The following is a 72089-nucleotide window of genomic DNA, read 5'->3' on the forward strand; positions in this document are numbered from 1 at the left end:
AGAAAGAGATGTAGGGGTGGTTCTAGATAGAAAACCATCACCTGAGAACCACATAAAGAACATCGTGGGAGGAGCCTATGCTGCCCTTTCCAATTTCAGAGTTGCTTTTAAACACATGGATGATGAAATACTAAAGAAATTGTTCATGACATTTATGAGACCAAAGCTGGAATATGCAACGGTTGTATGGTTCCCATATCTAAAGAAACTCATCAACAAACTGAAAAAGATGCAAAGATATGCAACAAAATGGCTCCCAGAACTGAGGGTGATGTGTGGATGTAGTGTAAGGGTGAAGTGTAGGAATACTGTAGGGGTGAGGTGTGTAGAGTGAGGTGTGTAAGTGAGGTGTGTGGACCAGCATGAGAGGTGAGACACACACACACACACACACACGCACACACGCACACACACACACACACACACACACACACACACGCCAGGGGCCTCGTAGCCTGGTGGATAGCGCGCAGGACTCGTAATTCTGTGGCGCGGGTTCGATTCCCGCACGAGGCAGAAACAAATGGGCAAAAGTTTCTTTCACCCTAAGTGCCCCTGTTACCTAGCAGTAAATAGGCGCCTGGGAGTTAGTCAGCTGTCACGGGCTGCTTCCTGGGATGTGTGTGTGTGTGTGTGTGGTGTGGAAAAAAAAAGAAAAAAAAAAGTAGTTAGTAAACAGTTGAGAGGCGGGCCGAAAGAGCAAAGCTCAACCCCCGCAAAAACACAAATAGTAAACAAATAGTAAACACACACTCGTGTTAACTAAGAAGTGTGAAGTAATTAGTTCCAGGTCATCAGTCAGCTCCGAGAGGCGGCTTAGGTCAGCTTTCTTTGTTTCTGGCGCTTGTTAAGTGGGCCACGACCTCTCTATCTCTCTCTCTCTCGTGTCACGCTAATTACCAATTTGCGTTCCATGTGACCGTGACGAAGGTGGGCCTCAGATATGCACACACACACTGTCATCTGTTTTGGCCAGCTTGGGTGGAGCTGGTCGCCTGCTCTGCCAGTCCTCCTTGACTTATTAACATGTTGAGGAAAGCTTTGAGGTATATGTTTGACTTCCATTGTTAGTATACCAATGAGTCTGTCGGCCTCACTCATGAATACTCGGTCGGTATACTCCAGGTCTGAGTATACCAACATTAGCCTGGGTTGAGTATATAGGCCTGTACGCAGACCAATCAAATACACACACTAATCTAATACAGACACTTGAGGGCTACTTTGAGTGCGGGGAGGTAATGGAGCGGTTGTGTTGGGCATCAGACAGGGATTACTACCGTGGCCAGCGGGAGACAAAGGGATTCTTGGGAAAGCTCCACTAATTTATATTTCAGCTTCTGCAAATCTTGCGTTGGGGAATTGGTGAGCAGTTGTGAGGCAGGAGGGTGTGGGTGAGGAAGAGGGGGGTGCTGGGATGGGGTGTGTGTGTGTGTGGAGGCTGGATAGGGAGGGACACAACTCTCCCTTAAATATCATAAAATCTCTAATGTTTAATAACACTAACGGCTCACAACTGCGGCAAATATCACCTCCCAACAAGGGGCAAGGGGCCAGCAATGTAGAGTGTATAGTAAACAGTTATCAAGACCCTACGAAGTGTGAACCATAATCTAGAAGCATCACAGAATGACTTTACGTAGAAAATGATGGCCAAGGAACTGTGGGAGATCTCGAACATAAAGGCAACCAAACACACACAGACTTAGACACATACACAGAATCAGACAGACTGAGACACAGACTCAGACACAGAAACCCAAGACACAGAGGAGACCACACACACATAAGAGCGTCGTCCCTTCGTCAAGTGAGACCCAAGAGATTAACCAAAGATACCGACAAATATAACTCCAGAACAATCATCCCATTACCACAATCGGAGAGGGTTACAAGCACACAATCTCACAACGGTTCAGACACATCCCCCCCAACCAGCCATCAGCTCAGCAACAGAAGGTAAACAGACTGTGTAATGAACACGTCAAAAACCACCCAACTCCACAAGGGGGGACAACAGTCTTAAGAGTTTCAATCCATTCACAAAAAATAACAATGCACAATGGCTTGACTCCGCACAGAGGAATGGAACTCAGCGACTTATATAGACACAGACTCTGACATAATGCTCATTAACATCAACGGGGCAAAAGGGCAAAATTATGAAGTTATTCAACTACAAAGCTTACCAGGGCAATAGAGTTGGCCAGGCCAGCGTCAGAGCAGCAACTGTAGTTAAGGGAAATTGACTACACAAACTCCTTGATAATTTAAGGGAAAACTTCCTGGCCATTGAACTCCAAACGGCTTAAGACAGAAAGTGTATTGGAACGTGTTATAGACAGACGAGGAGTCACAATAACGTGGCTGACTCAGTACAAACACGGCACCAGCTACACACATAATCTTTCCCTTCATCTTCCACCATATAAATGGAATATTCCACCAAGCTACTAACATCTCTCTACCATTAGTCTTCTACCACTAACCCTTTTCCCTTACCCTCCCATCCGCTCTCTTCCACGCCCCAACTCTCCTCCAAACGTCTTCCTCGCACATAACTACGTCCATTCCAGCATGTCTGTAGGGTTAATGTTTTGTTGATAGCCTTGGTTGTCTGAGGCGTTTATGAGGACTTAATTAAACATGAGGAATCCTCTCTCAAAGCCAGCCTCCTCCTCTTACACCCCTGAATCCCCTCCCTCTCTCCCACCCAGGTTCCGTCTCTTCTAGCCTGTCCCATACTCTCCCTGCTTGACCCACTCTATCTTAGTCCTAGCCCCTCTCCCCCCATCCTGGTCCCTCTGTCCCAGCCTGCCTCCTCCCTCCTAGCCCATGTCTACCAGCCTGGCCCCATCCCCTCTCTCTCTCTCTCCCACTCTGGTCGTCCACTGGCATATATGATCAGCGGCCTGCCAGTCGTGGGCCGCCCAGACCCGTCCCAGGAAAAGGTGGGCCGCTCAGATTCAGCCAGTGGGAGATGGACCACCAGAACTCGACCAGCTCCATGCTGAATTAATCTCGCCTGTTCTGTGGCGTGATGATCTAGGTACATTAGCACGCTTCCTGGCGCCGCAAACCTCACTCCAGACGAGAATATCAACAAACATTACCCTTGTTGATGAACTATGCCACATGCATCAATCAATCCTGAATGTTCATAACCCAAGTAACATTCATTTTGTTATTACATGGATTACAATGTTCGTTCATTGGTATATTCGTGTTGCACGAGGTATTTTAAGTTATTTCATGCCAGAGTTATTTAAAGACTTTTGATGGAAGGTATTAAGACTAGATACTAATGAGTCTTATAGATTCTCAGGTACCTGGTGTTTTGATCCCAGGTAGCCGAAAAACGAGTCTCCCCTTTGAGAATTGTTCTATCAGGCCTGACCTGACTAGAAGGTCAAGGAAATATAGAGGTGAAGATTCATACGTAAAATAACTGGTTAGAGTTGATAAACAATTTAAGATTATGGGCAGTGAATCAGGATATAGATAAATGACTGATAATAAGATGTGGAGAGTTTGCTGGAGACGTGAGGCTCGCTTGAGAGGAGCTTAGGCTCACTTGAGTTGAAGAAATCGTGAGGGGAGGGTGTGCTGCGTTTGAGCCCCTGTTAGAGAGGAACCCCCTGTTTGATATACCTTCAAGAGGAAGGAAGTGGACAGATGTCTCGACTGAGGAATAAGTTAGGAGGCATGTCAGCTCAAGTCAGGAACTGCAGAAGGTGTTGAGGGGACAGTTAAAGCAGTTCTGTGGGTAGCCTGAGGCGCCACGAGTGTCGCCGTCCCGTCAGAGAGCGCCCTGCAGGAGACGTTTTTGAGGTAAGCACAATTTTAACCGGTTTACAGTGATTGCCTATAGTTGATCATGTGCCCAGCGATCGTAGCAAATGTTTATTGATACATTAGTCATGTTTTGATAAGGCAGAAGGCCTAGAATAAGAGAGTAAATATGGAGGAACAGCCTGGAGGGCGGAGCGACATCCATCTCCTCCGAGCGCTGGCAGGTGACTGAGGGGCCAGCCGCCATCTGCCTGAGGGCTGCCAGGTCGGGCGGAGGATGGACCAGCCCAAACGGGGGAGTCCACACTCACAGCATGTAGAGAGCAGAGAGATGCTGGGTGTAAACATATTGTGTGGATTATTTCGTTTATGTGTTTATAGGGAAACATTTTTATTGGCGTGTCGATGGGTTGCTGGTTTGTCTGGGGAAGAAGTTGCTGAGAACTTCGAGGCCAGCAGAGAGAGAATAGTTGATGAGACTTAAAGGTTGTGAAAGGTACTGAGCTCTGTGGAAGAGCAGCCATACAGTGAGGAGCAGGATCTCAAGCTGTGAGAAGAGGAGCAGTGGAAAGAAGTTTCACATGCTTCTGTGATGCCAGTGGTGAAGCACCATTGTTGCTCAAGGAAGACTTCACGGTGTAGCAGCCTGGAAGAGCTGCGGAGGATCCTGATAGATAAACCCGGAAAAACCTGAAAATATTATGAGTGTATCGGAGTGTATTTCGAGTGCTGTTGCGTGTGTTGAATACTTTTCGAGTGTTTTCGAATGTATTCCAGTGTATTATTTTAGAGTATGTTGGCGTGTTTTCAAGTGTTTTTGAGTGTATCTTCAGCATTTTTTCAATGTATATCAGGTGAATGCTTTTGCTGCTGTATTTTAACTACAACAACAGCAGCAGCAGCTGTTATTGCTGTTGTTGTTGCCACATGCAAGCATCTTACCCCTTCCCTCCTCCCTCTCTCATTAGGTCAGCAAGTATTCCCTTGGACCACATGGCAGGTTAAAATGCGGCTCTCGGCTATGTGGCGATAGTGGTGGGGGGGGGGCAGGAGGAGAGGAGAAGAAGTTATGCCGTGGAGGAGGGGGAGGAGGGATGGGTGAGGGGGGGGGATATGTGGGATATATGTGCATGTGGGGTATGTTTGCGAGGACACATACATTTATACGCAACATACACACCTGATTGATATATACACACACGATATACATGCGGTAATCATACACAATAAATTTGCAATAAATATACGTTAGTAACAGATAACAATACGCAGACACGCACGCGCACACACACACTCACACGCACAAACGCGCACACACACACACACATACAAAAATTATGAGAAGAATCAAGACACATGATGATTGACAGAGACTACAGGACGACCTGGACCAACTGGAGGAATGATCTAGAAAATGGCTGCTAAAGTTCAACTCAGGAAAGTGTAAAGTAATGAAATTAGGCGAAGAGAGTAGAAGGCTGAGCACAAGATACCATCTAGGAGGTGATATCCTGCAAAGGTCAAATAGAGAGAAAGATCTGGGGGTTGATATCACACCGAACCTGTCCCCGGAAGCCCACATCAAGAGAATATCATCAGCGGCATATGCTAGTTTGGCCAACATAAGAACTGTCTTTAAAAACTTGTGTAAGGTATCGTTCAGGACCTTGTATACCACCTATGTCAGACCAATCCTGGCATATGCAGCTCCTGCCTAGAGTCCATACCACTTCAAGCACAATATGAAGCTGTAGAAAATTCAAAGGCATGTCATTAGACTAGTCGCAGAACTAAGAAGCACGAGTTACCAGGAAAGGCTGCTTGATTTGCAGCTCACGTCGCTGGAAGACAGAAGAGCTTGGGGAGACATGACCACCAGATACATAATTCTCAGGGGAATTGAATTGAGGGTACTTGCGCAACGGAACAAAGGTGGAAGTTGAGACCAAAATGAGCCACGGAGACATTAGAAATAACTTTTTCAAGGCAGTTTGTTGTAAATGGAATGCATTAGGCAGTGATGTGGTGGAGGCTGACTCCATACACAGTTTCAAATATAGATATGCTAGAGCCCAATAGGTTTATGAACCTACACACCATTAGACTGACAGTTGAGAGGCAGGACCAAAGAGCCAAAGCTCAACCATATAACACAATTACAAACAACAATCACACTACAAACACACGCATCACAAACACATACAACCATCCGCAACTCGCGACAGTTACAAATGATAAATACGACATAGAAACTATTCAACAAATACATTCATCAAACACAAACACACACAAGAACAACAACAACACGCTGGATAAATACTTACAATGACATACACTTGTCGCTTTACCCTAATTATGTCCTTCCTCTCCTCTCAGAAGCATCTGGTCATAAACCTTGACATTCCTGGCATTAAAAACACTCTTTTATTATTTACCATTTTATATTATTTTTGTGGTCATGAAAAATTATATTTTAAAATATTTCGCTTTGAAGCTGGAGACTAATTGTATAGAATTGTTAAAGTGGCATACACGGCTGGGGATTGTTTTTGTGTCATTGTCCTTGTTTTGTGTCATTGTCCTTGTTTTGTGTCATTGTCCTTGTTTTGTGTCATTGTCCTTGTTTTGTGTCATTGTCCTTGTTTTGTGTCATTGTCCTTGTTTTGTGTCATTGTCCTTGTTTTTGTGTCATTGTCTGTGTGGGAAGACGACAAAAACGTCGATTTTTATTCTTTGTTTGGCTTTCTTTGTGTAGTTTGTTCATGTTGGTGACAAGATAAACACACAGACTGTTAATCTCGCCTGTTAACAGTCTGTGATCATCACGCCTGTTCTGTGGCGTGATGATCTAGGTACATTAGCACGCTTCCTGGCGCCGCAAACCTCACTCCAGACGAGAATATCAACAAACATTACCCTTGTTGATGAACTATGCCACATGCATCAATCAATCCTGAATGTTCATAACCCAAGTAACATTCATTTTGTTATTACATGGATTACAATGTTCGTTCATTGGTATATTCGTGTTGCACGAGGTATTTTAAGTTATTTCATGCCAGAGTTATTTAAAGACTTTTGATGGAAGGTATTAAGACTAGATACTAATGAGTCTTATAGATTCTCAGGTACCTGGTGTTTTGATCCCAGGTAGCCGAAAAACGAGTCTCCCCTTTGAGAATTGTTCTATCAGGCCTGACCTGACTAGAAGGTCAAGGAAATATAGAGGTGAAGATTCATATGTAAAATAACTGGTTAGAGTTGATAAACAATTTAAGATTATGGGCAGTGAATCAGGATATAGATAAATGACTGATAATAAGATGTGGAGAGTTTGCTGGAGACGTGAGGCTCGCTTGAGAGGAGCTTAGGCTCACTTGAGTTGAAGAAATCGTGAGGGGAGGGTGTGCTGCGTTTGAGCCCCTGTTAGAGAGGAACCCCCTGTTTGATATACCTTCAAGAGGAAGGAAGTGGACAGATGTCTCGACTGAGGAATAAGTTAGGAGGCATGTCAGCTCAAGTCAGGAACTGCAGAAGGTGTTGAGGGGACAGTTAAAGCAGTTCTGTGGGTAGCCTGAGGCGCCACGAGTGTCGCCGTCCCGTCAGAGAGCGCCCTGCAGGAGACGTTTTTGAGGTAAGCACAATTTTAACCGGTTTACAGTGATTGCCTATAGTTGATCATGTGCCCAGCGATCGTAGCAAATGTTTATTGATACATTAGTCATGTTTTGATAAGGCAGAAGGCCTAGAATAAGAGAGTAAAGATGGAGGAACAGCCTGGAGGGCGGAGCGACATCCATCTCCTCCGAGCGCTGGCAGGTGACTGAGGGGCCAGCCGCCATCTGCCTGAGGGCTGCCAGGTCGGGCGGAGGATGGACCAGCCCAAACGGGGGAGTCCACACTCACAGCATGTAGAGAGCAGAGAGATGCTGGGTGTAAACATATTGTGTAGATTATTTCGTTTATGTGTTTATAGGGAAACATTTTTATTGGCGTGTCGATGGGTTGCTGGTTTGTCTGGGGAAGAAGTTGCTGAGAACTTCGAGGCCAGCAGAGAGGGAATAGTTGATGAGACTTCAAGGTTGTGGAAGGTACTGAGCTCTGTGGAAGAGCAGCCATACAGTGAGGAGCAGGACCTCAAGCTGTGAGAAGAGGAGCAGTGGAAAGAAGTTTCACATGCTTCTGTGATGCCAGTGGTGAAGCACCATTGTTGCTCAAGGAAGACTTCACGGTGTAGCAGCCTGGAAGAGCTGCGGAGGATCCTGATAGATAAACCCGGAAAAACCTGAAAATATTATGAGTGTATCGGAGTGTATTTCGAGTGCTGTTGCGTGTGTTGAATACTTTTCGAGTGTTTTCGAATGTATTCCAGTGTATTATTTTAGAGTATGTTGGCGTGTTTTCAAGTGTTTTTGAGTGTATCTTCAGCATTTTTTCAATGTATATCAGGTGAATGCTTTTGCTGCTGTATTTTAACTACAACAACAGCAGCAGCAGCTGTTATTGCTGTTGTTGTTGCCACATGCAAGCATCTTACCCCTTCCCTGCTCCCTCTCTCATTAGGTCAGCAAGTATTCCCTTGGACCACATGGCAGGTTAAAATGCGGCTCTCGGCTATGTGGCGATAGTGGTGGGGGGGGGCAGGAGGAGAGGAGAAGAAGTTATGCCGTGGAGGAGGGGGAGGAGGGATGGGTGAGGGGGGGGGGGATATGTGGGATATATGTGCATGTGGGGTATGTTTGCGAGGACACATACATTTATACGCAACATACACACCTGATTGATATACACACACACGATATACATGCGGTAATCATACACAATAAATTTGCAATAAATATACGTTAGTAACAGATAACAATACGCAGACGCGCACGCGCACACACACACTCACACGCACAAACGCGCACACACACACACACATACAAAAATTATGAGAAGAATCAAGACACATGATGATTGACAGAGACTACAGGACGACCTGGACAAACTGGAGGAATGATCTAGAAAATGGCTGCTAAAGTTCAACTCAGGAAAGTGTAAAGTAATGAAATTAGGCGAAGAGAGTAGAAGGCTGAGCACAAGATACCATCTAGGAGGTGATATCCTGCAAAGGTCAAATAGAGAGAAAGATCTGGGGGTTGATATCACACCGAACCTGTCCCCGGAAGCCCACATCAAGAGAATATCATCAGCGGCATATGCTAGTTTGGCCAACATAAGAACTGTCTTTAAAAACTTGTGTAAGGTATCGATCAGGACCTTGTATACCACCTATGTCAGACCAATCCTGGAATATGCAGCTCCTGCCTAGAGTCCATACCACTTCAAGCACAATATGAAGCTGTAGAAAATTCAAAGGCATGTCATTAGACTAGTCGCAGAACTAAGAAGCACGAGTTACCAGGAAAGGCTGCTTGATTTGCAGCTCACGTCGCTGGAAGACAGAAGAGCTTGGGGAGACATGATCACCAGATACATAATTCTCAGGGGAATTGAATTGAGGGTACTTGCGCAACGGAACAAAGGTGGAAGTTGAGACCAAAATGAGCCACGGAGACATTAGAAATAACTTTTTCAAGGCAGTTTGTTGTAAATGGAATGCATTAGGCAGTGATGTGGTGGAGGCTGACTCCATACACAGTTTCAAATATAGATATGCTAGAGCCCAATAGGTTTATGAACCTACACACCATTAGACTGACAGTTGAGAGGCAGGACCAAAGAGCCAAAGCTCAACCATATAACACAATCACAAACAACAATCACACTACAAACACACGCATCACAAACACATACAACCATCCGCAACTCGCGACAGTTACAAATGATAAATACGACATAGAAACTATTCAACAAATACATTCATCAAACACAAACACACACAAGAACAACAACAACACGCTGGATAAATACTTACAATGACATACACTTGTCGCTTTACCCTAATTATGTCCTTCCTCTCCTCTCAGAAGCATCTGGTCATAAACCTTGATATTCCTGCCATTAAAAACACTCTTTTATTATTTATCATTTTATATTATTTTTGTGGTCATGAAAAATTATATTTTAAAATATTTCGCTTTGAAGCTGGAGACTAATTGTATAGAATTGTTAAAGTGGCATACACGGCTGGGGATTGTTTTTGTGTCATTGTCCTTGTTTTGTGTCATTGTCCTTGTTTTGTGTCATTGTCCTTGTTTTTGTGTCATTGTCTGTGTGGGAAGACGACAAAAACGTCGATTTTTATTCTTTGTTTGGCTTTCTTTGTGTAGTTTGTTCATGTTACTACACATAAGGGGCATAACTGGCCGACCCCTCACAGTGTTCAAGAGAGAACTGGATAAGCACCTCCAAAGGATACCTGATCAACCAGGCTGTGACTCATACGTCAGGCTGCGAGCAGCCGCGTCTAACAGCCTGGTTGATCAGTCCAGCAACCAGGAGGCCTGGTCGACGACCGGGCCGCGGGGACACTAAGCCCCGGAAGCACCTCAAGGTAGCCTCAAGGTATGTTGGTGACAAGATAAACACACATACATTGGGCTACATGTGAATATACTGTACATTAAACGACATTTGAAAGGCGGGGTCCAAGAGCTAAAAGCTGGATTCACTAAGCAGAAATTATGAACAAAAAAGTTAATTCATTCACAAACACGAATATATGCACACACACATACGCACAATTAGGTAAACACACACACACACACACACACACACACACACACACACACACACACACACACACACACACACACACACACACACACACACATACACACACACACACACACACACACACACACACACACACACACACACACACACACACACACACACACGGAATAGTAACAGAACGAGGGGACATGGATGGAAGCTTGAAACTCAGATGAGTCACAGAGATGTTAGGAAGTTTTCTTTTAGCGTGAGAGTAGTGGGAAAATGAAATGCACTTCAGGAACAGGTTGTGGAAGCAAATACTATTCATAATTTTAAAACCAGGTATGATAGGGAAATGGGACAGGAGTCATTGCTGTAAACAACCGAGGCTCGAAAGGCGGGATCCAAGAGTCAATGCTCGATCCTGCAGACACAAATAGGTGAGTACAACTAGGTAATACACACGCCTAGTCGACCAACCACAGACCAGCCGGGGTCCAAGAGATGGCGCCCAACCAAACACGTGCATCTCCACCACAACACACTCGCCCATTCCAAACATTTACACCGAAACATTCTTCAAGATACATCTTCATTAGCTTGATAACTTCCAGAACATTCGAAACAAAACACTTCTAAGAAATACTCCCTCCCCTGCATGGGGGACTTACCTATTACTGCTTACCTACCAGTAAGGGCCAAGATCTCCACTCCCAGCCCCGGTTGACGTAACCGGAAGATGATGGATAAATGATGGATTGAGAGATGATGGAAGGGGGTGATGGGGGAGACATGGGGGAGAGGGGGGGAGCACCGTGCATGTGAGGGGGAGGGAAGATGGTAAGGGAAGGGGGGTGCTGATGACTGGGGTGGGTGGGGGGGCAGGTTCAGGCGTCAGCACACAGCTTACAACTTTAGATTGGATCTCAGGGTGTGGGGGGGGGGGGTTGAGACCCCCACTTAGCCAGCATGGACATGATCCTACAACAACAATAACAACAACAACAAGTAAAACAATAGCCAACAAGAACACAAGGAAGACAAATAAACACACCAACACAACGAGCAAGGATTCAAAACACCAAATAATCCTCATAAACAAAAATTAAGCCCCATTAACAAATACAAAACACCATTACAAACAATAAACATAAACAAGAACAAAAGCGAGCATAAACACACTATAAACTATAAACAACGAAACACAACAAACTAAAACCTATTTTCTAATTAATAAAAATATAAATGGATTACATTTTAATATAAATATTATAATTAATAATATTCTTACACAGAGAGTAACACACTAACGTGACAGCATCACTGAGAAAATCCCATAGGAGCAGTGGTGAACCTCGAATGGTAGGGCCTGTACCCCTGTCCACGGGGTACAGTTGGGTACAGGGGCTGTTTCCCCCCTGAACCTATGTGCTGGGTGTGAGCCGGTCGGCCGAGCGGACAGCACACTGAACTTGTGATCCTGTGGTCCCGGGTTCGATCCCGGGCGCCGGCGAGAAACAATGGGCAGAGTTTCTTTCACCCTATGCCCCTGTTACCTAGCAGTAAAATAGGTACCTGGGTGTTAGTCAGCTGTCACGGGCTGCTTCCTGGGGGTGGAGGCCTGGTCGAGGACCGGGCCGCGGTGACACTAAAAGCCTTGAAATCATCTCAAGATAACGTCATCTCAAGATATACCCAGTCACACGTTCTGAACGACTACACCACGACATGGTAAAGGGATTACAACCTGGAATTGTACTGAACCCACGAGTGTTTCCTGAGGCTTTCACTGAAGTCACGACCGTGTGCGTTGGAACATGCACCGCATAGGTTCGAACCTTCATCAGGGCTCCTTCGGATTTTCGTAAGTTCGTAAGAACGTAATAAAGTAAGTTCTTACGTTCTTGTAAAGCCACTAGCACGCATAGTGTTTCGGGCGGGTCCCTAATCTTAATTTTCCCCGTAATACGACCCGCCAAATCGTTCAACAACCAGGTACCCATTCACTGCTGGGTGAACAGAGGCGTACAGGTAAGGCTTGGCACCCAGTTAATCCTCCCCGGCCAGGATACGAACCCAGGCCAAATCGCCTGGAATAATAACAGAGCACCAGGACACCCACATAAACAATAACAGAGCACCAGGACACCAACATGAACAATAACAGAGCACCAGGACACCAACATGAACAATAACAGAGCACCAGGACACCAACATGAACAATAACAGAGCACCAGGACACCAACATGAACAATAACAGAGCACCAGGACACCAACATGAACAATAACAGAGCACCAGGACACCAACATGAACAATAACAGAGCACCAGGACACCAACACCATTACGACTATTTAGCACTGGGAAGGGGTCAGCATAAGGATTTGGGATGGGCCGGGGTGGGAAGGAATGGAAACCACAAGGCGACCATTCCTCTTTCACTGTTAATGGATAGGATAGGTTTACCAACTGGGGGCCCTCCTCTTCAAGTAAACCCAAGATTGGTCTCCCTCCGCCTGGGGGCCACCCGTCGTCTGTGGACCAAAGAAGGGGTCCCCACCTGGGGCCTCCCACTGGTTAAGAGGCCGTGGGGGGTGGCGTCCATCCTGTGGTCGGGTCTGTACCGCCGGGAGGAAGTAATTACGACCTTCCGGTCCCCGTGTTCCCGCCCCCCGGACACCGCTATTCTCCTGTGGCCGCCAGGGCTTTACATATTTAATTTTAATATTTTTGCATACTCTCCTAGATGTATATATCTAGATACGTACGTGTGTGTGTGTGTGTGTGTGTCCATAAAATAAGTGGTTGACGAAAGCTCCTAAAACAAACCACTAAACGCAACAAGCGTGGCTTGACAGACAAATCCTCTAACATTACCGCAAAGTAACATTACCATAAATTCCATTACTTTGCAATTGTGGGGACCCATGGACTCCAAAAAGAGAATGTAAGGCATTCAGAGAAGACCTGACATTATATGTTTACAACCCCTCTCTCACCTGGAGAGAAAATACATTTAGAATTCACTCTCACCACGCCTCAAACCATAACCCAAAACTAGTCTGGTTCTACCCTCGTCCTCACAAATACAACACACCTTCCCAATCAACTCAAACAACATAATATAACAATACAATTTACAATCATATTTCCACAAACTATTCCTTGACCGAAAGGAAAAAAAAAAGAGTGCGTTTACAATCCATGTTTTTGTAATTACATTTTGTGACGTGAAATCCGATTCTCTGAGCGCTCGCCATAAACACACACGCCCCTTTTTCATCCCTCAAAAATGCGTACATCGGAAACTGAAAAAAGGGGCCAAATGCAATTGAAAAAATATATATATATTTGAGGCCGATTAATCCACACGAAACCGATATTGGCCAGAGGAGAAACGTGGCTGATAACATAGGTGTAAGTTTACAAACACGCGCCCACACACACACACACACACACACACACACACACACACACACACACACACACATACACACACGTTAGAAGGAACTTTTTCGGTGTCATAGTAGTTAATGGATGGAATGCATTAGGCAGTGATGTGGTGGAGGCTGACTCCATACACAGTTTCAGATATAGATATGATACAGCCCAGTAGGCTTTGGAACCTGCACACCTGTTGATTGACAGTTGAGAAGCGGGCCCAAAGAGCCGAAGCTCAACCCCCACAAGCACAACTACGTGAGCACACTCACACATCCTTATAAAATAACCAGGGGGGAATTGTGTTACGAACCCGGATCCAGCGTCCGAGCCTGGAGCAGTGACAAACACGCCATCTGTGGGTCAGCTCCCGAAACCCCCGCCAAACGAACGACGACACCTAGTGAGGACAGCGTGTACTGGCCTCGAGGACCAGTTTCCAGTCTGGTTCAGCGCTCAACACCGCCGCTCCTGACCTCTGGTGAGGTGGTGCTCCGACGACAGCGCCATCTATGGACTGGATACGTCAGGTGTTTGTGCCCTAGCCTGTGAGTGTGGTGTATTAGTGTCCCAGTTATTGATGACGTGTCTGTTTACAGAGTCGACCTGGGACCACTGTGTTGACGATTGAGTCAGTCTACCCGAGGCAGCCAGTCTCCATACTGTGAAGTTTGCTGCAGCTATTGTGACGTCGTCCCCCCGGAAGAACACTGTGGTGTGTTAGCCTGCCATTGGAGTGGCAGTGAAAGGATTTACCCGGGACCGACTGTTGGAGACGATCATCCACTGGGGTATTGAGGACAGGAGGGTGATTTGTGATATCACACGAGACTCCTGTCTAGGGCGTACCCTTTTTATCGTTCGTGGAGTGGCCGTACCAGCCTTGGTGGCTCAGTACCTGCCAGCAGACCTGCTGGACGTGTGGTTGACGGCCTCCACGACGGTGCCCCCAGTGGACCTGTGTTTTGGCTGACCTGTGGCCAGGGTAGGCTCGGTATTCTCAGAAGACACGTCTTGAGGCCACGAAGAAAGCACCGCGGACTCAGCACCTAGCTTATTGATCAAGAGTCTTCAGCAGAAGACTAGATTGTGCACGATCCCCTTGTAAAGTGTTAATACCCCTCCCCCTTGTGTACTCTTTTATTCTATATATTTAATCGGTGATGGTGAACATTATAATATTAAGTTCTTAACTTTCTTTCCCTACTCCCTTTTAAGTTACTTGCGTCACGGATCTCATCCCTTGATAGCCACTACTGGCTTGGGAACGGATACATATATCTTCCTCTAACAACATCAGAGTGAGAACCCCGTTGCGTCCCGAGAGGGCCGTAACAAATTGATAGAGTGAAAATAGAAGAAATGTTCACACTGAATACTAACAACATGGGAGGAAGAGATGTTAGGAAGAATTCCTTTAGAGTAGTGACAAAATAGAATGAATTAAAGGAGCAGGTTTTGGAAGCCAAATCTGTTCATAAATTCAAAAGTGGATATGATAGGGCAATAGGACAGGAGCCATTGCTTTAGGCAACGGACGATTACAAAGGCGGGGTCCAAGAGCTTATGCTTGATCCTGCAAATTAGAAAACATTCCTCTTTGTAGACACAGACTTCCCGTTTTCTTTGTCCATGCATGCGGTCAGCTTCCAGGTTTGGACACCAGGGGGGACGATCCTCATCAGAGTGTTTTTTATATATCAATTAAAAACTTTCGCGCCAAATTAGACTATAAATGAAAGTTTATGCTAAAAGTTTTCATACTTTGTTTTCTGTGATGTGCGCATGTTAAACTAGTTTTAGTGGATGGAAAAACAAGGTTTATGACGGTAATTGTGCCTTGTCAGCTTCCCTGCCCCCCCCCCCCCCACACACACACAGGAATGGAAACAGCTTTGGGAGTGTAGACCTCAGGGCCCAGGTTCGATTGCTGGTCGTGGCAGAAACAAATAGGCCTAGTTTCTGACACCTGAAGATAATAACAGGTTAAACGCCTCGTTAGTTGGGCCGACGTCACAATTAGGTACTTAGATTACTTCAATTGTGGCAGTTGAACGTGGTAGACATGTACACCTACCCCTATGTACACCTGGCCCCATGTACACCTACCCCTCATGTACACCTGACCCCATGTACACCTGGCCCCATGTACACCTGGCCTCATGTACACCTACCCCTCATGTACACCTGGCCCCATGTACACTTGGCTTCATGTACACCTGGCCCCATGTACACCTGGCCCCCATGAAGGATGTAACCTCCAATCAATGTACACAGGTGTGACGTTGACCAAGCTGACGAGGCGTTTGACCAGTAAACAGAGAGGCGTCATGAAAATATAATTAATAATAATAATAATAATAATAATTATAATAATAATAATAATAATAATATCAGATATTATATTAGAAGAAGAAGAATGGAAATAATCGCATCAAAACACTATTGTGTGGGAGTCAAAATAATGCTAAAAAAAAATGGTCGCTTGGTGCGGTATCAGAGAGGCAGATAATCCAATAATAATGCAATTGACACTCGCCTCTGCGACCTGGAGTGTGTTCCAGCGGCCACACCAAATCTGATTGGGGCGATTCGCCTATTCCGAGAGTCAGCTGATTGATAGAACAGGTGGTGGAGAATCAACTTTGATCTTGCTTGATTAGCCGCCCGGGTCGATAGGAGGGGATGTACGTATATGGTAGAGGTTGTGTGCGTGTGTCTGTGGGGCGCTTGAGTGCGTGTCTGTGGGGCACTTGTGTGTGTGTCTGTTGGGCGCTTGAGTGCGTGTGCTCGTGTCTGTAAGCGTTACAGCAACACCTTATCCTTAGAGTACTTCCTTGAAGCCTCAAAGAAAGCCTCAGAGAGTACTCAGAAGCCAAGGAAAGCTTCAGAGAGTACTCAGAAGCCAAGGAAAGCTTCAGAGAGTACTCAGAAGCCAAGGAAAGCTTCAGAGAGTACTCAGAAGCCAAGGAAAGCTTCAGAGAGTACTCAGAAGCCAAGGAAAGCTTCAGAGAGTACTCAGAAGCCAAGGAAAGCTTCAGAGAGTACTCAGAAGCCAAGGAAAGTTTCAGAGAGTACTCAGAAGCCAAGGAAAGCTTCAGAGAGTACTCAGAAGCCAAGGAAAGCTTCAGAGAGTACTCAGAAGCCAAGGAAAGCTTCAGAGAGTACTCAGAAGACAAGCAAAGCCTCAGAGAGTACTCACAAACCAAGAAAAGCTTCAGAGAGTACTCAGAAGCCAAGCAAAGCTTCAGAGAGTACTCAGAAGACAAGCAAAGCCTCAGAGAGTACTCACAAACCAAGAAAAGCCTCAGAGAGTACTCAGAAGCCAAGCAAAGCTTCAGAGAGTACTCAGAAGCCAAGGAAAGCTTCAGAGAGTACTCAGAAGCCAAGCAAAGCCTCAGAGAGTACTCAGAAGCCAAGCAAAGCTCCAGAGAGTACTCAGAAGCCAAGCAAAGCTTCAGAGAGTACTCAGAAGCCAAGCAAAGCTTCAGAGAGTACTCAGAAGCCAAGCAAAGCCTCAGAGAGTACTCAGAAGCCAAGCAAAGCTTCAGAGAGTACTCAGAAGACAAGCAAAGCCTCAGAGAGTACTCAGAAGCCAAGCAAAGCTTCAGAGAGTACTCAGAAGCCAAGGAAAGCTTCAGAGAGTACTCAGAAGACAAGCAAAGCTTCAGAGAGTACTCAGAAGCCAAGCAAAGCCTCAGAGAGTACTCAGAAGCCAAGCAAAGCTTCAGAGATTACTCAGAAGCCAAGGAACGAACTGAAGATTATATCATTAATACCTGGAGAAAAGTTTGAGTATACCTTAAGTATAACTGGAGTGTCCCTTGAGTATACCTGGAGTGGGTTCTGACAGTTCCTTTACTCTCCAAGCCCAGGCTGGGGGCCAGGGTATGCTTGTGGGGAGCTTGATCACACAGACTGTTGCTTCCAGCGAACTGGAAAATTATGCACAAAATATATATTGGATATCAATTTAAGCGAAAGAGGAGTAAAGTGAGATAATTATGAGGAGAGAGGTAAGGTGAAGTAATTATGAGAAGGCAAGGTGAGGTAATTATGAGGTGAAAGGTAAGGTGAGGTAATTATGAGAAGGTAAGATGAGGTAATTATGAGGAGAAAGTACTTAGCATTATGAGTTTAAAAGACTTTGAAGGGATATGAGGACAAGATGCTGGGATATGAGGACAAGGAGCTGGGCTGTGGGGACAAGGTGCTGGGATATGAGGACAAGATGCTGGGATATGAGGACAAGATGCTGGGATATGAGGACAAGGAGCTGGGCTGTGGGGACAAGGTGCTGGGATATGGGGACAAGGAGCTGGGATATGAGGGCCAGGAGCTGGGATATGAGGACAAGGAGCTGGGATATGAGGACAAGGAGCTGGGATATGAGGACAAGATGCTGGGATATGAGGACAAGGAGCTGGGATATGAGGACAAGGAGCTGGGATATGAGGACAAAGAGCTGGAATATGAGGGTTAGGAGCTGGGATGTGGGGACAAGGAGCTGGGATATGGGGACAAGGAGCTGGGAAATTAGGACAAGGAGCTGGGATATGAGGCTAGAGTGAATGAACGGCACCCAACCACCATATGACCTTAGGGGATCGAACGCCGACCCTGCAATAATCGAAAGGGGCATAATCAAATTTTATTATAATTATTATACGAAATAATAATTTTAGCGTTGATTTTAATTCTCGCTTCCAAGCCAACTCAATTTCAGCCATTTCCAAATCTGCGATTTTTTCCCAGCGCGCTAATCTCTCATCTCTTAACATTCCAAACGATGTCTTTTTCGTCAAACTTTTTTTTTCCAATAATCGATAAAAGAGAATAAAAAAAGTCTTTGATACCCCGAGTTGGAGAGTGTTGCCACCCAGTGATCTTCATAATTACTAAATTATAGCAATTCTGCATTAGGTTACATTACATATAATTTAGATATTGATCAATACATGTCTAATAATCATGTCATTGAGTTCACCTACTCTTTTTAAAATTATTTGTGTATTTTTTTGTTAGATTATGGAGCAATTTTTGGGCTGGTGTTGCCATATTAGGGTCAAGGGCTGTTTTATATTCACTCTGACGTGAGTAATTATGACTCATTGATGTTCGTAAGTTGGTTTTTTTATCATGTTTTCTGCATTTTTTTTGTTGCTGTTATAAAGCTGGAGTTTTGCTTTTGTTGTCGATGTTGCTCTAGTGACGTCAAAGTTATATTTGAGAATGAATAACTCTCTGTGTGTTGAATGAGTGTTTTGCATTTTTTTTTCCATATCACTTGAATAAAGATGAATGAAAGTGGTTATATTTTGTGTTTATTATCGCGCGCGTGTGTGTGTGTGTACTCACCCACCCTGAAGCACTCATTACTATCTGATTCACCCTAATGAACCTGTTCACCTAGCAGGAAATAAGTACCCGGGGTAGTTGGACAACGGTTGTAGGGGTTGTACCCTTAAGGGGGGGGGGCAGTGTAGTTCCACCTTTAGGGGGGGAGGGGGGCAAGTGTCGGGTGACCTCAATGCAAGCCTGAAGTATATATATACACAGGCTTCCTGTCCCCCAGAAAACGAGATTGTATTATTTGATGTACTGCAATGTCCTAACAAGTGATTATTTGATTGATTGATGAAGATTAAGCCAGCCAAGAGGTGGCACTGGCATGAATAGCCCCGTAATCACCTCATTTCGTGTGTATAGAAATATGTATGTCGATAACATGTCTCCTTTGCTCCTTCCGTCCTCCAGTGGTGTGATGTGCTCTCTTTGCCAGCAGTCATCAAGCACTGAAATATCCACTAACGAAACCTGTACATCTTTCCTCAATCATGGCGGCTCAGTTTACATTAATTAAACAGTTTACGAGCCCCGAAGCACTACGAGTTTGTTTATAATAATAATAATAACCCTGGTTTAATAACCCTACTTAACACAATAACTACCACTGTTATAGTGATAACAAGTCTAATATTTCTTCTAAAACAAAAATTAAATCAAATCAATTACAAGAAAAAATAATTCAGATCGTAGTTTACATAAATGATAATAAGAACATCAAATAATAGTAATAATAATAATGGTGAAATTTTCAAAAGACTGGAGCCAGACTTCGCTTGTAAACACAGCCTGTGGACACTGCTCGAATTATCAGCCTTTCCCTTTCAAAAAAATGACAAAAAGCTAAAATAGAGACAAACAGACAAGCAGAGCATAATTTACGTGTAATGGGCACTCGCGGCGTGCTACACACACACACACACACACACACACACACACAAAACACACAAATGAGTTATGAATTCTCTCCTCAATTATATCCAAACAAAAAAACTATTAAATTTCGTGTTGGTAATTGTTGGGAGAAAGTTGTGATTGGTATCATGACACGTGGTCATGGTATATATGTGGGCAGGTACATGTTGGGCAGGTACATGATGGTATATATATGTGGGCAGGTACATGTTGGGCAGGTACATGATGGTATATATATGTGGGCAGGTATATGTTGGGCAGGTACATGATGGTATATATATGTGGGCAGGTACATGATGGTATATATATGTGGGCAGGTACATGATGGTATATATATGTGGGCAGGTACATGTTGGGCAGGTACATGATGGTATATATATGTGGGCAGGTACATGTTGGGCAGGTACATGATGGTATATATATGTGGGCAGGTACATGTTGGGCAGGTACATGATGGTATATATAATAGACAAGTACACTTACTGTGGCTTACATATGATCTTAGCCATGTTAATAATTCGTTCCACCTCACCCTTCTCCACCACATTTCATTCCCTTTCCCTTCAGCCTAATTTCTCTTCCTCCATTTCACTCCTCATTCTTCCCCTCCCCCATCATTACCCCTTCCCTCCCCTCACCCCTCACTCCCCCTCATCCCGCCTCCAGCAACAGGTTCTTTGAGACAGAAAAATTCCTGCAAGATTTGCCGACGATTACATCAAAATTGCAATTCGTTCCACTTTTTTCCTTTCGCTTGAGGCCTGGAAAAACCATGAATACTTATGGCCTTAATTTGTGTCTTGTCTTCTCTGTGGCCACCAGGTGATGGTAGAGCTCTCTTGTTGTGTGTCTGTGTGGCCACCTGGTGATGGTGGAGCTCTCTTGTTGTGTGTCTGTGTGGCCACCTGGTGATGGTAGAGCTCTCTTGTTGTGTGTCTGTGTGGCCACCTGGTGATGGTAGAGCTCTCTTGGTGTGTGTCTGTGTGGCCACCAGGTGATGGTAGAGCTCTCTTGGTGTGTGTCTGTGTGGCCACCTGGTGATGGTGGAGCTCTCTTGGTGTGTGTCTGTGTGGCCACCAGGTGATGGTAGAGCTCTCTTGGTGTGTGTCTGTGTGGCCACCTGGTGATGGTAGAGCTCTCTTGGTGTGTGTCTGTGTGGCCACCTGGTGATGGTAGAGCTCTCTTGTTGTGTGTCTGTGTGGCCACCTGGTGATGGTGGAGCTCTCTTGGTGTGTGTCTGTGTGGCCACCTGGTGATGGTAGAGCTCTCTTGGTGTGTGTGTGTGTGTGGCCACCTGGTGATGGTGGAGCTCTCTTGTTGTGTGTCTGTGTGGCCACCTGGTGATGGTAGAGCTCTCTTGTTGTGTGTCTGTGTGGCCACCTGGTGATGGTAGAGCTCTCTTGGTGTGTGTCTGTGTGGCCACCAGGTGATGGTAGAGCTCTCTTGGTGTGTGTCTGTGTGGCCACCTGGTGATGGTGGAGCTCTCTTGGTGTGTGTCTGTGTGGCCACCAGGTGATGGTAGAGCTCTCTTGGTGTGTGTCTGTGTGGCCACCTGGTGATGGTAGAGCTCTCTTGGTGTGTGTCTGTGTGGCCACCTGGTGATGGTAGAGCTCTCTTGTTGTGTGTCTGTGTGGCCACCTGGTGATGGTAGAGCTCTCTTGGTGTGTGTCTGTGTGGCCACCTGGTGATGGTAGAGCTCTCTTGGTGTGTGTGTGTGTGGCCACCTGGTGATGGTAGAGCTCTCTTGGTGTGTGTCTGTGTGGCCACCTGGTGATGGTAGAGCTCTCTTGGTGTGTGTCTGTGTGGCCACTTGGTGATGGTGGAGCTCTCTTGGTGTGTGTCTGTGTGGCCACCTGGTGATGGTGGAGCTCTCTTGGTGTGTGTCTGTGTGGCCACCTGGTGATGGTAGAGCTCTCTTGGTGTGTGTCTGTGTGGCCACCTGGTGATGGTGGAGCTCTCTTGGTGTGTGTCTGTGTGGCCACCTGGTGATGGTAGAGCTCTCTTGGTGTGTGTGTGTGTGTGGCCACCTGGTGATGGTGGAGCTCTCTTGGTGTGTGTCTGTGTGGCCACCTGGTAATGGTAGAGCTTTTTTATTGTCTGTGTGGCCAATTGAGATCAAGTATTGATAGTTTTGGGTTGGAACTCGTTGATGTTTTCCATATTGACGTCGCTGTCTTAACAGTCAATGTCTGTAATGAACCCGTTAGGTATTCCTTCTCCCAGCTGACTGTTCTCTCAGGAACTCCAAACTTGTCGTCCTAACATTCTAATGTGCCACTGTGTCGAAGGCTTCACGACAGTCACACAAAATACAGTCAACCTCTCCTTACTCATCCTGGCGGACCATGAACCTCAAGGAGGGTCTCCATGGACGATTGGCCTTCACTGAGCCAATGAATGAATTATGAATTATTTAATGAATTATTTCCTGACTGTCGTGTCAAGCACCATGCATGGCAAAGCTGATAAACTCAACGCATGCCAAGACTCTCGAGGTAAGATTGTCAGGCACCCTGCATGACAAGGCTATGCACAGCGTTGCATATCTCTTTTTCATGCCTACAACTATATTCATGCAATGTGACTAATTTGCATACGGCAGATGGCTCGCTAAAGCTATTCAAGATGCAGCAGCTCTCGGAGCAATGGGCACACGTCCCGGGTCAGTTAACCGAGTGACACTCCACTGTAGGTCCTCCTCGGACATGGCGCTCTCAGAGTCGAGGTTCACCTTCCCATTAAATGCAAATTAAGCAAGAGGACTCCCCCCCCTCTCTCTCTCTCTCTCTCTCTCATCTCCTCATAGCAATTTATCGTGTGATTTAATAGGCTTGAATGAAGACTATGGTTTTATGGTCAACAGAATGCCCAGGCGCTCAATAGGATGCCCAGGCGCTCAATAGAATGCCCAGGCGCTCAATAGGATGCCCAGGCGCTCAATAGGATGCCCAGGCGCTCAATAGGATGCCCAGGCGCTCAATAGGATGCCCAGGCGCTCAATAGGATGCCCAGGCGCTCAATAGGATGCCCAGGCGCTCAATAGGATGCCCAGGCGCTCAATAGGATGCTCAGGTAATCACATGTGCTCCGTCAATGGGACAGGTAATAATCAGACTCCACATTCACACAAATATCTGTCACCAGAACAGGCAGGAAAACATAAGAAATGGATGACCAAAATGGCCGCCGTTTGTGGGTGTAGACACACACAAGCCAGGACTAGGGCAAGTGTTCCTGTCAAGGACCTCCACACATGGGTGCAAGGAATACCCAGGGCACTGGTACTGGCACCTGGCCAGTGCCCGTGCGAGGTGGGTACTGGCGGATGGCGTCGCGCGGTTGAAGCTGGCGTCACGAGGCGACGCCTGGCGCCATGGGCAATGGGGTTCGATATCCCTAAAACAGGAAACTGGCAGATGAAATGGCAAAGGCCAAGAACTAGAGCTGGATGCTGAAGACTCGAATAGATGAGAGCAAGTATGTGAGAACACACACACACACACACACACACACACACACACACACACACACACACACACACACACACATCACTGAGGTTTTTGCATTGTTTTATGCGCAGGAAATATTTCTGGCGGGTAGTGAACGGTCTCACAAGTTTTAGGAAACATTTACCGAGACAAGGAGAGGATGTTCCTCCTCTCTACTTAAGTGTTTTACTGTGTTGCTGCAGTGGTGGTGAGTGCTCCCGCTGCTGAGTGAGGGAGAGAGGGAGGGAGGGAGAGTGAGGGAGGGAGGGAGGGAGAGAGAGAGAGAGAGAGGAACAGTAACATTACAATGAGTAGTTGGACAGTAACATTACATTGAATGATTGGACAATCATTATACAGTGAATGGTTGGACAATTACATTATAATGAGTGGTTGGCGAATAACATTACAAAGATTTGTTGGTCAAGAACATTGCAATGAGTGGTTGGACAATAATATTATAACGAGTTATATATTATATATATATATATATATATATATATATATATATATATATATATATATATATATATATATATATATATATATATATATATATATATATATATATATATATATATATATATATATAGATATATAGATATATATGAAATGTCCGCATAAAGGTAAGAATTTTATCTTTCGAAGTATATAGAGAATTAATGATGAAGCAAATGCTCCTTTTTTGATAAAATTGTCATTCAAGATTCAAAAGTTATGAATTTCCGTTTTCTTTGAGGGGAACACCTCAGATCTCAACCCGTCCTCTCAAAAAGAACGTCACTTTTGGCTGGTATGCGCACTATGGCCAAATTTGGACGTAATATGAAATGAAATCGACTCACAAAAGTGACGTTCTGTTCCGTTTTCAGTTTGAGCCGTCCGGCGTACGCGCAGAGGTTATATGAGGACAATTTAAATTCACGTTTTTCATAACGTTTTGAAACTTTATGAGAATTTCCTGCCCACCTAACCTATCAGAGGACCCTTAACTTACTGTTGTTGAAAAAAAATTCCCAAATTTATTTTAATTTTTTTTTCATTTTCAAATTACGTCCAAATTCGGCCATACGGGAAAACGGCCAAAAGCGACGTTCTTTTTAAGAGGACAGGTTGTGAGGCCAGCGCTTTATTCTCAGCACCTGTTAATTTAATTTTTGTCTTTATTCATTTTAGAGTAACGTCACCATTATATTATTTTATGTTATTTTTTGAATTTATTATCTTGTGAGTTTGCACTGTACATAGCCAAGGAATTGCCTTATTCAAAAAAAAATTTCAATTAAATTAAAGTTTCATTGTTCATACTATTTTTTTGCTTGTTTTGCCTTACTTTGCCACAGGACACAACAGCTACGCAGTCATCTTTTTTTTTTTTAAATGTGATAGACATTGACACCAGCCATTGGGAGGACTGCCGAACACCTACACCTCTTTTTTTCCATCACATATAATGGGGGCCTGTCCAAGGAGCCTCACTCAGGTACTAGTACTAAAACATCAATTTGTGGTAAGTGTACTTGGCTTTGATACAGTTGCTTTTCAATATTTTCATAACTTTTAATATTTATATGGTGCTGTGTATTTTGTGCTTTCCAAGGGTAGCATATTGTGAGTGTTGGATAACTGTGGATTACGTGGTGACTGGAGGCCTCAGTCATTCTCTTAATTGGTCATCCCTCACTCAGTGTTATTACTCGTGTATTCCACCATTTTTGTCCCTAGGATATTTCTCAAATTACGGCAGATCATCATTTTTGGTACCCTGGTACTTTGATTTGTCTTCGGGCCAAAGCACCCTATCTTCTGCAATCCGACCACAGGAGGATACAGAGGGCCATAGTTCCTCTAGCACGGACTACGCTGTTGAGTTGGGACCTCAACAGCAGTTCTCGTCACCAGTTGACACTCGCACCCCTATACGTCAAAGATGATGATATTTACTCAGGTAGGGAATTAGCTTTCTTTTTTCCGAGCACAAGGAATACTAATTCTGTAAGTATCATATAGTTAAGTAGGAAATCCTTTGCTTCTGTCTTATAGAGACCCGGCAAGGTATCCCTACATTCTTGGACTACCTTTTCACTTTTGAAACAACTACAAGTTTCATTTGTTTTCGAAACTATCGGTTTCATTTATTTAGTAGGATTTTCTTGCCCTTATTCTCTTACATTGAGTACCGGGTACAAGATTTCCTGCAATTTTGATTGACTAATCATTTACCATACTAATATTAACGAGAATTGTTAACGATTAAATTTCCACAGGATAGTTACCAGTTGCCTCGTCATCCTGTTACTGACACTTAGAATATCACAGGTATATTCGTACATTTATTTGCTATTTCAAAATGTTTCATCTCTCAGCATTTCGTAATGATCCAGCAAGTAAAGTAGGGAACTAAAGTCGTGCCAAGAGGACCGAATTACAAACTCTTGCACACGAGTATCAACTAGATCACCTCTTAGATGAAGGAATTATAGACTCTGATGCTCACGAAAACTATTCTACTGCAGACAAACATGCTCTGGCAGCTAAGAAGCTAAAGCTTGAACTAGCGAAAATCGAGCGTGAACAACAAATAGAAGCTCTTCAACAACAAAAAGAAGCTCTCCAGCTAAAGAAAGAAGAACAAGAACGAGAGGCCTGCCCTACAGCGTGACCAACTGCAATAACATGCTGCATATGAGAAAGAAGCTCTACAACGAAGAGAACGAGAGGCTGCCCTAAGGAAGGAAGAACAGGAACGGGAGGTGGCCCTAAAGGAACGCTAGATGGCCCCAAAGAAAGAAGAACAAGAATGCGAGGTGGCCTTATAAGAACACGAGATGGCCCTAAAGAAAGAAGAGGCAGCCCTACACCAAGAGCGTGAGCGAGTACAGTTTGAAGCAAGAAAACGTCACCTGGAGATGCAACATGAGCACGATAAGAAGCAAGCTGATATGGCTCTAGCATGTCGTCAACAAGAACTTACCTTGGAAACTACACACCACACTCAGCGCCAACAAGCTACAGCTAGTCTTCCCGTAAGTTTCAATGTCTCCCATGCAAGTAAGTTAATGCCACCATTCGTTGAGACAGAGATAGACGTGTTTTTTACCACTTTTGAGACCCTAGCTAAAAAACTTAGCTGGCCTGAAGATCAATGGTGTACCCTTCTTAGAGTGCATCTCACAGGTAGAGCTGCAGTTACTTTCAGTACCTTAGCGTCTGAGAATGACTACCAGACCCTGAAGCAAGCAGATTTAGACGCCTACCTTCTCTCCACCGAAAGCTACAAACGAAAATTCCGTGATTATCTAAAGGCAAGTACCACCACCTTTTTAGAATTTGCCAATACAAAGAAAAGATATTTCATGAAATGGCTGGAAGCAGCACATGTCTCTACATTTTCAGAACTCGTCCACCTCATTCTAGTTGAGGAATTCTTTAGACGTGCTCCCCCTTCCATCCGTTTATATTTAGCAGACAAAGAAGAAACCGACTACATCAGATGTGCGAAGTCGGCTGAGACCTACAGCCTCATACACCGGCTAACACCAGACCCACCTTCCAGTAAAAATTCTTGGTATAGTTATGACAAAGTGAGTACCGATCAAGCGAGCTCCAAATTGTATTGTAAGTATTGCAAGCTCTATGAACATACCAAAGATAAATGTGCAAAAGCTCAAAACAAAGGCTATAGTGAAACTCCTAAACACAAACCGACTCCTCCAAAGTCAGGTAAGCCTGTGATGAATGTTGGTGTTCCTGTTAATGATCTTTCTCTCCTCAGCAATCACCTGTATCCTGGAACTGTCTCTACCAACAGTACAAATTCGGAGGGACGTTTCAAACTGAAGAACATGAGGGACATAGCGGCTCTTCAGTCAATAATATTGAAATCGGCTGTGCCTAACATCACCTACACCGGGGAAACCGTCCTTATCACTGACCGTACTGCTACCACTCCGTATCCACTCGCCAGAGTCCACCTGGATTGTCCTTTCGTGATTGGTGAAGTCCAAGTCGCCATCAGGGAAAAGCCTTTTCCCATGTCTGGAGTGCAACTTCTCCTGGGCAATGACTTGGCCAAAGATCTGCGACCTTCCAACCTGATCATCATGGACAAACCCCATGTATGTGACTTGGTAGTGGACAACCCCATCTTAAAGTATGTTCCAGCAGAGGTTCAAGAAATGATGAAGTTTCTCCTCCGGTTTTGGTGACCACCCATGAACAAGCTGCACGCCCGCAACCAGCTGACTCTACTGCAACCGCTGTCCCTCAAGATCATCAGAACCTACCACCGAATCTTACTATGTTGGAGTTCCGTAAGTTACAGAGGGAGGATCCTTCATTAACACCATTATTCTTCCAGGCTGAGACTCAACCTGACAGTATCCCTGGGTCTTCCTAGAGAATCAGTTGCTCTACCGCAGGTACAGACCCAGTAAGCTGACGGAGGATGACGATTGGGCAAATGTCGAACAACTGGTGGTTCCCACCAGGCTACGGCCCGATATTCTACACCTGGCCCACGGAGCACATTCTCTCTATGGTTTTAACAAAATCTACCACGGAATCAAACAAGACTACTACTGGCCAGGTATGGTTAAAGACGTCAAAAGTTACGTCCAACAGTGTCATATATGTCAGGTGGCAGGGAAACCTAACATCCCGATTCCCAAGGCTCCGTTAATTCCCATCCTGGTGCCTGCAGAACCTTTCCACAGACTCATCATAGACTGTGTTGGTCCTTTACCCCGGACCAGTTCTGGCAACACTTATATACTAACCATCATGTGTCCAACCACCAGATTCCCCATAGCAGTTCCTGTAAAGAACATTACGGCTGCTATGGTGGTAAAACAACTATTGAAGATCTTTCCCCAATACGGATTTCCACGAGAGGTTCAAAGTGACTGTGGCACCAACTTCACCAGTGATCTCTTCAAGAAGACACTAGAAGAGTTCAACATCACTCAGGTATTGTCCAGCCCCTATCATCCTGCTTCACAGGGTTCTCTTGAACGTAGTCAGCAAACGATTAAATCACTCCTAAGGAAATTTTGCAGTGAAACCATGAAAGACTGGGATAAACAACTTGACATCATCATGCGTATTTTCAGAAGTCTCCCAAATGAGTCTCTAGGAGTATCTTCTTAAGAGATGATCTACGGACGTAAGTGCCGTACTCCTCTGAAAGCTTATAAAGACTCTCTACGTAATGCCACCTTCAGTGTCCCTCAGAATGTGCCCCAGTTTCTTCAAAACTTAAAGCACATTCTAGAGAGAGTACGTAAATTTGCTAATGACAATCTATTGAAAGCTCAAGAGAGGATGAAGACTTATTTTGACCAATGCAGCACAACCAGGAAATTTAAACCAGGAGACTTCGTGTTGGCATATTTTCCTATCCCAGGTTCTCCATTGTAAAAAAAGTTTTCAGGACCCTACCGCATCAAGGAGTGCAGAAACAACCACAACTACGTTCTTGAGACTCCAGATAGACGGCGGAAGACCGAGTTGTGCCACGTCAATCTTCTCAAGGAGTATATAGGTATTCCCCCCACTGTGCTAATATCACTCTCCATTTTCAAAGATCCATACCTCCACAGTGAGACCTTCCCTGCTTCTCGTCCGGAAAGCACTGACTCTGAGTCAGTGCTTTCCAACTCGGAAATCCTTAATGATCTTCCTACCTATTTACAGGACAGTAATAGTGCTCCTCTCATCAAAGTTCTTCATGAACATCAGAATTTGTTCAACGATGATCCCCAGGAGTGTAATGTGGCTCAGCACCTCATCCAGCTGCTTCCTGCTACCCGGCCGATTCGTCAACCCTTCTACCGTATCAGCCCGTACAAAAAGAAAGTTATGCGTGCTGAAGTACAATACCTTCTGGATCATGGGCTGGCCACACCTTGTGAGTCCCATTGGGCCTCACCCTGCATCTTGGTGCCGAAACCACACGGTAAAGTACGCCTTTGTACCGATTATTGAAAATTGAATCTTGTGACCATCAAGGATGCTTATCCTTTACCACGTATAGATGATATCCTTGACGCGATAGGTAATGCCAAATATTTATCCCAATTTGATTTGTTAAAAGGCTATTACCAAATAAGCCTGACAGAGAGAGCTAAGGAAATATCTTCCTTCACCACTCTTTTTGGCCTAACAGATATGAACGCCTTCCTTTTGGACTGTGTAACGCCCCGGCCACCTTTCAGAGATCTCTCAACCGCGTCATCTACGGCCTAGATCACACCTACACCTACTTAGACGACATCGTTGTGGAAACCAACACCTGGAGCGAACATCTGCTCCAGCTGCAACGACTGTTCTCCAAGCTCCTGACAGCCGGCCTTACCATCAACTTGGGCAAGTCCACATTTGCCAAAGGTAAAGTGCATTATCTGGGTCATGTGATAAGGAGTGGCAGCATAGCTCCTTTAACAATTCACACTGAAGCCATTCAGCATTACCCACAACCTACGACCAGGAAGCAGCTCCTGCGCTTCCTTTGACTTGCATCTTACTATCGTAGGTTTATGAATAATTTTAGTATGGTAGCGACACTATTAATTAATCTGACCAGCCCCAAGCAACGGTATAATTGGACCATTCAACAGACCGTTGCCTTTGAACAACTTAAATCTCTGCTATGTTCTGATCCCATTCTCGCCTCTCCAGATATCAGGAAGCCCTTCATCATCAATGTTGACGCCAGTGGTACCGGCATCGGGGGCGTCCTGATGCAACAACGATGCAAGGAGGTTCTTCCTGTCAGCTACTACAGCTACAAGTTGAAACCTCACTAGAAGAACTACAGCACTATCGAAAAGGAACTCCTCTCCATCGTGCTGAATCTGCAACATTTCGAACCTTACCTACAGGGAAATTGGTCTATTACCATCTACTCGGACCACAATTCCCTGCGGTTCCTACAACAGGCCCAATTCAGCAATCAACATCTATGCTGGGCACTGTACTTGCAGAATTTTAATCTAGAGATCTTCTACATCAAAGGATCGGACAACATCATAGCCGACGCCCTCTCCAGAGTCTACGAGGTAGAGACAGCTACTACTACCTCTACACCAGCCACTGAAGTAACTTAACCCATAAGAGCAGGCTTCGGGTGAGAGCTGTTACGATAATCTCCTTCAAGAGAGATTTGGCCTGCTCTTTCCTATCGTCATGTTACTTCAGTGCATCTACAACATTTAGATACTACAAGCAAGTGTAGTACATATTTAGTCAAATACGTTTTGCCAGGCGGAAACGTATTAGACACTCGCTCTCCACCTCCCCCCTCCATCGTCGCCAATCACCAAACTAAATTTCCAGCCTGCCCGCTTCTGATTGGTGAATCGACGTATGCACCACTGCACCTCTGCACCTCAGCGTCATCTACCTAGCCGATGTCTGGGCCGGCACCAGCCATTGGAGTTAGAATGTCCTGTGCTCTCAAGCTGAAACAACCATCTGATATACGCTCTGTCTATTAGTGGATGTCGTCAGCCAGCACTTTATTCTCAGCACCTGTTTATTTCATTTTTGTCTTTATCCATTTTAGAGTAACGTCACCACTATATTATTTTATGCTATTTTTGAATTTATATTCTTGTGAGTTTGCACTTTACATAGCCAAGGAATTGTCTTATTCATAATTTGTTTTCAATTTAATTAAAGTTTCACTGTTCGTACTATTTGTTTTGCTTGTTTTCCCTTACTTTGCCACAGGACACAACAGCTACGCAGTCATCTTTTTTTTTTAAATGTGATAAGCATTGACACCAGCCATTGGGAGGACTGCCAAACACCTACACTTCTTTTTTCCATCACAATATTCATACATACATACATACATATATATATATATATATATATATATATATATATATATATATATATATATATATATATATATATATATATATATATATATATATATATATATATATATATATATATATATATATATATTTATTTTAAGATGAATAGGAAAACCAGGAATATACTGAACATCTTGTTTCAGATTCTTTACTTTAAAATGCATAACGTTTCGAATACTTCTCGTATTCATCATCAGATCTAAAAGAAAAAACAGAAATCACAATCAAATAACTAGTAAACAAAGAACTCATACTGAATATAATTGCTTATCAAAGAAAGGAAAATGCTTAAAAAACCAAACACTTAAGCGCACTTAAAGTGATCAATACAAATAAAACTTATTAACTGTCACATATATAAAAGCTAATTTAAAAATCCATTAGACTACAAGACGAAATTTATAACTACTAAAACAAACCATTCTATTAAACTTACGTGAAGTGATCAGAACTGAAACTTGATACCTAACACATAGATACTAAACACTATAACAAATATTCATATAATGACTATAAATCTACAAAGAATATATATAAAATACAAACAGAATAAACGACAATTATAAAGTACTAACCAAAATCTTATAAAAACTCAAATATTAAATAAAATTAAATACCAAAAAATGTATTATATATCCTAAATAAAAGATTATAATAATGTACACCTTGAGGTTACCTTGAGGTGCTTCCGGGGCTTAGCGTCCCCGCGGCCCGGTCGTCGACCAGGCCTCCTGGTTGCCGGACTGATCAACCAGGCTGTTGGACGCGGCTGCTCGCAGCCTGACGTATGAGTCACAGCCTGGTTGATCAGGTATCCTTTGGAGGTGCTTATCCAGTTCTCTCTTGAACACTGTGAGGGGTCGGCCAGTTATGCCCCTTATGTGTAGTGGAAGCGTGTTGAACAGTCTCGGACCTCTGATGTTGATAGAGTTCTCTCTCAGAGTACCAGTTGCACCTCTGTTTTTCAACGGGGGTATTCTGCACATCCTGCTATGTCTTCTGGTCTCATGTGATGTTATTTCTGTGTGCAGGTTTGGGACCAGCCCCTCTAATATTTTCCACGTGTAAATTATTATGTACCTCTCCCGCCTGCGCTCAAGGGAGTACAGTTTTAGGCTCTTTGGTCGGTCCCAATAGTTTAGATGTTTTACTGAGTGGATTCTAGCAGTAAAGGATCTCTGCACGCTCTCCAGGTCAGCAATTTCTCCAGCTTTGAAAGGTGTTGTCATTGTGCAGCAGTACTCTACTCTAGAGAGCACAAGCGTTTTGAAAAGTATCATCATCGGTATAGCATCTCTAGTGTGAAAAGTTCTTGTTATCTAACCTGTCATTTTTCTTGCAGTTGTGACGGCTACTTTATTGTGTTCTTTAAAGGTAAGGTCTTCCGACATGAGTACACCCAGATCCTTTACATTGACTTTAACATTGACTTTTACATTGACGTTCTATGTTATGATTTGCCTGAGTTTTGTACGTGGTTTCCGTTTTTATATTTTCATTTTTTCCATAGCGCATGAGCTGGAACTTATCTTCGTTAAACACCATATTATTTTCTGTAGCCCATAGAAAGACCTGATCTACATCTGACTGGAGGTTCGCCGTGTCCTCTATGTTGCCTACTCTCATGAAGATCCTAGTGTCATCTGCAAAGGATGATACAGTGCTATAGGTTGTGTTCTTGTCTATGTCCGAAATGAGGATGAGAAAAAGTACTGGAGCAAGCACAGTACCCTGGGGGACTGAGCTCTTCACGGTTGATGGGCTGGATTTTATTTTGTTGACTATTACACATTGGGTTCTGTTGGTCAGGAAATTGTAGATCCATCTGCCTATTTTTCCGGTAATTCCTTTTGAACGCATTTTATGTGCAATAACACCATGGTCACATTTATCAAAAGCTTTTGTGAAATCTGTGTAAATTACATCCGCGTTATGTTTGTCTTCCATAGCATCTAATGCCATATCATAGTGGTCCAGCAACTGCGACAGGCAAGAGCGCCCTGTTCTGAAACCATGTTGTCCGGGGTTATGGAGTTGCTGTGATTCCATGTATTTTGTGATTTAATTCTTAGCACTCTCTCAAAAATTTTTATGATGTGCGATGTTAGTGCTATCGGTCTGTAATTTTTTGCCTCTGCCTTATTTCCTCCTTTATGAAGTGGTGCTATCTCTGCTGTTTTTAGTATATCAGGAATAACGCCAGTATCTAGGCTTTGTCTCCACAGAATGTGGATGGCCTGCATAGTGGTTTTTTACAGTTCTTTATGATTATGGAGTTCCAAGAATCCGGGCCTGGTGCAGAGTGCATAGGCATAATGTTTATGGCTTCTTCAAAATCCGGTGGGGATAGGGTGACGTCTGATATATGATTTGATGTTGGCATCGTATCCATGAAAAATTCATTTGGGTTATCAATCTTTAGTGTGTTTAATGGCTCGCTGAAAACAGAGTCGTACTGTGTCCTCAGTAGCTCGCTCATTTCTTTGTTGTCATCGGTGAAAGTTCCATCTCCCTTTCGCAGGGGCCCGATACTAGATGTGGTTTTTGATCTTGATTTTGCATAGGAGAAAAAATATTTCGGAATTCTTTCTATTTCACTGATGGCCTTTTGCTCTCTTTGCCTCTCCTGGGTTTTGTATGATTCTTGTAGCTTCCGTTCAATTGTTTCTATTTCTCTACCTAACCTTCTTCGCCGTTCTTGAGATAGGGTGCGACTCTCAAGTTGTTCCGCGATTCGTTTTCTTCGCCTATATTGGGAACGACGTTCCCGTTCCAATCTGCATCTCTTCCTCTTTTTTCTTAGAGGTATGCGGTTTGAACATATTTCTAGTGCTACTGAGCTTATTTTTTCCAGGCACTGGTTCAGGTTTGCATTTTCTAGCTGTTCTTCCCAGTTTATTTCTGTGAAGTCCTGGTTTATTTGCTCCCAGTTTATCTGTTTATTATTGAAGTTGAATTTGCTGAAATCTCCTCCACCGGGAATCTGGACTGGTTTTGAAGGTCTACTCCCCATGGTTGTCATAACTTCAATTAAGTTGTGATCTGAGTAACAGGTATTTGTAATCATTATGTTCCTGATCAATTCATCATTATTAGTGAAAATGAGGTCCAGCGTGTTCTCCTTCCTAGTTGGTTCTACTATTTGCTGGTTTAAGGCAAACCTGTCGCACATCCGTAGCAGGTCATATGCATGTGCCTGTTCATTTAGGCTACTTCCTGGTATTCTTTCTGATATTACTGTATTAGCCAGGTGCTTCCATTTCAGGTGCCGTAGGTTGAAGTCCCCAAGCAGGATGATGTTCGGAGCTGGATTTGTGAGGTTTTCCAAGCAGTGTTCTATTTTCATTAGTTGGTCTTTAAACTGCTGAGGGTTTGCCTCCGGTGACTTATATACAAGGACAATAACTACATTTAAAATCTCTATTTTGATTATCAGCACTTCCACCATATCATTTGAGGTGTTTAGCAGCTCAGTACAGATGAGTGTGTCTTTGATGTAGAGGCTGACCCCACCCTGAAGCCGGTGTTTCCTATCACATCTGAAAAGATTGTACTCTGAGATCCATATTTCACCATCATGGTAGTCCTTTGTGTGGGTTTCTGTTAGGGCTGCAAACACTGCATTTGCCTCATGAAGGAGACCATCTATAAATTGAACTTTGTTGGTTTTGCGTGTTTTTATACCCTGGATGTTGGCAAATATAAATGATGTTATCGTGTTAGTGGAAGTGCTGGAAGCCTTACTTGGTGTTAATATCTGAGGCTCTGGTAAGGAGGCCACTGTGTTTGCGTCCAGGGTGTGTCGTTTTGGAAGTGATTCGTCCAGTTTTGGTAGTAGGACGGGTGTTGTCTGGTGTAGTACCTGTGTGCTTGTTGATAATTTGAATTCCAGTCTTGTGGGTATCTCCGTTCCCCTCTGTAATCCTGTAGTGGTTCCATCTGACTGTTCCTCTCTCTTATATTTACTACTCTGTTTCTGCCTTCCTCTAAAAAATTTCCAGTAGTGTCATATTGATCTTCCCGTCTATAACGCTCTGTACCTCTCACATGGAATTCCGGACACTGAAGATTGTAGCATTTTTTGTCCCTAATTGAAAATTGACATAATTTAGGGTGGAAGTATCTACACCCTGTTCCAAAACGGCATGTACCCCTCTTCAACATGTTCCTGCATTTTCGAGGATGCAGAAAACGGCATTTAGCTCCTAATTTTCCATATTTGCATATTCCTTTAGCGTAGAATTTGCAAATGTGTTCCGGTTTTGCGTTTTTCAAGGTATTTATATCTGTGACTGTCTTGTCTACCTCTTTATTGGAGCCATCTCCGTTTTTCGTCCCAATTCATTCATCTATGCACTCTGTCTCACTGTTGCTCTCATCGTTTATATTATCTGGCTCTGCAATATTGCTGTTATTTTGTACCACAATAGTCTCCTCCTCCACACTACTGCTGCGGTTCTCCAAACTATCTGTTCCTGAGTTTTGGTCGTTATCCAATGTTGACTTTTCCCAGTTCGCATATATCACTGGTAGCCTGTCTGTGAATGATAATCTCTGTGACTCGGGAATGTTTTTCATCAGTTTAGTTATGTTCTCTAACATTAATCTGTCATCTTTGCAAACCCAGTAAATTCCTTGCCTTTTTATGCATCCTGGAGCTAATTCTGTACAGCCGAGGTGAAATCTTATGTTACAGATGCAGCACGTTACGCCTGCATTTCGTTTTCCCAGTACTCCCGAACACTCGCCACACCTCTCCATTGTCTGGTGTATTGTGTTGTATTGGAGAGTCACTGTATGGATCACTTGCTGATGTCAGTCCTTTTAACTCTTTATAAAATTATATGTATATATATTTATATGTTTAATATTTATAATATTATATGTATACCGTATATTAGTAATATTATGTATGTTATTTTGTTCAAACTTTATAGCAGGTACTTAGCGTAGGGTAGCGAAGCTGGTCCCCGGTGAATACAGGTGACCTCTTGTTGTCCCAGGTTGATGTCACCAGTTTCCAGTTACCCGATTTATAACCACTGATGCCGCCTCTTGCCACTATCCTATATTTCTAGTATTCTATATTTATAATATTCTATGCACGATTTTCCTTCACTTCCAACTTATATGTTGTTGTGATACCCGTTCCACATCACTGTTCCACGAATCACCGTTCACTATTATTTTTTCCTAATACACGCATGTACACAAAGCCTCGTTCACTGGCTCACACGTGTCTCCCGTTTATTCTCTATTTAACACAAAGTTCTATTGTTAATGACTATATTCAATTTTCCAGCGGGTCACTATGCACTTTGTTATGTCTGTAATCAGTAATCCATGGCAGTAGTCCTAAGAATCCCGGTTATTGTCACCATTTTTACGGAGCGCGCACGGTACGTCTTCCCCTTCCCTCGACCTCGTCTTGACACCATCTCCGTTGTTAAATAAGTAAGAAAGGGCAAAGGCATGATAAACTAAACAAAATTATAATAAAATTAAACTACCAGAATGAACTATAAATCAATTTACAGGGCCTACTGTGCACTATACAGTGTACAATTGAACAGCTGAAAGGTTGCTATTTAACAGAGGCCGCAGCTCCTTTATATATAAGGATTCCATTACTCTCAAATCTGACTGGCCATTCATACAAGTGTCCAGAATTTTAAAATCAGATTCCAGCAGAGAATGATTAAACTCATAACAATGGTTTCTAATCTCCGAAAATGCTGGTTTAGACAATGATAATCCAGTCCTAAAAGATAATCCCCGGTGCTCAAGTATCCTAATCTTAAAGTTCCGAATGGAACTCCCGATATATCCAGCATTACAGCTGGAACAATTATACATATATACGACATTTGAGCACAAGGGGGGTAGGCACTTTATCTTTAAATTTAAAATAAGAGCCTATGGTATTTGTGTTGACAAAAATAAATCTAAAGTCTACTTGAGGATAACAAAGCTGCAACAGTCTCCTCAAACGACTCCTTACAGAAAAGCTAATAGTGCCATAAAATGGTAATTTAATATATTTAAGATCTCTTTCTACTGTAGTAGTCCTACACGATGGGTGAAACTTCTTATTTAAGAAATTCCTTATAAAAATATAAACCATATGCAAAGGATAACCATTATTTGAAAAAAATTTCACAAGAAAATTAATTTCTTTATCAAAGTTATTCCAATTTGAACTTAAAACAAAGGCCCTATTCAGTAGAGTGTTAATTGCATTTTTCTTAAAAATATCAGGAACAAAAGAATTAAAATTTAAACCTAAACCAGTAAAAGTTTGTTTCCTAAAAACATTAGTGTTGAACCCATTAAGGTTATTCACTTTTACATCAAGAAACGACAATGAATAGTCCACACACACACACACACACACACAAACACACACACACAGTCGAGTCGAGCCAGCCATAGTGGGAGGGTCGATGGGTCGCACTCTACGATAAACGCCAATATTTTTGGGTTAATTAAGGCTACAGTGACGGATCACAGATCTTGGGGTACACACAAAAGTGTATAACCGCCGTGAATAGGAAAGACAAATACAGTGCTATTACTAGAGCTTTGTGTTTAACAGTGAATTCACCAGACAGGCCACGTGGGAGGGCCCACGAGGCTTTGTTTACATTTGGGCTCCAGTGATCAGTGGTACAGTAAATTAGTGAACTGTAACAAAACGGTACAGTGTCTGACTCCAGAGCTTTGTGTAAATAGAGAGGAACCGTCATCATCCATCTACTAGAACTTAGTGAATCACCAGGTGGGAGGCGACGACAGATCACCATCGTCGTCCATACATCGTCATAACTCATCTAGTTGTGTGAGTGGGAGGCAGACTGGTAGGTACCCCTCTCTGGTCAATTAATCAGGTGTACAGAGTGAGGTAAAATATTATAAAATTCTTGTTCAGGATATCATATATATTTAAAATCTCAAAGTGGCTCATTTTAGGTAGATGTTAACACTTACAGGAACTCGTGACACACGCACGCACGCACGCACGCATATGCACGCATGCACGCCCACGTACATATGCACGCACACACGCATGCACATGCAAACACACACACACACACAAACGTTCAGTCAGAGAAGAAAGGATTAACACATTTTGTAGAAAGGAGATAAGACCTCACTATACTCCACCCCCCTCTTACCCCCCATCTGACCTGATCTGACCTGGTCACCATCTCCGATCCCCCAACCCCCCAGTCCCCCGCATCCCCCTTACACACACTCTCCCCCTCTCTCTCTCTCACCCCTCCCTATCTGTCTCCCACTCTCTCTCTTCCACTCTCTCTCTCTCTCTCTCTCTCTCTCTCTCTCTCTCTCTCTCTCTCTCTCTCTCTCTCTCTCTCTCTTCTCTCTCTCTCTCTCTCTCTCTCTCTCTCTCTCTCTCTCTCTCTCTCTCTCTCTCTCTCTCTCTCTCTCTCTCTCTCTCTCTCTCTCTCTCTCTCTCTCTCTCTTTCTCTCTTTATCTCTCTCTCTCTCTCTCTCTCTCTCTCTCTCTCTCTCTCTCTCTCTCTCTCTCTCTCTCTCTCTCTCTCTCTCTCTCTCTCTCTCTCTCTCTCTCTCTTTCTCTCTTTATCTCTCTCTCTCTCTCTCTCTCTCTCTCTCTCTCTCTCTCTCTCTCTCTCTCTCTCTCTCTCTCTCTCTCTCTCTCTCTCTCTCTCTCTCTCTCTCTTTATCTTTCCCCCCCCCTCTCTCTCACTCTTTCTCTCCCCCACCCTGCTCTGCCCTTCTGACAAATTCCATCATGGCACAACTAGGAACAGGGTCAAGAACGACAGCCAGAGGTAACAGGGGACCAGGGAAAAGTCCAGGTGAAGAAATGAAGGAAATTTTCGCCCAGTTTCTAGATGACATCAAGAGTGAGATGCAGGGAACGATGCAGGAAATGAAGAATGAAATAAGCAACCTAAAAAGAGAGCTGACAGCAGTAAAGGAGGAGATTAGAGCCCTCAAAGAGAACAGTATCGTTCCTGAGACTCAGATAACCACCCAGGGAGAAGGTGGTAACAGTATTTTGAAAGAGAATGCCATAATAGAAGCAACATTTGCAGAAATGTTAAAAAACAACAACTCTGAAGTAATGTCTGCAGTGATGGAGGTAGCCATGAAAGCAGCCACCTCACAGGAAGCAGCACGCTCCACTAGCCATCTGCTGGAAAGGAAAAGATCAGTGGTAGCTGTGGGTATTAGGCAGCAGGAAGGATCTAATAGGACAGAGTGGATTGATACGGACAAAGCGGCAGTGAAAGAAATACTGAAGGCACTAGACATGTAAGGGGCTGAGCATAGCATTGAGAAGTTTTTCAGGTTAGGCTGGTACAAAAATGACCGAGACCGTGTGTTAAAGATAGTGTTTGCAAACAAGAACATAAAGGAGATGATTCTAACAAAGAAAAGCCACCTGCAACATGTGGGAGAATTAAAAAAAGTATTCCTTCAGAGGGATTCAACGAGGGAGGAAAGGGCAATGGCTGCAGAAACAAGGAAGAAGTGCAGGTCGAGAGGGGAAAACCAGGAAATCACAGCTCCCAACACATCATCCCCAGAGGCATGGGGGGGGGGGGACCCACAACCAGCTACCCAGTAACACCAGCGGGGAAGGCAACCCCACCACCCTCTGCATTGAAAACCCCCTACCCCAAACCCTTCCTGCCCCTACTCAAATACTCGGCCAAATCTCCCTCCCCACACACCTAATCCCCACCCTTCTACCTCTCCCCTCATCCTGCAGAGTCCCCCTCCTCCCCCACTTTCCTTCCTGTCCTCCCTCCCCTTTCACCCCATACCCTCCCTGTCCCTCCCCCTTCACTTGAACCCCCACCCCTCATCCCAGTATCCTCTGCAACCCTGTTATCCACCTCACAAATCCTCACACCCATAGAACAGTTTCCCCTACCAGCAGAACACTCAACAAGGAGGCGAATTGAGAAGGGACAGAAGAAAGTGAGCTTCAAGGCAATGTACACTAACATAGATGGAATTACAAATAAAGCAAATGAACTTCGAGAATGGGTACTTGAGGAAAATTCAGACATAATAGCTCGCACAAAAACAAAGCTAACAAAAACTATAACAAATGCAGTGTTCCCACAGGACTATTATGTTATGGGGAAAGAGAGAGAAGGAAGAGGTGGTGGTGGTGTAGCCCTGCTGGTAAGAAAAGGCTGGGATGTTGAGGAGATGGTTATTCAGGGATGTGAAGGTTTCAGTGACTACATAACAGGTACAATAACAACTGGAGGGCAAAAAATTATAGTCGTAGTCATATATAATCCACCACCAAATGACAAAAGACCCAGACAGGAATATGATAGAAACAACATGGCCACCATACCTTGAGGTGCTTCCGGGGCTTACGTCCCCGCGGCCCGGTCGTCGACCAGGCCTCCTGGTTGCCGGACCATTAAGATAATAGAGAGAGCAGCTTCTGTTGCTAGCAGGAATGGATCTGGACTACTAATCATGAAAGACTTCAACCATGGGAAGATAGATTAATAGAACAGAGACCCGCATGGAGGACCAGAAACATGGAGAGCTAAGCTGCTGGACGTGGCAACAAGAAACTTTCTAAGCCAGCACGTCAAGGAACCAACAAGAATGAGAGGAGAAGATGAACCAGCAATGCTTGATTTGATATTTACCCTAAATGAGTGGGATATGAGGGAAGTCAAGATGGAAGCACCCTTGGGAATGAGTGATCACAGTGTATTGAACTTTGAGTACCTGGTAGAGCTAGGAATTATCTCCCCCCAAAAAGAACTAGGAAACAAAAGGCTGGCATACTGAAATGGAAATTATGATGAGATGAGAAGTTTCCTAAGGGAAATACCTTGGTACACAGACCTTAGAGCTAAGTCTGTACAAGATATGATGGACTATGTCACCCAAAAGTGTCAGGAGGCAGTAACCAGGCACATCCCGGCCCAAAAGGAAAAATCCGAGAAGCAAAAGAAGAATCCATGGTATAATAGGGCATGTATGGAAGCAAAGAAACTGAACAAAATGGCATGGAGGAACTTCCGGAATAACAGAACACCAGAAAGCAGAGAGAGATACCAGAGAACCAAGAATGAGTATGTAGGGGTGAGAAGAGAAGCAGAGAAAAGTTATGAAAATGATATTGCAAACAAAGCAAAGACAGAACCAAAGCTACTCCACAGTCACATCAGAAGGAAAACAACAGTTAAAGAACAGGTAGTGAAACTTAGAACAGGCGAGGACAGGTATACAGAGAATGACAAAGAGGTGTGTGAAGAACTCAACCAGAGGTTCCAGGAGGTATTCACAACAGAACAAGGTGAGGTCACTGTGCTAGGAAAAAGGGAAGTAAACCAAGCGGCCTGGAAGGGTTCGAAATTACGAGAGAGGAGATCAAGAGACACCTGCTGGATCTGGATGTTAGAAAGGCTGTTGGTCCAGACGGGATCTTGCCGTGGGTACTGAAAGAGTGTGCAAAGGCACTTTGCTTGCCACTCTCCATAGTGTAAAGTAGGTCACTGGAGACGGGAGACCTACCAGAAATATGGAAGACGGCGAATGTGGTCCCAATATACATAAAGGGCAATAAGCAAGAGGCACTGAACTACAGGCCAGTGTCCTTGACTTGTATACCATGCAAGGTGATGGAGAAGATCGTGAGAAAAAACCTGGTATCACATCTGGAGAGAAGGGACTTCGTGACAAATCGCTAACATGGGTTCAGGGAGGGTAAATCTTGTCTGACTGGCTTAATAGAATTCTCCGATCAGGTGACAAAGATTAAGCAAGAAAGAGAGGGCTGGGCGGACTGCATTTTCTTGGATTGTTGGGAAAGCCTTTGACACAGGAAGGGCCGAGGGTAATGTTGTCCTATTGTTGCTTTACTCTCTAATCTATGTGTAGTGTTATTACCAGTGATGTTGTTGTTGTTACTGTTGGTGCTGTTGCAGCTGCTGTTAGTTCTAAAACTGCTGCGTCTCCTGCTGTTGTTGGCCTCCCACCGGTTCGTTTAAAAGGACCAAGTTGACGCTTGTAAACTGTAATATTGGACCGACTTCTCCTGTACTTTCCCCAGATTTTAATCTGAGTCTGTTTGTATGTTTCTTCCTGAAATGTTGACTCTTGAAGGTAAAGTAATTACCAGGAAGCAGTGTTGTTAGTACACCCATTTGGGAAGGAATCTTAGGAGAAGGATGTGGGATATTAGGATAGATTAAGTGTTGGGTTATGAAGACAGGATAAGAGTTAGGATAGTCGGACGGAGTTAAGGTATACTGTCCAATCACTTGGACTATTGTTGGGGCATCGAACGCCGACCCATGCAAGAAGCCAGACCGTCACTTGTACCGACCATTCCAAGTGGTTGGGTATTGAAAATCTCGAAGTGCTATCTGTATAAATATACGCATATAAATATATGTATTATGAAATGTGTATAAACATATCTGTATGAATGCACATTTGATTAAACACTTGACAGTATCAGACCTTGAAACACTGTAATATCTCCCCGAGGTCGTTATACATCACGCCATATCGTACCATGCCACCATCACCACCTCGTTTGACAGTTCTAGCTGCACCGCTATTACCACCAGCACCACAACTACTACCACTCCATTACCACCACCATTACCAACGCTTGTGTGGGGGGGGGGGGGTTGTTACTTGCTCTGTTGACTTTAATACATGATCACTACCAACTCTCCGCCAGCGTTTATACAAACTTACCTGAATGTTAGTTGCTATATATATATATATATATATATATATATATATATATATATATATATATATATATATATATATATATATATATATATATATATATATATATATATATATATATATATATATATATAAACTGAAAACTCACACCCCAGAAGTGACTCGAACCCATACTCCCAGAAGCAACGCAACTGGTATGTACAAGACGCCTTAATCCACTTGACCATCACGACCGGACAATGAGGTGATAGCCGAGGCTATTTGAACCACCCCACCGCCGGCACTCGGATAGTAATCTTGGGCATAGCATTTTACCAAATCACCTCATTCTTTGGGGCACACGTGAGGAACACAAATGCGAACAAGCCTGAATGGTCCCCAGGACAATATGCAACTGAAAACTCACACTCCAGAAGTGACTCGAACCCATACTCCCAGAAGCAACGCAACTGGTATGTACAAGACTCCTTAATCCACTTGACCATCACGACCGGACAATGAGGTGATAGCCGAGGCTATTTGAACCACCCCACCGCCGGCACTCGGATAGTAATCTTGGGCATAGCATTTTACCAAATCACCTCATTCTTTGGGGCACACGTGAGGAACACAAATGCGAACAAGCCTGAATGGTCCCCAGGACAATATGCAACTGAAAACTCACACCCCAGAAGTGACTCGAACCCATACTCCCAGAAGCAACGCAACTGGTATGTACAAGACGCCTTAATCCACTTGACCATCACGACCGGACAATGAGGTGATAGCCGAGGCTATTTGAACCACCCCACCGCCGGCACTCGGATAGTAATCTTGGGCATAGCATTTTACCAAATCACCTCATTCTTTGGGGCACACGTGAGGAACACAAATGCGAACAAGCCTGAATGGTCCCCAGGACAATATGCAACTGAAAACTCACACCCCAGAAGTGACTCGAACCCATACTCCCAGAAGCAACGCAACTGGTATGTACAAGACGCCTTAATCCACTTGACCATCACGACCGGACAATGAGGTGATAGCCGAGGCTATTTGAACCACCCCACCGCCGGCACTCGGATAGTAATCTTGGGCATAGCATTTTACCAAATCACCTCATTCTTTGGGGCACACGTGAGGAACACAAATGCGAACAAGCCTGAATGGTCCCCAGGACAATATGCAACTGAAAACTCACACCCCAGAAGTGACTCGAACCCATACTCCCAGAAGCAACGCAACTGGTATGTACAAGACGCCTTAATCCACTTGACCATCACGACCGGACAATGAGGTGATAGCCGAGGCTATTTGAACCACCCCACCGCCGGCACTCGGATAGTAATCTTGGGCATAGCATTTTACCAAATCACCTCATTCTTTGGGGCACACGTGAGGAACACAAATGCGAACAAGCCTGAATGGTCCCCAGGACAATATGCAACTGAAAACTTACACCCCAGAAGTGACTCGAACCCATACTCCCAGAAGCAACGCAACTGGTATGTACAAGACGCCTTAATCCACTTGACCATCACGACCGGACAATGAGGTGATAGCCGAGGCTATTTGAACCACCCCACCGCCGGCACTCGGATAGTAATCTTGGGCATAGCATTTTACCAAATCACCTCATTCTTTGGGGCACACGTGAGGAACACAAATGCGAACAAGCCTGAATGGTCCCCAGGACAATATGCAACTGAAAACTCACACCCCAGAAGTGACTCGAACCCATACTCCCAGAAGCAACGCAACTGGTATGTACAAGACGCCTTAATCAACTTGACCATCAAGTTTGGTCAGTGTTGAGTTTTCAGTTGCATATTGTCCTGGGGACCATTCAGGCTTGTTCGCATTTGTGTTCCTCACGTGTGCCCCAAAGAATGAGGTGATTTGGTAAAATGCTATGCCCAAGATTACTATCCGAGTGCCGGCGGTGGGGTGGTTCAAATAGCCTCGGCTATCACCTCATTGTCCGGTCGTGATGGTCAAGTGGATTAAGGCGTCTTGTACATACCAGTTGCGTTGCTTCTGGGAGTATGGGTTCGAGTCACTTCTGGGGTGTGAGTTTTCAGTTGCATATTGTCCTGGGGACCATTCAGGCTTGTTCGCATTTGTGTTCCTCACGTGTGCCCCAAAGAATGAGGTGATTTGGTAAAATGCTATGCCCAAGATTACTATCCGAGTGCCGGCGGTGGGGTGGTTCAAATAGCCTCGGCTATCACCTCATTGTCCGGTCGTGATGGTCAAGTGGATTAAGGCGTCTTGTACATACCAGTTGCGTTGCTTCTGGGAGTATGGGTTCGAGTCACTTCTGGGGTGTGAGTTTTCAGTTGCATATTGTCCTGGGGACCATTCAGGCTTGTTCGCATTTGTGTTCCTCACGTGTGCCCCAAAGAATGAGGTGATTTGGTAAAATGCTATGCCCAAGATTACTATCCGAGTGCCGGCGGTGGGGTGGTTCAAATAGCCTCGGCTATCACCTCATTGTCCGGTCGTGATGGTCAAGTGGATTAAGGCGTCTTGTACATACCAGTTGCGTTGCTTCTGGGAGTATGGGTTCGAGTCACTTCTGGGGTGTGAGTTTTCAGTTGCATATTGTCCTGGGGACCATTCAGGCTTGTTCGCATTTGTGTTCCTCACGTGTGCCCCAAAGAATGAGGTGATTTGGTAAAATGCTATGCCCAAGATTACTATCCGAGTGCCGGCGCTGGGGTGGTTCAAATAGCCTCGGCTATCACCTCATTGTCCGGTCGTGATGGTCAAGTGGATTAAGGCGTCTTGTACATACCAGTTGTGTTGCTTCTGGGAGTATGGGTTCGAGTCACTTCTGGGGTGTGAGTTTTCAGTTGCATAATGTCCTGGGGACCATTCAGGCTTGTTCGCATTTGTGTTCCTCACGTGTGCCCCAAAGAATGAGGTGATTTAGTAAAATGCTATGCCCAAGATTACTATCCGAGTGCCGGCGGTGGGGTGGTTCAAATAGCCTCGGCTATCACCTCATTGTCCGGTCGTGATGGTCAAGTGGATTAAGGCGTCTTGTACATACCAGTTTCGTTGCCAGCACTTTCTGGGTCTACTGGAGTCACTTCCCCTTGACCCACGACGAAACCTAAGTATTCTAATCGGGCCTTCACGAACTCGCTCTTGGCCTGATTAACAGTCAGGTTCGCTTCTTCCAACCGTTGGAACAACTCCGTCAATCGATTCATGTGTTGTTTCCAGGTATCGGCATACACCACTATATATTCTATGTACACGGCACAGCCTTCCATCCCTCTTAACACTTCGTTCATCATCCTCTGAAAACAACTTCCGCTGTTCTTCATACCAAACGGAAGCACTTTGTACTGGTACAATCCGTCTGGAGTAGCAAACACTGAGATCTTTCTCGCACTCGGAGACAAAGGGATTTTATAATATTTTTTTAGCAGATCGACCTTGGTGACAAACCTTGCGTTTCCCACTTGGTCGACGCAATCACTTATTCGGGGCATCGGGTGAAAATCCGACACGGTTATGGAATTCACTTTGCGATAGTCGGTGCAAAAACGATATGATCCGTCACTCTTCTTGACCAGCACACAGGGCGAGCTCCACTCACCGTTGCTGGGCTCAGCGAGATCATTCGCTAACAGATATTCATCCTCCTGTCGCATAATCTTCCTCTTCTCAGGACTCACCCAATAAGCACTCTGCTTGATTGGCTTTCCTCCGCACACGTCCACCTCGTGCACCACACTCTCGTGCCGTCGGGGCACATCTATAAAGAGTGACTTGTTCTTTCTTATCAGGGTCACTAGATCTCCCCTTTTCCCTTGATGCAGATGACGCAGCCTCTCCTCTAAATGTATCAAACTTTCTGTATTTGACAGGCGCGTACCATCGGCAAAGGCCCACTTTCCTTCCTCTACTGGCAACACTTGGCTCATCTCCATACACAGAACCAATTTCCCTTCTTGCGACTGTGTTGCTCCCTTCACTCTCGCACTCTCTGACTCCTCTGGGATGTATTGCTTCAAACGGTTGATATGACATACCTGTGTCTTGCGGGGGCGATTCGGCATGCTGATCTCATAACTTACAGGACCCACACGCCGAACAACCGAGTATGGACCACCAAAGCGTGATTCCGTCACTCTACCTCTCCCAGGTAGCAACATCATCACTCTGGCTCCTGCCTCGAACTCCCTTGGGACAGCCTTCTTGTCGTACCAGATTGACATCTTCTCTTGCGCTGTCTTCAGGTGATGTCCTACCTAGTAGCCAGAACGCACTTCTTGGCCTACTATGCAAGGCCCGATTTGCCTAATAGGCTGAATGATTTTCTTTATTTTCAAAAAAATGTTTCAAATTAATTTATTTGAATTACTATTATTATATTATATTAGGAACATAAATTATTGACTTGGTTGTGTTAGTTTAGAATAGGTTTAGATTCATTAGGTTAGGTTAGGTAAGGTTGGTTAGGTTTGGTCATATATCTACGTTAGTTTTAACTCAAATTTTAACAAATTAACTTATAAATAATGAAATGGACAAATATATCATTTCACAAGAAAATAAATGAGAAAAAAATATAAATTCACGAAAACTTGGCTTATTAGGCAAATCGGGTCTTGCATAGTAGGCCGAGTACGACGTTCAGGCTACTAGGTACAACATATTGTCAGTGTTCACCCCCTTCCACCCTGTGGTTGGGGTCGTCCCACAGGTCTTAGCCCCTCAGTACCGGGCACCACTGCTCGCAATTGGGCTCCCCCAGTCAACTAAGGGCTGGCCTTATACACCCCTAGCGAGTGGGGAGGTTCAAGCTTCTTATAACTCACTCAAACCTGCCTGTCCTGACACTGGAACACTTTCTTCTTGCATCTGTCCTGAGGTCGCCAGCTGGGTGTTTATACTCGTGTCTCAGCAACACCTCAGTGGTCTCATCAATTATCTTGGCTAAGGAAGCAATGTCACGTGCAGTGCAAGGTGTCACTTATGGACTCATAAATATATAATATAACTAGCCCTAGAGAATGTAGACTCACTTAAACTCCTCAGTTGGTTTAAAAGTTTACTAAACAAAACATATATACATATACAAATGGCATAAAGAAATGCCTATGTTGGAATCATCCGCTGGCGGCCGCGTTTCTCGATGACACGTCTCTGGCAACACGGTCAGCTGACTGGATCCACTCCCCCCCCCCCCTCCCGGCGCGGGCACAAACCACGCGCCTCTGGCAGCACGATCAGCTGACGACTCTAGCTGTCAGACGTCGTAATTTCCCACGCCTCCAGCGATGCGATCAGCTGTGCGTTTCAGAGTACGTTGGTGGCTCCTTGCACACCGACTACCCTTCCAGGATCACTAACATCACCACGTTAATGTTCACACACACCAACTCAATTGTAAATGAGTTTTTGGCTCCTAGCCTAACGTCCTGTCACTTAGACAATAAAATGATGAGTGGAAATATTCACAACATATAAAATACTCTAACTCGCCTAGCTCAAAAATGGGTAAGGGAGGGACACTTATCTACCTTATTTAACTCCAAGCATGAAGCTGACTCGTCCTCAGTTGAAAGATGTTGAGGTTCCTGGTTCTGGCTTCTGGTTTCCTGATGAACAGTTCCCACACACACACAGTTTCCTCCGTCGCCTTCGTGGTAACGCGTCCTCTCCGTGCTCACATCCAAGAGGCACTGCCTTCCTCCTCCTATTCTCTGGGGTAATGGAGACAGGTATCTCCGTCGTTGTCCTCCACACTCACTGGCACTGTCGACTCTTCACAGTTTAGTACAGCTCCCCCTCGCCTTAACTGCCAGTAGATTTAGGCCCGGCCCTAGCTTCTCGCTTGATGTGTAAGACGTGGTCCTCTAGTGGGCGTCCAAGACGTCACCAGCCCAACGTTCCCTCTGCTGCAGACTCTTGATACGGCTTTTGGCTCTTCAATCCGGTCCGTCCTTGCCTCCAGGCACTCCACGGAAATTGGATGGCTTCCCAGATTGTCTGCAGAATCGAAGCAGAGCTTAAATCTATTGGTAAGGGCTCTCTAGGTCTGGAGCTCACTCGAGTGCATCTTCCCTCTCTCACGGCTCGTGACGTACTGTCTTCCCACCCCAGGCACCAGCCGCCCCGCGCTCCTCCGCCTCATGACGTCCCACCGCCTGAGGGCTCTTGTCATTGGTCACTTCCGGCACGTGACCTCACCTGGCCAATCAGGTGCTGGGAAGGGTCAGGACATATATATATACACAGACTTGCCTAATAACCCCAAGCTGACGTTTATAACTTTTTAACACTCAACCCACCAGGAGACTCGGACCCTGGCCCACAGAGTGGCAGGTACACACTGTATCCACTGAACCATACTTCAAAGCCTTAAAGAGAGGTAGGAATTCTGGGGCATTTAACCAACAGAATTTCATTCCTCTCCCAGGCAATGAGATGATGAGGGACCACTGGTGCTCTTTTAATCGAGCCCTGTTATGTGGGAAAAATCAGTGTAAATGCTTAATGCACAGACTTGCCTAATAACCGCAAACTGAAGTTTATAGCTTTTTACCACTGAACCCACCAGGAGACTCGAACCCTGGCCTCTTTATATACAGTGTGTGCGGAGAGGTATTTACGAAGTTATGTTAGATTAGGTTAGGTTAAGATAGGTTAGGTTAGGTTAGGTTAAGATAGGTTAGGTTAGGTTACTTAGAGTTGGTTAGGCTAGGACACATATCTTCTTTAGTTTTAACTGAAATTAAAAAAAAAATTAACTCATACATAACGAAATGGATAGCTTTACTGTTTCAAAAGAAAAAAATTAAAGAAAATATATTAACTCATGAAAACTTGGCTTATTAGGCAAATCGGGCCTTGCATAATAGGCTGAGAAGCGCGTTCTGGCTACTAGGTACACAACCCGTTCTCGCAAATTTAATAAGTCAATATTGACTTATTAAATATGTGCATAGGTGACATACTTAACATAATAGATACCCTTAAAAAGATTCATAGAAAACACCGACCTTACCTAACCTTGTTAGTATCTTAAGATAAGCATCTTATTGCTTCGTAATTACAATTATTACTTAACCTATACCTATTATAGGTTAGGTAATAATTGTAATTACGAAGCAATAAGATGCTTATCTTAAGATACTAACAAGGTTAGGTAAGGTCGGTGTTTTCTATGAATCTTTTTAAGGGTATCTATTATGTTAAGTATGTCACCTATGCACATATTTAATAAGTCAATATTGACTTATTAAATTTGCGAGAACGGGTTGAGGTACAACATATATATATATATATATATATATATATATATATATATATATATATATATATATATATATAACACTCTATATATATATATAACATATATAACACTCTAACATATATAACGTATATAACACTCTATATATATATATATATATATATATATATATATATATATATATATATATATATATATATATATGTCGTACCTAGTAGCCAGAACGCACTTCTCAGCCTATTGTGCAAGGCCCGATTTGCCTTATAAGCCAAGTTTTCATGAGTTAATATATTTTCTCAAATTTTTTTCTTATGCAATGATAAAGTTACCCATTTCATTATGTATGAGGTAAAAATTTTTTTATTGGAGTTAAAATTAACGTAGATATATGACCGAACCTAATCAACCCTACCTAACCTAACCTAACCTATCTTTATAGGTTAGGTTAGGTTAGGTTAGGTAGCCGAAAAAGTTAGGTTAGGTTAGGTAGTCGAAAAACAATTAATTCTTGAAAACTTGGCTTATTAGGCAAATCGGGCCTTGCACAGTAGGCTGAGAATGCGTTCTGGCTACTAGGTACGACATATATATATATATATATATATATATATATATATATATATATATATATATATATATATATATATATATATACATATATATATATATATATATATATATATATATATATATATATATATATATATATATATATATATATATATGTATATATATATATATATATACATATATATATATATATATATATATATATATATATATATATATATATATATATATATATATATATATATGTATATATATATATATATATATACATATATATATATATATATATATATATATATATATATATATATATATATATATATATATATATATATATATATATATATATATATATATATGTCGTACCTAATAGCCAGAACGCACTTATCTGCCTACTATGCAAGGCCCGATTTGCCTAATAAGCCAAGTTTTCCTGAATTAATATATTTTCTCTAATTTTTTTCTTATGAAATGATAAAGCTACCCATTTCATTATGTATGAGGTCAATTTTTTTTTATTGGAGTTTAAATTAACGTAGATATATGACCAAACCTATCCAACCCTACCTAACCTAACCTAACCTATCTTTATAGGTTAGGTAGTGGAAAAAGTTAGGTTAGGTTAGGTTAGGTAGGTTAGGTAGTCGAAAAACAATTAATTCATGAAAACTTGGCTTATTAGGCAAATTGGGCCTTGCATAGTAGGCTGAGAAGTGCGTTCTGGCTACTAGGTACGACATATATATATATATATATATATATATATATATATATATATATATATATATATATATATATGTGAGAAAGCTGCATGAACGCGCAAGCCATATATCACTAAGAACTCTTTGACCCGGCCAGGATTCGAACCCATGCCGTCCAGGATCACCCCTAAACGTACACAGTACCGTGACCACCGCACCAATGATCGTCTATAAGGATTGGTCAGTCTTGGCGCTTATTAACTAAGCTCCTGGCCGGGTCAAAGAGTTCTTAGTGATATATGGCTTGCGCGTTCATGCAGCTTTCTCACACATGTTAGACTCAGTGCGGCCCGTGCATGCGCCAGAATTTGATGAAAAACTGTACCCAAAATGGATCCATGAGTGTCGTCGGGGATTAGTCAGTCAGGGAACTTAGTTAATAAGCGCCAAGACTGACCAATCCTTATAGACGATCATTTGTGCGGTGGTCACGGTACTGTGTACGTTTAGGGGTGATCCTGGACGGCATGGGTTCGAATCCTGGCCGGGTCAAAGAGTTCTTAGTGATATATGGCTTGCGCGTTCATGCAGCTTTCTCACACATGTTAGACTCAGTGCGGCCCGTGCATGCGCCAGAATTTGATGAAAAACTGTACCCAAAATGGATCCATGAGTGTCGTCGGGGATTAGTCAGTCAGGGAGCTTAGTTAATAAGCGCCAAGACTGACCAATCCTTATAGACGATCATTGGTGCGGTGGTCACGGTACTGTGTACGTTTAGGGGTGATCCTGGACGGCATGGGTTCGAATCCTGGCCGGGTCAAAGAGTTCTTAGTGATATATGGCTTGCGCGTTCATGCAGCTTTCTCACACATGTTAGACTCAGTGCGGCCCGTGCATGCGCCAGAATTTGATGAAAAGCTGTACCCAAAATGGATCCATGAGTGTCGTCGGGGATTAGTCAGTCAGGGAGCTTAGTTAATAAGCGCCAAGACTGACCAATCCTTATAGACGATCATTGGTGCGGTGGTCACGGTACTGTGTACGTTTAGGGGTGATCCTGGACGGCATGGGTTCGAATCCTGGCCGGGTCAAAGAGTTCTTAGTGATATATGGCTTGCGCGTTCATGCAGCTTTCTCACACATGTTAGACTCAGTGCGGCCCGTGCATGCGCCAGAATTTGATGAAAAACTGTACCCAAAATGGATCCATGAGTGTCGTCGGGGATTAGTCAGTCAGGGAGCTTAGTTAATAAGCGCCAAGACTGACCAATCCTTATAGACGATCATTGGTGCGGTGGTCACGGTACTGTGTACGTTTAGGGGTGATCCTGGACGACATGGGTTCGAATCCTGGCCGGGTCAAAGAGTTCTTAGTGATATATGGCTTGCGCGTTCATGCAGCTTTCTCACACATGTTAGACTCAGTGCGGCCCGTGCATGCGCCAGAATTTGATGAAAAACTGTACCCAAAATGGATCCATGAGTGTCGTCGGGGATTAGTCAGTCAGGGAGCTTAGTTAATAAGCGCCAAGACTGACCAATCCTTATAGACGATCATTGGTGCGGTGGTCACGGTACTGTGTACGTTTAGGGGTGATCCTGGACGGCATGGGTTCGAATCCTGGCCGGGTCAAAGAGTTCTTAGTGATATATGGCTTGCGCGTTCATGCAGCTTTCTCACACATGTTAGACTCAGTGCGGCCCGTGCATGCGCCAGAATTTGATGAAAAACTGTACCCAAAATGGATCCATGAGTGTCGTCGGGGATTAGTCAGTCAGGGAGCTTAGTTAATAAGCGCCAAGACTGACCAATCCTTATAGACGATCATTGGTGCGGTGGTCACGGTACTGTGTACGTTTAGGGGTGATCCTGGACGGCATGGGTTCGAATCCTGGCCGGGTCAAAGAGTTCTTAGTGATATATATATATATATATATATATATATATATATATATATATATATATATATATATATATATATATATATATATATATATATATATATATATATATATATATATATATATATGTCGTACCTAGTAGCCAGAACGCACTTCTCAGCCTACTATGCAAGTCCTGATTTGCCTAATGAGCCAAGTTTTCATGAAATAATACATTTTCTCTATTTTTTTTCTTATGAAATGATAAAGCTACCAATTTCATTATGTATGAGGTCAATTTTTTTTATTGGAGTTAAAATTAACGTAGATATACGACCGAACTTATCCAACCCTACCTAACCTAACCTAACCTATCTTTATAGGTTAGGTCAGGTTAGGTAGCCGAAAAGGTTAGGTTAGGTTAGGTTAGGTAGGTTAGGTAGTAGACAAACAATTAATTCATGAAAACTTGGCTTATTAGGCAAATCGGGCCTTGCATAGTAGGCATAGAAGTGCGTTCAGGCTATTAGGTACGACATATATATATATATATATATATATATATATATATATATATATATATATATATATATATATATGTCGTACCTAGTAGCCAGAACGCACTTCTCAGCCTACTATGCAAGGACCGATTTGCCTAATAAGCAAAGTTTTCCTGAATTAATTTATTTTCTTTAATTTTTTTTTTATGAAATGATAAAGTTAACCATTTCATTACGTATGAGGTCAATTTTTTTTAATTGGAGTTAAAATTAACGTAGATATATGACCGAACCTAACCAACCCTACCTAACCTAACCTAACCTATCTCTATAGGTTAGGTTAGGTTAGGTAGCCGAAAAAGTTAGGTTAGGTTAGGTTAGGTAGGTTAGGTAGTCAAAAAATAATTAGTTCATGAAAACTTGGCTTATTAGGCAAATCGGGCCTTGCATAGTAGGCCGAGAAGTGCGTTCTGGCTACTAGGTACGACATATATATATATATATATATATATATATATATATATATATATATATATATATATATATATATATATATATATATATATATATATATATATATATATATATTGTTACGGCCCTATTGGGTCGCAACCGGGTTCTTCTCTGATGTTATTAGAGTTTGGGTATCCGGCCCCAAGTTAGTAAAGGCTTTCAAGGGGTGTGCTCCGTAACGCAAGTTAAATTAAAGGGGAAGGGATACAAATGTACTGCTTTTGTATATATATTGCTACCACCACCATAAATATATCACAGTCACACGCAGGGTTGCTATAACTACACTTATTATATACAAATTAGTCTTCCTCTGAAGACATAGGATGCTCCACAGTGCTCAAGATGAGTAGCCCTGGTTCTCTTCTTCGTGGCCCACGACGAATCCTTTGATTCTCTCGGCGAATCTACCCTGGCCACAGGCCAGCCAAATCACAGTCCCACTGGGTGCACCGTCGTGGAGGCCTTCAACCACAAATCCAGCCTGTAGCTGGCAGGTTCCGATCAGCTCTGCTGTGTAGGCCACTCCACGACAGATACTAGGGTTGTGAGCCCTAGGCAGGAGCCTCGTGTGAGTCCGCAGATCACTCTCCTCTCTCCGCACAACAGTGGCTAGTCTCTTCCACCAGCCAGCCCCCAGATAAAACGATTCATGGTACTGCCACGTCACAGGCAGGCTAACACACTCAACAGTGTTCGTCCGGGGGTGACTCACAGCTTCTGCAGCAAACACGTGGAGAGACTTTGGCTGCCTTGGGTAGACTGATCCACCATCCAACACAGCAGTCCCAGGTCGACTCTGTAATCAGACACGTCATCAGTACTAGGGACACTCTAGGGCACCTCACTTACAGGCTTAGACACAAACGTCCACCTATCCACTAAATAGATGGCGTTGCTGTCTAAGCGCCACCTCACCAGAGGTCAGCAACGGCTACATTACGAGCTGATTAAGACAGGAAACCAGCCCCTGTGGCCGGTATATCCTGTCCTCGCTAGATGGCGCTGTCCATTTGGAGGGGGTTTCGGAAGCAGACTCACAGATGGCGATGTCGTCACTGCTCCGTGCTCGGACGTTGGACTCGGGTCCGTAACATATATATGTATATTTATATATGTTTATATATATATATATATATATATATATATATATATATATATATATATATATATTTAAATATATATATGTATATATATATATATATATATATATATATATATATATATATATATATATATATTTATATATATATATATATATATATATATATATATATATATATATATATATATATATATATATACATATATATATATATATATATATATATATATATATATATATATATATATATATATATATATATGTATATATATATATATATCTATATATATATATATCTATATATATACATATATATATATATATATATATATATATATATATATATATATATATATATATATATATATATATACATACATATATATATATATATTTTTATATATATATATATATATATATATACATATATATATATATATATAAATATATATATATATATATATATATATATATATATTTATATATATATATATATATATATATATATATATATATATATATATATATATATATATATCCTAAACACGAATATATATATATATATATATATATATATATATATATATATATATATATATATATATATATATATATATATATATATATATATATATATATATATATATATATATGTCGTACCTAGTAGCCAGAACTCACTTCTCAGCCTACTATGCAAGGCCCGATTTGCCTAATAAGCCAAGTTTTCATGAATTAATATATTTTCTCTAATTATTTTCTTATGAAATGATAAAGCTACCCATTTCATTATGTATGATGTCATTTTTTTTTATTTTAGTTAAAATTAACGTAGATATACGACCGAACTTATCCAACCCTACCTAACCTAACCTAACCTATCTTTATAGGTTAGGTCAGGTTAGGTAGCCGAAAAGGTTAGGTTAGGTTAGGTTAGGTAGGTTAGGTAGTAGACAAACAATTAATTCATGAAAACTTGGCTTATTAGGCAAATCGGGCCTTGCATAGTAGGCATAGAAGTGCGTTCAGGCTATTAGGTACGACATATATATATATATATATATATATATATATATATATATATATATATATATATATATATATATATATATATATATATATATATGTCGTACCTAGTAGCCAGAACGCACTTCTCAGCCTACTATGCAAGGACCGATTTGCCTAATAAGCAAAGTTTTCCTGAATTAATTTATTTTCTTTAATTTTTTTTTTATGAAATGATAAAGTTAACCATTTCATTACGTATGAGGTCAATTTTTTTTAATTGGAGTTAAAATTAACGTAGATATATGACCGAACCTAACCAACCCTACCTAACCTAACCTAACCTATCTCTATAGGTTAGGTTAGGTTAGGTAGCCGAAAAAGTTAGGTTAGGTTAGGTTAGGTAGGTTAGGTAGTCAAAAAATAATTAGTTCATGAAAACTTGGCTTATTAGGCAAATCGGGCCTTGCATAGTAGGCCGAGAAGTGCGTTCTGGCTACTAGGTACGACATATATATATATATATATATATATATATATATATATATATATATATATATATATATATATATATATATATATATATATATATATATATATATATATATATATATATATATATATATTGTTACGGCCCTATTGGGTCGCAACCGGGTTCTTCTCTGATGTTATTAGAGTTTGGGTATCCGGCCCCAAGTTAGTAAAGGCTTTCAAGGGGTGTGCTCCGTAACGCAAGTTAAATTAAAGGGGAAGGGATACAAATGTACTGCTTTTGTATATATATTGCTACCACCACCATAAATATATCACAGTCACACGCAGGGTTGCTATAACTACACTTATTATATACAAATTAGTCTTCCTCTGAAGACATAGGATGCTCCACAGTGCTCAAGATGAGTAGCCCTGGTTCTCTTCTTCGTGGCCCACGACGAATCCTTTGATTCTCTCGGCGAATCTACCCTGGCCACAGGCCAGCCAAATCACAGTCCCACTGGGTGCACCGTCGTGGAGGCCTTCAACCACAAATCCAGCCTGTAGCTGGCAGGTTCCGATCAGCTCTGCTGTGTAGGCCACTCCACGACAGATACTAGGGTTGTGAGCCCTAGGCAGGAGCCTCGTGTGAGTCCGCAGATCACTCTCCTCTCTCCGCACAACAGTGGCTAGTCTCTTCCACCAGCCAGCCCCCAGATAAAACGATTCATGGTACTGCCACGTCACAGGCAGGCTAACACACTCAACAGTGTTCGTCCGGGGGTGACTCACAGCTTCTGCAGCAAACACGTGGAGAGACTTTGGCTGCCTTGGGTAGACTGATCCACCATCCAACACAGCAGTCCCAGGTCGACTCTGTAATCAGACACGTCATCAGTACTAGGGACACTCTAGGGCACCTCACTTACAGGCTTAGACACAAACGTCCACCTATCCACTAAATAGATGGCGTTGCTGTCTAAGCGCCACCTCACCAGAGGTCAGCAACGGCTACATTACGAGCTGATTAAGACAGGAAACCAGCCCCTGTGGCCGGTATATCCTGTCCTCGCTAGATGGCGCTGTCCATTTGGAGGGGGTTTCGGAAGCAGACTCACAGATGGCGATGTCGTCACTGCTCCGTGCTCGGACGTTGGACTCGGGTCCGTAACATATATATATGTATATTTATATATGTTTATATATATATATATATATATATATATATATATATATATATATATATATATATTTAAATATATATATGTATATATATATATATATATATATATATATATATATATATATATATATTTATATATATATATATATATATATATATATATATATATATATATATATATATATATACATATATATATATATATATATATATATATATATATATATATATATATATATATATATATATATATATATATATATATATATGTATATATATATATATATCTATATATATATATATCTATATATATACATATATATATATATATATATATATATATATATATATATATATATATATATATATATATATATATATATACATACATATATATATATATATTTTTATATATATATATATATATATATACATATATATATATATATATATAAATATATATATATATATATATATATATATATTTATATATATATATACATATATATATATATATATATATATATATATATATATATATATATATATATATATATCCTAAACACGAATATATATATATATATATATATATATATATATATATATATATATATATATATATATATATATATATATATATATATATATATATATATATATATATATATATGTCGTACCTAGTAGCCAGAACTCACTTCTCAGCCTACTATGCAAGGCCCGATTTGCCTAATAAGCCAAGTTTTCATGAATTAATATATTTTCTCTAATTATTTTCTTATGAAATGATAAAGCTACCCATTTCATTATGTATGATGTCATTTTTTTTTATTTTAGTTAAAATTAACGTAGATATATGACCGAACCTAACCAACCCTACCTAACCTAACCTAACCTATCTTTATAGGTTAGGTTAGGTTAGGTAGCCGAAAAAGGTAGGTTAGGTTAGGTTAGGTAGGTTAGGTAGTCGAAAAACAATTAATTCATGAAAACTTGGCTTATTAGTCAAATCGGGCCTTGCATAGTATGCTGAAAAGTGAGTTCTGGCTACTAGGTACGACATATATATATATATATATATATATATATATATATATATATATATATATATATATATATATATATATATATATATATATATATATATATATATATATACATTTTTTTTTTTTTTTGTAATACAATGGAAGGGAGTACCACCTCTAGCTGGAAGAAGGGGGACCCATAGCCTCGGAGGAAACCACACATAACGCATTAGAGGGAATGTTTAGATCCCCGCCAGTACAGTTTCTGTGTGCTTTTCTCCTACCACCCCCTTCCTTTTTTATTTTTTGTGCTTTATTATGCATTTGATGGTTACAAGATATACATGGGTTGATACAAAAATAATAATGCAAAAAGGTGCTTAAAGGTTATGGATCTCTTGAAAAACACAACAATGGGAAACATTGATGAATGTCACAGACGGGTTCGATCATTGTTGCAAGTCAAACACTTCTTCGAATTCCTCTGAAGTTGGACTAGAGCCCAAAACGCAACAGGCATTTCCGCTCTGAATCGCAACACTGAGGCGCTGGAACAAGAAACTTTTTGCTCTCTGGTCTTTTGTAGACCAGAGAGACCTTTTGTCCCCCAATTCCTTCAGGAACTTCAATGCACATTTTCCCAACGAACCGAGGGTCTCCGAGCCGATCGGAACAAAGCTGTAGCAGTGTGCTAGACCTCTGTATTTAATAATTTTCTGCGATTCCCTGAAAGAAGCAGCACCACCGCTTTCACGTGTGCTGTAGTGGAGGTAGGTACTGGCCTGTGTGGCAGCGCACGTGTAGTCCCATACCACTTGCTTACCATCCTTCCAAGGTAGTAAGGTGACCCCATCAGGGCGCTTCTGAGGGTCGTTAGGTCTGGATAAGTGTGGTTCTCTTTGTGCCGGGCTGCGGGCTGTGGCGAGGCTCCTTTTGATGATGTCGTTGACTTCTTCATGTCTTGCAATTTTACCCTGTGATTTACGACATACCAGACCAAGGCGACCATATATATATATATAAATATATATATATATATATATATATATATATATATATATATATATATATATATATATATATATATATATATGTATATATACATATATATATATGTATATATACATATATATATACATATATAAAATATATATATATATATATATATATATATATATATATATATATATATATATATATATATATATATATATATATATATACATATATATGTCGTACCTAGTAGCCAGAACGGTATATACATATATATATATATATATATATATATATATATATATATATATATATATATATATCCCATGTATATCTTGTAATATATATATATATATATATATATATATATATATATATATATATATATATATATATATATATATATATATATATATATATATATATATATATATATATATATATATATATGTCGTACCTAGTAGCCAGAACGCACTTCTCAGACTACTATGCAAGGCCCGATTTGCCTAATAAGCCAAGTTTTTATGAATAAATTGTTTTTCGACTACCTAACCTACCTAACCTAACCTAACCTAACTTTTTCGGCTACCTAACCTAACCTAACCTATAGAGATAGGTTAGGTTAGGTTAGGTAGGGTTGGTTAGGTTTGGTCATATATCTACGTTAATTTTAACTCCAATAAAAACAATTGACCTCATACATAATGTAATAAGTAGCTTTATCATTTCATAAGAAAAAAACTAGAGAAAATATGTTAATTCAGGAAAACTTGGCTTACTAGGCAAATCGGGCCTTGCATAGTAGGCTGAGAAGTGCGTTCTGGCTACTAGGTACGACAAATATATATATATATATATATATATATATATATATATATATATATATATATATATATATATATATATATATATATATATATATATGAGGTGATCCTCTTGCTCCCCTTCTTTTCTGCTTAGTCTTAAAAGAAATCACCGAAAGCTTGTCCACCGAGTTCAACATCTGGTTTTTGGATGATGGCATTATAGCTGGTACCGTAGACCATCTCTTGGCAGATATCAGGAAAATAAGGGAGCAAGAAGTAAGCCTGAGTCTTGTCCTGAACCCTTCCAAGTGTGAAGTAGTCTCTTCCAACCCAGTAGAATAAGGTCTGCCTTGCCTGGAGCCCATGTCATTAGGGCCGAGAACAGCACCCTCCTTGGAGCCCCCTTCGGGTCTAATGCCATTGAGGAGATCCTTGACAAGAAAATCGCAGACCTTAGGAGGATGGAAGACAGAATAGGTGACATCGATGCCCACGATGCTTTTTATCTCCTCACCAAATGCCTATCCCTTCCGAGGCTAACCTACTTCCTGAGGTGCGCCCCATCTTACGACAGCCGAAAGCTTGAAGAGTATGACCTCTTACTGAACTATGCTGGAAAAAGTTGTTAACCTCTCCCTCAACGAATGCCAGTGACAACAAGCCACTCTTCCTGTTAGGCTCGGTGACATGGGTGTCCGCACTGCTACCCAAATTGCTGTCCCAGCCTTTCTGTCTTCTTCCTCAGCATCAGATGACCTGGTTAAGGAAATTCTACCTGACACCCTGAGTGATGTAGCGGGGATACAGAACCCCCACTACACGGAATGCAACACGAAACGGAGTGCCATGACAGACCCAGCACTCAGACCAGCCATCCCGAAAGCCAAGAAACAATCCAGTTGGGACAGCCCTATTGTAGACAAAGCAGCCACAGCTATGCTGGAGGCAGCAACAACCCCCAGTGATCGTGCACGCCTCACAGCTGTGCAGGCTCCCCATTCAGGGGACTTCCTTTTAGCAGTCCCTATGTCTGCGACAGGCACCCGTCTTGATCTGCAGGAGCTCTGTATTGCAGTCGCTCTCCGTCTTGCTGCCCCTATCCACACTGTTCATAGGTGCATTTGCAATGAGGCAGATGCTGACGTATATGGATTGCATGGCCTGCACTGTGGAAAATCTGGTGGTTGGCACACTAGACACGACGAAGTCAATGACATCCTTAAAAGAAGCCTTGCCTCTGCTTAACGTCCAGCGGAAAGAGAGCCCCGCAACCTACTGAACCGTGACTCTGTTAGCTTTGCCGGCCGACCAGACGGAATCACACTGCGACCGTGGAAGGGTGGCAGACAGTTGGCATGGGGCTTTACTTGTGTATCCACCCTGGCAACAACATACATCACCCTCTCTGCCGGCACAGCAGGAGCCGCGGCGACACACAGATAAACAGACAAGTCAGCCAAGTACAGGCAATTGGATCATCGGTACAACTTCGTTCCAATAGGGTCTGAGACCCTTGGAATATGCGGAGAGAGTGCAAGAAGGTTTCTTAAGGATCTTGGTTCCAAGCTCATTGACACCACAAGAGACCCTAGAGCAGCAAGTTTTCTCTTTCAGCGCCTCAGTGTCGCGATCCTGAGGGGAAATGCTCGCTGCATCCTCAGTTCCTGCCCAGCATCGGAGGAGTTCGAGGAAATCTACAGCCTCTAGAAAGCGAACTTTTTTTTGTGTCCTCTTAATGTTAATTTTTTGTATAAAATCAGATATGTAACTGTATAACCTTGCATAATAAAGTGTACACCATAAAAAAAGGGGAGTGGTAGGAGAAGCGAACACTCTTACGTATTCAGAGTTAAATGGCAAGTTTTCCCTGAATGCTCTGTGTTCCCTTCTCTGAGGCTGTGGGTCCCTATAATTGCACCAGAGGTGGTACCCCCTTATGTATATATATATATATATATATATATATATATATATATATATATATATATATATATATATATATATATATATATATATATATATATATATATATATGTCGTACCTAGTAGCCAGAACGCAATTCTCAGCCTACTATGCAAGGCCCGATTTGCCTAATAAGCCAAGTTTTCATGAATTAATTGTTTTTCGACTACCTAACCTACCTAACCTAACCTAACCTAACTTTTTCAGCTACCTAACCTAACCTAACCTATAAAGATAGGTTAGGTTAGGTTAGGTAGGGTTGGTTAGGTTCGGTCATATATCTACGTTAATTTTAACTCCAATAAAAAAATTTGACCTCATACATAATGAAATGGGTAGCTTTATCATTTCATAAGAAAAAAATTAGAGAAAATATATTAATTCAGGAAAACTTGGCTTATTAGGCAAATCGGGCCTTGCATAGTAGGCCGAGAAGTGAGATCTGGCTACTAGGTACGACATATATATATATATATATATATATATATATATATATATATATATATATATATATATATATATATATATATCTATATATCTATATATATATATATATATATATATATATATATATATATATATATATATATATATATATATATATATATATATGTCGTACCTAGTAGCCAGAACGCACTTCTCTGCCTACTATTCAAGGCCCGATTTGCCTAATAAGCCAAGTTTTCCTGAATTAATATATTTTCTCATTTTTTTTCTTATGATATGATAAAGCTACCCATTTCATTATGTATGAAGTCAAGTTTTTTTAATGGAGTTAAAATTAACGTAGATATATGACCGAACCTAACCAACCCTACCTAACCTAACCTAACCTATCTTTTTAGGTTAGGTTAGGTTAGGTTAGGTAGCCGAAAAAGTTAGGTTAGGTTAGGTAGGTTAGGTAGTCGAAAAACAATTAATTCATGAAAACTTGGCTTATTAGGCAAATCGGGCCTTGCATAGTAGGCTGAGAAGTGCGTTCTGGCTACTAGGTACGACATATATATATATATATATATATATATATATATATATATATATATATATATATATATATATATATATGTCGTACCTAGTAGCCAGAACTCACTTCTCAGCCTACTATGCAAGGCCCGATTTGCCTAATAAGCCAAGTTTTACTGAATTAATATATTTTCTCTAATTTTTTTCTTATGAAATGATAAAGCTACCCATTTCATTATGTATGAGGTCAATTATTTTTTATTGGAGTTAAAATTAACGTAGATATATGACCGAACCTAACCAAGCCTACCTAACCTAACCTAACCTATCTTTATAGGTTAGGTTATGTTAGGTAACCGAAAACGTTAGGTTAGGTTAGGTTAGGTAGGTTAGGTAGTCGAAAAAACATTAATTCATGAAAACTAGGCTTATTAGGCAAATCTGGCCTTGCATAGTAGGCTGAGAAGTGAGTTCTGGCTACTAGGTACGACATATATATATATATATATATATATATATATATATATATATATATATATATATATATATATATATATATATATATATATATATGTCGTACCTAATAGCCAGAACGCACTTCTCAGCCTACTATTCAAGGCCCAATTTGCCTAATAAGCCAAGTTTTCATGAATTAATGTTTTTTCGTCTACCTAACCTACCTAACCTAACCTAACCTAGCTTTTTTTGGCTACCTAACCTAACCTTACCTATAAATATAGATTAGGTTAGGTTAGGTAGGGTTGGTTAGGTTCGGTCACATATCTATGTTAATTTTAACTCCAATAAAAAAATTTGAACTAATACATAGAGAAAGGGGTTGCTTTATCATTTCATAAGAAAAAAATTATAGTAAATATATTAATTCAGGAAAACTTGGCTTATTAGGCAAATCGGGCCTTGAATAGTAGGCTGAGAAGTGAGTTCTGGCTACTAGGTACGACATATATATATATATATATATATATATATATATATATATATATATATATATATATATATATATATATATATGCGAACAAGCCTGAATGGTCCCCAGGACAATATGCAACTGAAAACTCACACCCCAGAAGTGACTCGAACCCATACTCCCAGGATTTGAACCACCCCACCTATGCTATGCCCAAGATTACTATCCGAGTGCCGGCGGTGGGGTGGTTCAAATAGCCTCAGCTATCACCTCATTATGTCCGGTCGTGATGGTCAAGTGGATTAAGGCGTCTTGTACATACCAGTTGCGTTGCTTCTGGGAGTATGGGTTCGAGTCACTTCTGGGGTGTGAGTTTTCAGTTGCATATTGTCCAGGGGACCATTCTGGCTTGTTCGCATTTCTGTTCCTCACGTGTGCCCCTAAGAATGAGGTGATTTGGTAAAATGCTATGCCCAAGATTACTATCCGAGTGCCGGCGGTGGGGTGGTTCAAATAGCCTCGGCTATCACCTCATTATGTCCGGTCGTGATGGTCAAGTGGATTAAGGCGTCTTGTACATACCAGTTGCGTTGCTTCTGGGAGTATGGGTTCGAGTCACTTCTGGGGTGTGAGTTTTCAGTTGCATATTGTCCAGGGGACCATTCTGGCTTGTTCGCATTTGTCTTCCTCACGTGTGCCCCTAAGAATGAGGTGATTTGGTAAAATGCTATGCCCAAGATTACTATCCGAGTGCCGGCGGTGGGGTGGTTCAAATAGCCTCGGCGATCACCGCATTATGTCCGGTCGTGATGGTCAAGTGGATTAAGGCGTCTTGTACATACCAGTTGCGTTGCTTCTGGGAGTATGGGTTCGAGTCACTTCTGGGGTGTGAGTTTTCAGTTGCATATTGTCCAGGGGACCATTCTGGCTTGTTCGCATTTGTGTTCCTCACGTGTGCCCCTAAGAATGAGGTGATTTGGTAAAATGCTATGCCCAAGATTACTATCCGAGTGCCGGCGGTGGGGTGGTTCAAATAGCCTCGGCTATCACCTCATTATGTCCGGTCGTGATGGTCAAGTGGATTAAGGCGTCTTGTACATACCAGTTGCGTTGCTTCTGGGCGTATGGGTTCGAATCACTTCTGGGGTGTGAGTTTTCAGTTGCATATTGTCCAGGGGACCATTCTGGCTTGTTCGCATTTGTGTTCCTCACGTGTGCCCCTAAGAATGAGGTGATTTGGTAAAATGCTATGCCCAAGATTACTATCCGAGTGCCGGCGGTGGGGTGGTTCAAATAGCCTCGGCTATCACCTCATTATGTCCGGTCGTGATGGTCAAGTGGATTAAGGCGTCTTGTACATACCAGTTGCGTTGCTTCTGGGAGTATGGGTTCGAGTCACTTCTGGGGTGTGAGTTTTCAGTTGCATATTGTCCAGGGGACCATTCTGGCTTGTTCGCATTTGTGTTCCTCACGTGTGCCCCTAAGAATGAGGTGATTTGGTAAAATGCTATGCCCAAGATTACTATCCGAGTGCCGGCGGTGGGGTGGTTCAAATAGCCTCGGCAATCACCTCATTATGTCCGGTCGTGATGGTCAAGTGGATTAAGGCGTCTTGTACATACCAGTTGCGTTGCTTCTGGGAGTATGGGTTCGAGTCACTTCTGGGGTGTGAGTTTTCAGTTGCATATTGTCCAGGGGACCATTCTGGCTTGTTCGCATTTGTGTTCCTCACGTGTGCCCCTAAGAATGAGGTGATTTGGTAAAATGCTATGCCCAAGATTACTATCCGAGTGCCGGCGGTGGGGTGGTTCAAATAGCCTCGGCTATCACCTCATTATGTCCGGTCGTGATGGTCAAGTGGATTAAGGCGTCTTGTACATACCAGTTGCGTTGCTTCTGGGAGTATGGGTTCGAGTCACTTCTGGGGTGTGAGTTTTCAGTTGCATATTATCCAGGGGACCATTCTGGCTTGTTCGCATTTGTGTTCCTCACGTGTGCCCCTAAGAATGAGGTGATTTGGTAAAATGCTATGCCCAAGATTACTATCCGAGTGCCGGCGGTGGGGTGGTTCAAATAGCCTCGGCTATCACCTCATTATGTCCGGTCGTGATGGTCAAGTGGATTAAGGCGTCTTGTACATACCAGTTGCGTTGCTTCTGGGAGTATGGGTTCGAGTCACTTCTGGGGTGTGAGTTTTCAGTTGCATATTGTCCAGGGGACCATTCTGGCTTGTTCGCATTTGTGTTCCTAACGTGTGCCCCTAAGAATGAGGTGATTTGGTAAAATGCTATGCCCAAGATTACTATCCGAGTGCCGGCGGTGGGGTGGTTCAAATAGCCTCGGCTATCACCTCATTATGTCCGGTCGTGATGGTCAAGTGGATTAAGGCGTCTTGTACATACCAGTTGCGTTGCTTCTGGGAGTATGGGTTCGAGTCACTTCTGGGGTGTGAGTTTTCAGTTGCATATTGTCCAGGGGACCATTCTGGCTTGTTCGCATTTGTGTTCCTCACGTGTGCCCCTAAGAATGAGGTGATTTGGTAAAATGCTATGCCCAAGATTACTATCCGACTGCCGGCGGTGGGGTGGTTCAAATAGCCTCGGCTATCACCTCATTATGTCCGGTCGTGATGGTCAAGTGGATTAAGGCGTCTTGTACATACCAGTTGCGTTGCTTCTGGGAGTATGGGTTGAGTCACTTCTGGGGTGTGAGTTTTCAGTTGCATATTGTCCAGGGGACCATTCTGGCTTGTTCGCATTTGTGTTCCTCACGTGTGCCCCTAAGAATGAGGTGATTTGGTAAAATGCTATGCCCAAGATTACTATCCGAGTGCCGGCGGTGGGGTGGTTCAAATAGCCTCGGCTATCACCTCATTATGTCCGGTCGTGATGGTCAAGTGGATTAAGGCGTCTTGTACATACCAGTTGCGTTGCTTCTGGGAGTATGGGTTCGAGTCACTTCTGGGGTGTGAGTTTTCAGTTGCATATTGTCCAGGGGACCATTCTGCCTTGTTCGCATTTGTGTTCCTCACGTGTGCCCCTAAGAATGAGGTGATTTGGTAAAATGCTATGCCCAAGATTACTATCCGAGTGCCGGCAGTGGGGTGGTTCAAATAGCCTCGGCTATCACCTCATTATGTCCGGTCGTGATGGTCAAGTGGATTAAGGCGTCTTGTACATACCAGTTGCGTTGCTTCTGGGAGTATGGGTTCGAGTCACTTCTGGGGTGTGAGTTTTCAGTTGCATATTGTCCAGGGGACCATTCTGGCTTGTTCGCATTTGTGTTCCTCACGTGTGCCCCTAAGAATGAGGTGATTTGGTAAAATGCTATGCCCAAGATTACTATCGGAGTGCCGGCGGTGGGGTGGTTCAAATAGCCTCGGCTATCACCTCATTATGTCCGGTCGTGATGGTCAAGTGGATTAAGGCGTCTTGAACATACCAGTTGCGTTGCTTCTGGGAGTATGGGTTCGAGTCACTTCTGGGGTGTGAGTTTTCAGTTGCATATTGTCCAGGGGACCATTCTGGCTTGTTCGCATTTGTGTTCCTCACGTGTGCCCCTAAGAATGAGGTGATTTGGTAAAATGCTATGCCCAAGATTACTATCCGAGTGCCGGCGGTGGGGTGGTTCAAATAGCCTCGGCTATCACCTCATTATGTCCGGTCGTGATGGTCAAGTGGATTAAGGCGTCTTGTACATACCAGTTGCGTTGCTTCTGGGAGTATGGGTTCGAGTCACTTCTGGGGTGTGAGTTTTCAGTTGCATATTGTCCAGGGGACCATTCTGGCTTGTTCGCATTTGTGTTCCTCACGTGTGCCCCTAAGAATGAGGTGATTTGGTAAAATGCTATGCCCAAGATTACTATCCGAGTGCCGGCGGTGGGGTGGTTCAAATAGCCTCGGCTATCACCTCATTATGTCCGGTCGTGATGGTCAAGTGGATTAAGGCGTCTTGTACATACCAGTTGCGTTGCTTCTGGGAGTATGGGTTCGAGTCACTTCTGGGGTGTGAGTTTTCAGTTGCATATTGTCCAGGGGACCATTCTGGCTTGTTCGCATTTGTGTTCCTCACGTGTGCCCCTAAGAATGAGGTGATTTGGTAAAATGCTATGCCCAAGATTACTATCCGAGTGCCGGCGGTGGGGTGGTTAAAATAGCCTCGGCTATCACCTCATTATGTACGGTCGTGATGGTCAAGTGGATTAAGGCGTCTTGTACATACCAGTTGCGTTGCTTCTGGGAGTATGGGTTCGAGTCACTTCTGGGGTGTGAGTTTTCAGTTGCATATTGTCCAGGTGACCATTCTGGCTTGTTCGCATTTGTGTTCCTCACGTGTGCCCCTAAGAATGAGGTGATTTGGTAAAATGCTATGCCCAAGATTACTATCCGAGTGCCGGCGGTGGGGTGGTTCAAATAGCCTCGGCTATCACCTCATTATGTCCGGTCGTGATGGTCAAGTGGATTAAGGCGTCTTGTACATACCAGTTGCGTTGCTTCTGGGAGTATGGGTTCGAGTCACTTCTGGGGTGTGAGTTTTCAGTTGCATATTGTCCAGGGGACCATTCTGGCTTGTTCACATTTGTGTTCCTCACGTGTGCCCCTAAGAATGAGGTGATTTGGTAAAATGCTATGCCCAAGATTACTATCCAAGTGCCGGCGGTGGGGTGGTTCAAATAGCCTCGGCTATCACCTCATTATGTCCGGTCGTGATGGTCAAGTGGATTAAGGCGTCTTGTAGATACCAGTTGCGTTGCTTCTGGGAGTATGGGTTCGAGTCACTTCTGGGGTGTGAGTTTTCAGTTGCATATTGTCCAGGGGACCATTCTGGCTTGTTCGCATTTGTGTTCCTCACGTGTGCCCCTAAGAATGAGGTGATTTGGTAAAATGCTATGCCCAAGATTACTATCCGAGTGCCGGCGGTGGGGTGGTTCAAATAGCCTCGGCTATCACCTCATTATGTCCGGTCGTGATGGTCAAGTGGATTAAGGCATCTTGTACATACCAGTTGCGTTGCTTCTGGGAGTATGGGTTCGAGTCACTTCTGGGGTGTGAGTTTTCAGTTGCATATTGTCCAGGGGACCATTCTGGCTTGTTCGCATTTGTGTTCCTCACGTGTGCCCCTAAGAATGAGGTGATTTGGTAAAATGCTATGCCCAAGATTACTATCCGAGTGCCGGCGGTGGGGTGGTTCAAATAGCCTCGGCTATCACCTCATTATGTCCGGTCGTGATGGTCAAGTGGATTAAGGCGTCTTGTACATACCAGTTGCGTTGCTTCTGGGAGTATGGGTTCGAGTCACTTCTGGGGTGTGAGTTTTCAGTTGCATATTGTCCAGGGGACCATTCTGGCTTGTTCACATTTGTGTTCCTCACGTGTGCCCCTAAGAATGAGGTGATTTGGTAAAATGCTATGCCCAAGATTACTATCCAAGTGCCGGCGGTGGGGTGGTTCAAATAGCCTCGGCTATCACCTCATTATGTCCGGTCGTGATGGTCAAGTGGATTAAGGCGTCTTGTAGATACCAGTTGCGTTGCTTCTGGGAGTATGGGTTCGAGTCACTTCTGGGGTGTGAGTTTTCAGTTGCATATTGTCCAGGGGACCATTCTGGCTTGTTCGCATTTGTGTTCCTCACGTGTGCCCCTAAGAATGAGGTGATTTGGTAAAATGCTATGCCCAAGATTACTATCCGAGTGCCGGCGGTGGGGTGGTTCAAATAGCCTCGGCTATCACCTCATTATGTCCGGTCGTGATGGTCAAGTGGATTAAGGCATCTTGTACATACCAGTTGCGTTGCTTCTGGGAGTATGGGTTCGAGTCACTTCTGGGGTGTGAGTTTTCAGTTGCATATTGTCCAGGGGACCATTCTGGCTTGTTCGCATTTGTGTTCCTCACGTGTGCCCCTAAGAATGAGGTGATTTGGTAAAATGCTATGCCCAAGATTACTATCCGAGTGCCGGCGGTGGGGTGGTTCAAATAGCCTCGGCTATCACCTCATTATGTCCGGTCGTGATGGTCAAGTGGATTAAGGCGTCTTGAACATACCAGTTGCGTTGCTTCTGGGAGTATGGGTTCGAGTCACTTCTGGGGTGTGAGTTTTCAGTTGCATATTGTCCAGGGGACCATTCTGGCTTGTTCGCATTTGTGTTCCTCACGTGTGCCCCTAAGAATGAGGTGATTTGGTAAAATGCTATGCCCAAGATTACTATCCGAGTGCCGGCGGTGGGGTGGTTCAAATAGCCTCGGCTATCACCTCATTATGTCCGGTCGTGATGGTCAAGTGGATTAAGGCGTCTTGTACATACCAGTTGCGTTGCTTCTGGGAGTATGGGTTCGAGTCACTTCTGGGGTGTGAGTTTTCAGTTGCATATTGTCCAGGGGACCATTCTGGCTTGTTCACATTTGTGTTCCTCACGTGTGCCCCTAGGAATGAGGTGATTTGGTAAAATGCTATGCCCAAGATTACTATCCGAGTGCCGGCGGTGGGGTGGTTCAAATAGCCTCGGCTATCACCTCATTATGTCCGGTCGTGATGGTCAAGTGGATTAAGGCGTCTTGTACATACCAGTTGCGTTGCTTCTGGGAGTATGGGTTCGAGTCACTTCTGGGGTGTGAGTTTTCAGTTGCATATTGTCCAGGGGACCATTCTGGCTTGATCGCATTTGTGTTCCTCACGTGTGCCCCTAAGAATGAGGTGATTTGGTAAAATGCTATGCCCAAGATTACTATCCGAGTGCCGGCGGTGGGGTGGTTCAAATAGCCTCGGCTATCACCTCATTATGTCTGGTCGTGATGGTCAAGTGGATTTAGGCGTCTTGTACATACCAGTTGCGTTGCTTCTGGGAGTATGGGTTCGAGTCACTTCTGGGGTGTGAGTTTTCAGTTGCATATTGTCCAGGGGACCATTCTGGCTTGTTCGCATTTGTGTTCCTCACGTGTGCCCCTAAGAATGAGGTGATTTGGTAAAATGCT

This window comes from Procambarus clarkii, chromosome 39 (assembly GCF_040958095.1).
Source record: "Procambarus clarkii isolate CNS0578487 chromosome 39, FALCON_Pclarkii_2.0, whole genome shotgun sequence".
Taxonomy (NCBI): Eukaryota; Metazoa; Arthropoda; class Malacostraca; order Decapoda; family Cambaridae; genus Procambarus; species Procambarus clarkii.